Genomic DNA, 66,779 nt, shown 5'->3' with positions numbered 1-66,779 from the left:
TTTCATTATCAGGACAGTTAGCAATAAAATGACCAAGCTTACCGCATTTGAAGCATGAGCGCTTCCCCTTCGTCTTGGTCTTGCTTGGCTGCCCCTTGTGACCCTTTAGCACCGTCTTGAAGCGCTTAATGATGAGGGCCATCTCCTCATTATTTAGCCCGGCTGCCTCAACTTGCGCCACCTTGCTTGGTAGCGCTTCTTTGCTCCTTGTTGCCTTGAGAGCAATGGGTTGAGGCTCATGGATGGGACCGTTCAACGCGTCGTCCACGTATCTTGCCTCCTTGATCATCATTCGCCCGCTTACGAACTTCCCAAGAATTTCTTCGGGCGACATTTTGGTGTACCTGGGATTCTCACGAATATTATTCACCAAATGAGGATCAAGAACGGTAAAGGACCTTAGCATTAGGCGGACGACGTCGTGGTCCGTCCATCGCGTGCTTCCGTAGCTCCTTATTTTGTTGATAAGGGTCTTGAGCCGGTTGTATGTTTGAGTTGGCTCCTCGCCCCTTATCATCGCGAACCGTCCAAGCTCGCCCTCCACCAACTCCATTTTGGTGAGCAGGGTAGCGTCATTTCCCTCGTGAGAGATCTTGAGGGTATCCCAGATTTGCTTGGCGTTATCCAAGCCACTCACCTTGTTATATTCATCCCTGCACAATGAAGCTAGAAGAACAGTAGTAGCTTGTGCATTCTTATGGATTTGCTCATTAATGAATATAGGACTATCCGAACTATTAAAGTGCATTCCACTATCTACAATCTCCCATATACTAGGATGGAGAGAGAATAGGTGACTACGCATTTTGTGGCTCCAAAATCCGTAGTCCTCCCCATCAAAGTGTGGGGGCTTGCCGAGTGGAATGGAAAGCAAATGTGAATTTGAACTTTGCGGAATTCGAGAGTAGTCAAAGGAAAAGTTAGAATTAACCGGTTTCCTTTGTTCGTAGTCGTTGTGGTCGTCATCCTTTTGGGAAGAAGTAGACTCATCACTGTCGTCGTAGTAGACGATCTCCTTGATGCGCCTTGTCTTCTTCTTCTTTCCATCTTTTCGCTTGTGGCCTGAGCCCGAGTCATTGGACTTGTCATCCCTTGGCTCGTTGACGAAGGACTCCTTCTCCTTGTCGTTGATCACAATTCCCTTCCCCTCAGGATCCATCTCTTCGGGCGGTAAGTCCCTTTGTGAAGAGAACGGTTCTGATACCAATTGAGAGCACCTAGAGGGGGGGGTGAATAGGTGATCCTGTAAAACTTCAAAACTCAAGCCACAAAAACTTGTTAAGTGTTAGCACAATTATGGCCAAGTGGCTAGAGAGGAGTCAAAACACAATAACCACAAGAAATCAATCACAGAGATGACACGGTGGTTATCCCGTGGTTCGGCCAAGTACAAAACTTGCCTACTCCACGTTGTGGCGTCCCAACGGACGAGAGTTGCACTCAACTCCTCTCAAGTGATCCAATGATCAACTTGAATACCACAGTGTTCTTGCTTTTCTTTTCTCAATCCCGTTTGCGAGGAATCTCCACAACTTGGAGTCTCTCGCCCTTACAATTGAGTTCACAAAGAAATACGGAGTAAGGTGGGAATGAGCAACGCACACAAGACTCGAAAATCAGAGCAACAACACGCACACAAGTCGCAACAAGAGCTCGCACTGCAACACAAAGAGTTCACAACTCCACAAGAGCTCTATATGCTATCACAATGAAACGAATGCGTGAGATTGATGTCTTGGTGCTTAGAAGAGTTGTAGGAATGCTTGGTATTCTCCTCCATGCGCCAAGGGTCCCTTTTATAGCCCCAAGGCAGCTAGGAGCCGTTGGGAACAAATCTGGAAGGCCATCTTTGCCTTCTGTCTCGTGGCGCACCGGACAGTCCGGTGCACACCGGACACTGTCCGGTGCCCGATTTGTTTCCATACACAGCGCATCCGACCGTTGCTGTCTGAGTCAGATCTGCGCACCGTTGGCGCACCGGACATGTCCGGTGCACACCGGACAGTCCGGTGTATCTTTCCGACCGTTGGCTCGGCCACGTGTCGCGCGCCGATCGCGCGGCCGACCGTTGGCCCGGCCGACCGTTGGCTCACCGGACAGTCCGGTGCACACCGGACAGTCCGGTGAATTTTAGCCGAAGTCGCCGGAGAAAAACCCGAGAGCGGCCTCTTCGGCCGAGGTGGCCTGGCGCACCGGACACTGTCCGGTGCACCACCGGACACTGTCCGGTGCACCACCGGACAGTCCGGTGCCCCAGACCGAAGCAGCCCCTTGGCTGCACACAGCCAAGTCTTCTCTTCTCTTCTTCTTTCTGTTTCTAACACTTAGACAAATATATTAGTACACAAAACCAATGTACTAAGACTTAGAAACATACCTTTGCTCTAGATTTGCACTTTGTTCGTCCATTGCATCAATTCACATTTAGGCACTTGAGTTGGCACTCAATCACCAAAATACTTAGAAATGGCCCAAGGGCACATTTCCCTTTCAGTAAGTGCCGGTAAATCTCTTCTCTTCCTTGCTCCTCCTCCCTCCGTCACCATATTTTGTGGCCAAAGGTATTGCAAAGTGCAAACTTACCTTAATGAATGGGCTATAAACATGCGATGTTCTGTAATTCCAAGTTTCCAACCATGACATGTGTCTTGTGAAATTTTCTGTGTTGTGATTTGAACTTGGTTATAACCTTGATGGAGGTTCATGCCCTGTTGGAACTTCAACTGGTAAATCACAAAAACAGTTTACCACTCTTCTGAAACAATTGCATTTCCCATTTTTTGGAAGTTTGTTCATATGGAAGACTTCTGGTTACAGCTATGCTGGTTTTCTTTACTTTATTTCGTGATATATGAACAGATATCGAGCAGATACTGAAGGAAGCTCAACACCGATGGTTACGCCCTGCTGAAATATGTGAAATACTGAAAAACTACAGGAACTTCCGTATTGCTCTAGAACCACCAAACAGACCACCAAGTATGACATTTATTTTCTATGCTGAACATTGATGCAGCTTATGGGTATTTTAGTATAAAAGTAATTAGTCTGGTAATCACGAAGTTTTCTGAAAGCCCAGCTGATAATACCTCAAGCTCTATTACTGCCTCAATTCAGATTGCATGCAAATTTCTTTAGAATTTTAGATTTCCCTAAACAATTTAACACTTCTACCTTCTGAGCCTTACCTAACTTTGTAGTGTTTCTAGGGTTTAGGGTTTAGGGTTTGGTTTGGAACGCTCTCCGCGTTCGACGTGTCTTCAACCGATCGCGTGCTGACGCGTGCCCTACAGCTCGGACCCGAAATTTCCGTTCGCCGCGCGCGTTGAGCTTGAGCTTCGTCACGTCCGCCTCTCCCTTTTCCGTGCGGCAAAGTCGCCCGCCGCTCGCACTCCCCAGTCCCCAGTCGTCCTCCACCCCCACCGCGCCTCCCCTCCCTAGATCCCCCCACCCATGACGTCCTCTGGCTCGCCCTTCTCCTCCTCCTCCTCCGCGTCTCGCATGCCGGACAGGTGGGCGCCGCCGTCGTCGCAGATGCCAAAGGACGGGCCCAACTCCGACTCGACTCTACCATCGTAGATGTCGGGGTACGGCTCTTGCAGCGGGGACAGGTGCGATCTAGATCTGAGGGGCGGTAGCGGCAGGGGCGGGAGGTGAGCGTTGCTGGACCAGGTGTTGGGGATCGTGGCACAGAGGACGAGGACTCGGACTCGTCGTCGTTGCAGATGGGAGCCAGATCTCCAGTGACGCCGTGAGCTGCCTGCTCTGCTTCACAGCACACACCCAGCACAACACTAGCTCAGCTCGGCAAGGTAGCAGTCATTGCTCGCCATGCAATGTCATTGCCGCCGCTCCCCTCCTCCTGCTCACCTGAGTCTGAACATCATAGTTGTACATGCACTATGGAGGTGCGTTGTTTCAAATTTATCTTAAACTCCTAGGCATGTTTTTCTAGGGGACTTTCACAGTTCCCTTGAAGATGTGGCTTGCACTAAATATTTTCCTACGATACAGTGCAGCCACAGGTGTAGAGTCCTTTTTTGGTGGGAATGTGGGATCAGTGTTAGTCTAAAAATCCCCCAAGAAAATCCAGACATCATATACTCTACTTCAGCTTTGCAGGAATGTAAGTATATGCTACAAATTCTGAATGGAATATCATAGACATTTTTATCATGAGCATGAAGCATCACTGTTGCAGACTTCATGTGCACACCTCCCACTTATTGCTTTATTACCTCGCTACTGGAGCAAAGAAATACTAAATATTTCACGTGCATCGACAGTGCATATATATATTCATCTTTGATGACAGTGAAGTTGATTGTGCCTTTGTATTTAATTTATATGTGACAAAAGAACATGTCACTATAGATCCCTTATGTCCATCAATTGTGGATGGTATTTGTGGTTTTGATTCTAAATTAATTTGAATGTGTTGATGTTGCTCCTTCATATATGTAAGGAGTTGAGATTGAAGCCACACATGGTCTATTAAACTTTATCTTAAGTTCAGTTCAAACAATATGTTTACATGATAAGAAAACTAGACCTGGCCTCCGTCGCCGCGCCGTCCGGGTACCGCCGCCTCTTGCCGTCGCTCTGGCCGCCGCGCCTCCCTTCGCCCGACGCAGGCTGCAGTTAGATTCTGTGCCATCTGCCAGGGGATCGTGATATTGGATTTGGAGGTCGATGGATTTGGTAGTCCATGTTTTATGCGCAGCAGCGTTGTTGTGTTTGCATCGGGGATTCATAGAAACATGATGCATTTTCGCTATCTCGATGAGCTAATGTGATCGTCCTGGGTGTGCCAGGCCTATTGTTTGATTCAGATTTTTTGAGGCGTCATAATATTTGTTATGGTCCCTCTGAACCATGTGGGAGCGATGATCTTAAGCTCAATGCCTCTACTATGAATTCAAATTATATGTCTAATGTTGAATACTGCCTTCTGAGTTGCAAATATTTGTTTTTAAGAAAGGCAGTGTGCAATGCACATTTCTGCTGTGTGTGGTACACTTTTTCTATGGCTGATGTAAAATGCAATTTGATGTTTTAGTTCATCCTATTTATTTATAGATATGAGGAGTACAAGTCAGAATACATCACAACTCAGAAGAAAGCATACTTTGACCTCCATAAGGATGAAGATTGGTAATTGTTCTTTATATTACAGTGTGATATATCTTCTTATTTTCTTCAACAAATTTTTAATTTTGCATCTTTTTCTTGTAGGTTAAGAAATAAGTACCATCCTACAAACCTTGGAAATGTCATTGAAAGGTTTGCTACTTTCTTAGTCTATTTCTGTCATCTTCATGATATTCTGGCATTTTTGCAATGCTTTTTATTTAATGTTCCTGCCATCTTAGCTATCACTACAATTTAGTCAAACAGAAGAAGAGAAATGGCAAGAACTACTGCAAATTATTTCTTCCTACAACTGCAAAGATATTTGCATGCATGTTCACTGTTCTGTTTCGGCTGACTTGTTTTCTATACCCATTAAAGAATGATATGTGTTTTCTATAAATTTTAGATGGCCAATGCTGTTCCTGGTCTATGTGTTGCAAGGAATGTTGCTTGCAATGTTCGTACTTCTTCGGTACTGGGCCTAATTTTCTTTTTCTTGCAAAGAGTTTGATGAGAATCTACTGAGGAAAGTGTTTGAACTATACTATGAAAATGGGTTATTGGATTTATCATATGCTCCAGATGTTGGTGACTATTTAGTCTGCGAGGTATTAATATTCTGAATATAGTCTCCCTCAAGTTTATTTTTTCTGAAACTTAATGCTACCTTCCAATTCCTCTACAGGATACCAGTTTTGTACCAGGCAACAAAGATTAGGCTCCTATACCTGAGGGCATGATGGGAACTGAAGTAGAGAAGAGACTAAATGGACAGGTGAATTTTTATATCTTCGTGTTACTTGGATCTAACAAGAGTATGCAGGCAAATAATGCCCTATTCCTTTGAATATATTAGCCAACGCTGTTTAAATTACAACATATGGTTCATGCAGTCTGCTTTTAGCCATTTATAACTATATGCCTTTTTACTACATTGCTCTTCTTGAGAATGGATCTGCACTGTATGAAGTTTAGAGACTAATGCTTATGATTAATCTCTTAATGTTCGAAAAAAACTTCAAGAATATGAGTGATCAATTATTTTCCTTACCAGTCATATCGGTGGGAGCAAAGGGAAGGCCAACAAATGTCATCCTCAAACCGTTCACCAGATACCTCTCAATTTCATAAATTTGGTTAGCTCTTTTAGTTTCTCTTTCTGGTATTTCATGTTACCTTTAATGTTTAGGCATCTCCAGATATATTTGTTTTGTCTATTAGCTCAAAAAGTTTCATTGATTGGATTCTCATGTTTACTTGCTAAGAGGACTTGACCCTTTTTTCTGCCACTTTCCTTTATCGAAGAAATGTTATTGTGCTGTTCATCATGGCGAACTTTAATTTTGCATCATCTAGCACGAGAATAAATTTTCTTGTCTTTTGTTTGATAGGAAGAACATTGTCGGACATGGTTCTTTATCAGACGTGGTTCCACAATTCTCATTAGTCCCTCAAACTCGAGTGTTGAAAACTCATGCATGAAAATTGACCTAGACTACTGTGAATATGATCTGTAAGTTATTTTATCATGGAATAGATAAGGAAACACAGAACTTAAAAGTGGATAGTTCCGCTCTAAGTAGAGTGCCGTAGCAGGCTGTGTGCAGCCATCAGAATCCAATTGTCTGATGAGTGATGTCATCCTATGCTCTGTCATGTTGATTTCCTATTTATGCTGATTGCTCTTGCAAATCGGGTGGATTTAGTGCAGCGCATAGCTGAACAGATTGGGTTCTGTTTCAGAAAAAAGAACCGAGACTACATCTGGACAGTGAATTCAGAATCATTGTGTACTGATATTATATCGGACAAGAGGTTTGTTTTTTTATAAAGTTTGCATTCACAAATTGTGTAGAATCTTTTTATTAGATTTTCAAGGTCTTCAATGGGTGTTTATTGCAGTTGAATAGTTTGTGTTCGTCTTCCTTACATAATAATCGATCCACCTAACTGATGCTGAAATGCCCAAGCCCAAGTGAAAAAGATGCATTTAATCTAATAATTTGTAGGAACAAAATGAAGTGCAATGCTTGCTGGCCTGATTTGGAAGGGCAAGCTGTATCGACCACCTGTGGTCATCTTTTATGTATGGTTCCACTCTACTGCCCTCTCTGGTGAATTAAATCCTGATTCTAAATAAGTTACTATCTAATTATTACAGAATACACAATTTAATGTAGCTGGTAATTGCTTGTTTAGCAGGTGCAGATGATGCTAGGAAAATACTCAATAATGATGGTACATGTCCAATTTGTGATCAGGTGCTCTCAAAAAGGTCAGTTCCTATTTGATGGTGCATTCATTATTTGGTTGTACATGGTTAATGGTGCCATCTTTCCTGTATGAATGCCTGATATCTAATCGTGCAAGCATATTTCTCATGTATTCTATCTCTGTGTGATATTAACTGTGCCGAAGTATATCTCCCAAACATATATGATTGTAATGCATGTTATAGAGCATTATTTGGTTGTTTTAGTATTTTATATGTTCAGGCAAAAATTAACTTGAAAATTTTGATTCATTTCCTTTTTCCAGCCATATGAAACCTATGGATATAAATCCAGGTGATGATTGGACAAATGTAAGTATCCCTTTGATACATAGTAACAGCTAGAAACTAATTTTCCTTATATCCATCTTTTTTAATGAATGTGCTCATGGAAACAGATGGCAATGGTTGGAATATCCCCACAAATACGTATCCTTCGTTTCCATTGACCTTTCACTACATCCACAGTTTCCATTGATTGCAGGATTTTCATGGAAACTGATTATTTCTATCACCTATAAAATAATCAGTTTCCTACTACATTTCTATCACCTATAAAATAATCAGTTTCCATATACTGATTATCCCGTATTTCTATCAGTAATAATCAGTAAACTGGATTTGAACCTGAGGACATGCACTTCGAAGCCTATTTAGACCATATAGTTCGAAGCCTCTTATTTTTAGCCTACACTTAGTACCATTTTCTAATAAGTTTGAAACCAGTCCTGAGAGTACAATACATTTAAACTGGTTATACCTTGAAACTAAATGAAGAACACACAAACAATATGGTCGCTTGTCCCAAAATTCAGTGGCATGAAATAGGCATACAAACATATTTAGCTGGATCTAATCACAGTTACAGTTTTGCTGAACCACTTTTTTTCCTCTGATCAGTTTGGCTTCATTATTCTATCTTAACATTATCATAACCAATCCTTTCTGGTAAACTGACTCTACAAATTTTTCTTGAGTGATTTCCTATCGTTTACTTGTTGTTTTTTTGCTCACATGATTGATGTGATTTTCAATAAGAAAATAAATAATATATTGATCTGCTTGATACCCAATTTCAGGCAACGGAGGACACAGATATTGCAGTTGAACTTTACAGGCTCAGTGTTTCCACCCTAGATCTATTGAAACTAGCATCCAAAGAGGAACAGGGTGCTTATGTCGGTGCATGGTACAATATGCTTCTATCCTGTGCTCAAGAATTGAAGCATGGTGTGGCACTTTGGCAAGAGTTTTATCATGCAAATGTCTGCGACAGAGTAGTTTCTGAAGGTATAAATATTTTGCACAACCAGAAAAGCTTTATCACTCATTTGGGATCGTTTACCTTCACAGATAGAATTCAATTATAAATTGCCATCTATGTTGGTTTTACAGGTGGTCACTACTTGATTGCTCTTGGGGAGATATATAGAGTTGCACAGATTTTATACTTATCCTTGCAGCGTTTCAAGACCTGGGTTCTTGCAGATCTTGGAATGTTGAGTAAAATGTTGTCTTGTTTGGACAACTGCACTTATATACGTAAACCGAACAAGAATCGTGCTGATTCGAGGGCTGTTCTTGGAAGATAGAGATCCAAGGTGACTGTTCCTTTGCATGCCATTCTTCCTGGCACACGTGTTATCGTCGTCTACCTTCTAAAACCGGTAAGTAATCCAAGTTATTTCAGGTTGCAGTATTGTCCTGGCGATAGATGTTGAGTTTACATGTTCTATGACTGAAGATAGACGACGACTTTTGGGAAGTCTTCGAGTGATATGCAGTTTTCAGCGGAACAAATAACTATAACCGTGTTAGTGCTAGGCACAAAGCCTTCTCTGAACAAAGCTTGCACACATGTTATTAGTTCAGCTAGCAGCAATTTCAGTTAGCTATATAGCGCGCCTCATTGGTTGACTGAAGTGGTGAATGGCTATGCCCAGGACCCAAATTAAAGGCGATGCAACTTCTTCTTGCTGCGTTGTCATCTAGCCGGATCAGTTTCTGGAGGCCATTATCGGGGGCACTGGGTACATCAAGATCCAAATGATCAGTTACTACAATAAATGCAGAACAATTATACTTAAGACAACATCAACCTCTCAATTTAGAGCAAACTATATTATAATATGAAGAATACAGATTATTGTATATGTCATGGGTATATTTCAGCTTCAGATGCTTGTCCTATTATCTTTTATCATTTAAATGTATCTGTCATGGGTATATTGCTGGAAATGCAACATTCAAAGTCATTTAGACAGGAATAGCTGGTTTCAAGTTGCTTTGTTATTTTTGTATGTGGTGGGTTCAAGTTTTGCACCTGTACGACTGTATATGATGAAAATATTAGCTGTATATGATGAAAATATTAGCTGGAAATGCAACTGCTTTTCTTGATACCATGTCATTTACTTAATGTAGGGCGCCCGAAGGGGCGCCTAATGTTTTATCCTGCATGGCGAACAATTAGCCAAAAGAGAAAAGAAAGAAATCGGCAGGAATAGGAAATTAGGGATCATCTTCTCTTCTTTTTATGATCTATTAGCAAGGTCAAGCATCTGGATAAGCTATCTTGATAAGACGTTACAACAAACTTAAGGACCTGTTTGTTTCCCTTTACTACTTTATTTATGATCTATTAGCATCTATTAGCAAGGTCAAACATCTAGATAAACTATCTTGATTGGACGTTATAACGAACTTAGGAGCCTGTTTGTTTCTCTTTACTAAACTTTGTCAAAAGTTGGTAAGAGCAACTCTAGTGGTTCTCTAAAAGACTTCCTAAATCAATAATTTAGGTAGTTAACATGAAAACTATTCTCCAACAGTTCTCTAAATGAACTTTCTAAATTTAACAACTTGTCATCTAACCTCATTTTCTCTCTACATTTGGCAACCATTTAACAACTCCCTAAACAAAAATGTTGACTGCATTATATAGTTTTTGTGACTTATTTTTTATATGGATAAATACAAAACAAAATTACAACCTATATTTAGAGAACTATTGGAGAACTCATATTTTTTTACTCCAAAAGCTATTTAGCAACTTCTTAAATATGTGATTTAGAGAGCTAAAATTTACATAACTATTGGAGTTGCTCTAAGGGCTTGTTCGGTTACACCAATCCAGAGGGGGATTAGAGGGGTTTAAATCCCCGCCTAGTCATTTTTTACTAGGAGGGGATTTAATCCCCTCCAATCTCCCTCTGGATTAGTGTAACCGAACATGCCCTAAAAGGGAAACAAACGAGAACGATTATAATGAAAGTGGGAAATAAAGTTTAGACTTTAGACGTTCGAATCCCACAATTATATAAAAATTATCTAGGTCTTACCATAAATCTATCAAGAGAGCATTTAGATTTGTTATAGTATTTGTATTTTGGAAGAAGTTAAATCGTGACCGGAAGGAACACCTGTGGTCTGTGGAGACCCCTAAATCTAGGTTTTTTTGGAAAAACACAAAAACGTGTCTCTAATGGTTTTTCTAAAGCACTCTTAACTTTTTCATAGCTCTTAATACTATCTCATTTGTAGCTACAAATAAGGGTATTTTTGGGCTCCCAGAAACAATCTGCCGATTTAAAGAATATGTTGGAGAAAAAAATTAAAATCTACCCCACTAATTATTTAGATGTCCCTTAAAACTGATTTTGAGGAGTTATTTTCTGGAATGCACTTGAGATGTTCTTAGACCCTATTTGGCTATTTAAAACCCCTAGAGCTGTTAAAATTAGGTGTAGAGTTTTCAAATACCCAACTAACTATTAACTCATTTAGTTTATTAACTGGCTCAAATCAGCTAACAAGTAACAACTAACCTTAAACTAAAATAAAATTACATTTCCATCAATCCGCAGGTGTTAGCAACACGGACGGGAGTTCGAAAGGAAGCAGAAGACCACCGTGGATGAGAACAAAGGAGTAGCGAAGAAGACGTAAGCTATTGTTCTTCTCTGTTTTTTCGATGCCCGGTCGCCTCTTCAGCGTAGGCCTGGACATTCGGTTCTTCGGTTCGGTTCGGTTCCTCGGTTCTTGTAGAAATTCGGTTCTTTAAAAACTAGAACCGAAATAGCAAGATAAAGAAATCAGAACCGACTAGTTCGGTTCTCGGTTCTTCGGTTCGGTTCCTCGGTTCTAACCGAACTGTAACAGCCACTCTAAAATTATGAATAACGACAACTTTTGTGAGAAATTTCAGCAACATCTCCCCACAAACAACGACAAGTGCACAATGACTATAATTTCATAGATAATACATGGATGATTAGAGGTTCAACATAAGTCGATAACACAACATCCGAAGTTACAAACACATGTAACAAATTGAATCTAATACTTTTGGGTTTTTCGGTTCTTTCGGTTCTTTCGGTTCTTTGGAGTGCAGAACCGAAAATATCTCATTTATTTCGGTTCTCAAAAAACCAGAACCGAATTTCATAACGGTTCCTTCGGTTCGGTTAGTTCGGTTCCGGTTCTCGGTTATTTCGGTTCGGTTCCTCGGTTTCGGTTCTTTTTGTCCAGGTCTACTTCAGCGTATGCTTTTATGCGCTCTTCTTATAGCCTGGCCTGGCCTAGCATAGCCGCACGTTGCCGCACCTCTCGCGTTGCTTCCGCCCGTCCGATGTATAAACGGTAAGGATATTATACCAGCATTCGATCGTTAATTATTTGGTCGGATAATTTTTTCTGGATACCTAAGTCATATTCGGATTTTTGAATTCAGATAGTATAATTTGAATATCGAATACAAACATGGGATAACTGATATCCAGATAGTTTTTTGGATATATCTTCCTGGATATCTAGATACCTTTTCGGATACATCTTCTCAGATATCAAGATAGCTATGTGCATTTTAATGATTTTCTAAAAAAAATTAATACGCAAAAAACATTAGAAATTTATGAAATTTTACAGAGACATAAAATCCTAATTTTTTTTATTCAAGGAGTGACTAAATGATTACAACAATCATGATATGTGTGAAATGATGTCTTACACCGTATTCGATAAAAAAAATTCGTTACTAATGATATCCGTGTTTGATTAGTTCCGTATTTGATACTCGACTATCTATATTTGCGTCCGAAACAATCCGTACTTATATTTGTATTCGAAACTATTCGTATCCATATTAGATTTAATTACAACCCACCTCAGCCTTAATTAATCCCACTGGCCGGCCACTGCTTAAATCCCTCTGTCTCTCCTTCCTCTCACATTCCACTAGAACACTCCCACCAGGCCACCACCTCCACCTCGTCGTCTCCCACCACCGCCGCGCGCGAGCCCTAGCCCGATCTAGCCGGCGGCAGGCACTAGATCCCGCCGCTTGCGGCATCCCGGGACGCGCCTCGCCGAATTCGCCGCTCCTCGCACTGCAACACGCCCGGACCACTGTAAGTTTGCCGCGCTGGTTGAGCTCGACCAGGCCCTCCTGCTACCTTCCTCGCATTGGGCTGGGGGTGCTCCGGGGACGGTTTCGTCCTGCAATAGGCTTCATGCTTGCTCCTTCGTGTCCTGGTCGGGGGGGGGGGTGTTTTGGTTTGTGCGTTTGATTTGGTTCGTTTGGGGGTGGTCGTGCCTGGGTTTGGATTCGGAACGCGGAGCGTGTTCATGCTGGGGGTGTGGGATGTGTCTAGGAGTTGAGTTTTCGGTGCCAACTGTTTGGACTCGTCCGCCGCCTTTGGTAGCCATGGTTTGATTTGGGGGCGGTCAAGGGGGGATCGCCAACTGTTTTTGTTGTTCTGAACGATGGACACTTAAACAGTTTGTAACTATTTGTTTTGGCTGTCCGAATCGTGCTAAACCGTACTGTATGTAGTCACAAGGCCAAACAACTAGTAACATCATCCTGACTGACGTAAGACAAGTAGCAGATTTTGTAGGTCGTAGTAGAGGGGTGATGTGCAATGTGCTACAGGCTTGTAGTATTGCATCCTGCGCAATTTGCTTGCTGTTTCTAATGTGGTGTGACTTGGAGCTTTCTCAGTCCGTGGCTTAACGCTGTGGGTACCTTGCATTGCAGAAAAAAGAGGCAACTCTGGGGCATAACGTACTTCACCTTGATTACAGGTTACTGCATGCCATGTAGTATTTTATTATTGGTGGAGGTTGTCACCACAAGACATATGTTGTGATTTCTCGATGGCGAGGAGATGAAACAGGTGTGGGGGCGGAGCAGCAAGGACATGACAACCATGCCCCCTCCGCGCCACCGTGGCGCTGCTAAGAAGCCCATGTGGATCATAGTGCTATTGTCGTTGGTTTGTGTTGCCCTTATGGGGGCCTATGTCTACCCACCACGGCACTACTCTGCATGCTACTTCTTTGCTTCGAGTGTCTGTACCCCGTTCAAGGATTGGCTACCTGCTGTTGTTCGGGAGCGAACTGATGAAGAGATAGTGTCATCCGTGGTTATTAGGAATCTCCTTTCGATGCCTATGGCTGTGTCGAAGAACCCAAAGATTGCCTTTATGTTCTTGACACCAGGTTCATTGCCTTTTGAGAAGTTGTGGGAGGAATTTTTACAGGTGCAGTGCTTATATATACCCATCATCTATTTTTGGAGTTAACAGATATGAAGTTTGTATTATGTCTGTTGTATTATAACCATTTTGTAATAGTTCATTTAGTTTGCTCGAAATTCTTTGCACAGGGTCATGATGGTCGATATTCCATCTATATCCATGCATCTCGTGAAATACCTGTACATTCTAGCTCCCTCTTTGTTGGACGTGAAATTCGCAGTGAAAAGGTACTCTCACACCCTGCTGTACAAGTGCTTTTAGTTTGCTTTATCTGACCTGGTAACTCAGCCACATGAGCGGGGTCTAGAGAAGGGATAAACCGAGACAAGCCTTCCTCCACAAATGTGGAGAGGCTGCTTCAAACCATGACCTGGTGATTCAACAAGACAGCTCAAACCCGCAAAAGCAGGGTTTACCTCCGTTGAAAAAATGGTGCATCAATTTTTATTCATTGTCCTTTTAGTGAACATATGGATTCTAGAACACTAATAGATAACCATTTCCTCACCACAAACTTTGATAGAGCCTACTTGTCTATGGCTGCCAAAGTAGATAATTCCCTTTGACTCCACAATGTCTATTGAAAGTAGATAATTATGCTAAGTTGCTAACTATACGACAGATATCAACCAGACAGTTTGCTGATCGTGAATCAAGACATCTACCAAGGTTACAATTTGGCTTCTTTAGAGGTCCTAGGAAAAAGAGAGGTTTATGTTGCCCATCGTAGTGACCAAGTTTCTCTATACAATACTTTATTTTTAATGTTTGTAATGTTAGGAGTTTTTTCCAAGCTTTTTGGAGCTACAATGGGATTTAAATGGAACAATGGAATTAGGACCATTAATTGTTAAGTCACTGGGAGTTAACAATGGCGAGACGGGGGGGGGGGGGGGGGGGGGGAGATTAGATGATATAACACTGGAAATTAGGACACAAAGGTTACTTTTGCATTGAACGGAATATGGGTAAGCTTTTAATCTAGCTTCAACTTCTGTTTAAGGCTTTATGTAATGTATGTATTGAACTCTATCTTCTAAAGTTTCACTGATACAAATGATCCTTGCCATTTCTTTTGCATGTAGCTTCCTTTTCTGTGTCATCATTCTATTTTTTGCTACATGTTTGTTTTTGTGGGATATAACTCCTAACGTTTGAGCATATTTGATAGTTTAGATATGAGTAAAATACAATGACGGTTCCTAAACTTTAGTGGTGTATCATCTTGGTCTCTAGACTCCCAAAGTGCACATCTAGGTCACTAAACTTGTGAAGTTGTGTCGTTCTGGTACCTGAACTCTCAATATGCACATTCTAATCCCTATACTTCTATGGTCGTGTCATCTAGGTCCCTTAACTCCCAAAATGCATGTGAAGTGGGTCAAAACTATTTAGACCTGTGACGACACCAAAAACAAGTTTATGGACCCAGATGACACAACCATAGAAATATAGCGACCAGAATGTGCATATTGAGAGTTTAGAGACTGGGACGATACAACTTCACAAGTTAGGGGCATATGTGTGCACTTTGGGAGTTTAGGGACCGGGATGATACACCCCTAAAAGTTTAATGACCGTCAGTGCATTTTACTCTTTAGATATTATGTATCATAAACCACATACATGTTTATATTTGGTAGTTTAGATATTGTGTATGTTGTCTTGCCTCCCAAGTCTTGTACTCTATATAATTTGTCCAAGGGCTCAATGCAATACATCCATCCAATTGCACCAAGTCTACTGTCCTTTGTGGTATCATGGGTCTAGGTTTAGATTCTAAACCTAGCTGTCGCCAGTTTTCGCATTTGTGTGCTCTCAGGGAGAGATTGATCTTCGTTCGGGGCAACGCTAACCCTTTAGACGCTAGATCGTATTGATCCCTTTGTCATCCTTGTCGTCATCGAGCAACAGATTGATCCTTCTTGTGATGTCTTGCCACCTCGTCGGCCTCTATACGCTCGTCGTGGAGGATGTTCGGTGTCTTCCAATCCTGCACCGCTATGGTGGTGGCCTAGGCTAGGTCGACCCCAAGTCCCAACAGCAAGGCGCCATGGTGGTGGTCGACCAATCTGCGCTATCCTCGCGTGACTCTGTGCAGCCGCGACCTGTCGTGCGCCCGACCTATCTGACTCCAGCATCTCGCTTCGCCGCCTGGGGCGAGCCACGCCAGGCCACATTATCGCTAACTGCATCACCTCCGGTTGGGTATTGCCTTGTTGGGTACACCCGTTCCCTTGCTGTTATATCTTTTTGGTTTGTTCAGTCATTGGTCGGGCCGAGTTGCCCATCATTCGTCGATCTCTTGTGCTACTCTAAGGATGTTGTGCATATTCTTCGAGCAACACGACTTCTGTTGTGTTGCCCCGTCGGGCCACAACATTGTAGCCATGCATTCGTTACGCCATTGCTTCCACGTCGCCATCCCCTGTTCATTGACAATTGTGCCGCACAATCTTTGTTGCGCCATTCGTTAACACATCGTCTTCATCCCGCTGATCATGTCTTTGTCGTCGACTTGGAGCGCTACATGTGAGCGCGAGGCTGTCGTTGCCCTTGGGCTTTAGGCCATCATTGCTCATCCATGGCAGCATCACACCCTAGACTGCTTGCTCTCTAGCATCCACTCCTGTCTGGACAGCTTGCCTTCAGGTTCACCTTCCGCTCCCGCACTGCTTCTTAGTCCAACACAACCACGACATCAACGTTGTCGTCTTGTCCCCACCTACTTCGTCTACTTCGACAACCACATGCTGCATTGGCACCTTCTACCCCGTCATTCTATGTACCGCAACCGTCATCGAGACTTTCTCTGCTATTCTCTCAGACATTGATGCATGGTTGGGGCTCTCTATCTGGTAGTCTGATATTGGCATCGACTTTGTATGTTCGATATTGGCAAATACCAGTGTGTGCTTTCGTCCCTAACATGTTGATGAGTTTGGCAAACCTAGCCCACGCCTCGGCTTTAGGTAGCTTGACTTCATTGATTTCGACATTGACCCTCCTGTTCTTACCCGTCTGCCTTGGTTAAATGACCGCCTTTCTTCTATGTCCATGATGGCTTTGATCGCGTCGACTTTGGCATCGCCCCTCTTCGATTGCCTCGAACCATCTCTGTCATCACCATGGCGCCTCTTGTGCGCCTGCAGCTCCAACAACGCGTCAACCGACCACAACTACGTCAACCTTGGCTATCTTCTGCATGTCTTCAACCATGGCTATTGCACCCTTATGCTCGGCTACCTCGACATCGGCACAAAGGGCTATCAAATGACCTCCTTGTTGGTTTGTACTCCAGACGCAACATCTGTATTGCGACGTCGCTGCGACTGTTAGGGGATTTTAGCCTTTGGCTCCTCTTTTCTAGTCTGACTCCCGCTATGACTACGCGGAGATGTTAGAGTATATTTGGTAGTTTAGAGATTATGTATCATAGATTGCCATATCTGTTAGTATATTTGATAGTTTAGATATTGTGCATTGTTGAAGTGTATAAGTGGATTGCTTACCTTCTCCCATCAGCTTAAGCTTTTGGGTTGAGCTGGTTAGTGCGTCCACTCTAACATGGTATCAGAGCCAGAGGTCTCAAGTTCGAATCCTGGCAGAGACTTTATTTGTGCCTCCACCCATTTATTTTCACGTTTGCGCCTTTCTCTCCGGTTGCACGTGAGTGGAGGTATTGAAGTGTATGAGTGGATTGCTTACTTTCTCCCATCAGCTTTTGAGTTGAACTGGTTAGGGCGTCCACTCTAACATGCATCTTAGACTGCCATGTGGGTTGCGTTCCAATTCTTGTACTCTATATAAACTGTTTAGGGGCTCAATGCAATACATCTAACTAATTACTCAAATCTCATTCTCCTTCACTTAAACGTCACTGAACTACAGGTAGTATGGGGGAGGATTTCGATGGTTGATGCAGAGAAGAGGCTGTTAGCAAATGCATTGGAAGATGTCGATAATCAATTTTTTGTCTTGCTTTCTGACAGGTTCTAAATGATTTTTTCAGGCAAAAGAGCTCTTTTCTCAATTATTTTGCTATTAATTTAATACATTTTCCCTGTATGACAGCTGTGTTCCAGTACATACATTTGATTACATATATAATTATCTGATGGGAACAAATGTCAGCTTCATTGATTGGTAATATTCCCATAACTTATATTTCGATTCTTATATCAACAGGAGTACATGGATATTTGAAAACCAACGAAACTTTTGCTTAATTCTTCTACTGCTGATTAGACATCTATTTCAAATTCACTTGAAATCCTATTTTTTTTGGTAAAAGCTATGTATATCTTAGCTAAGAATACTTCTATGTTCTATCGTGCACATTGTATTTCAGAGACAATGGTATCCTTGACATATGTCACTAAAAAGGAATGCATGCATGGTGTAATAATGACAGTGTAGATAAGATTGCTTTTTGTTCTAAAGAGTAAATCAATAAGTCATCCCAGTTTTATCTAACTTCATTAGCTGAAATGAAAATAGGTCCACATGTTTATTCTGATCTTGTCCATGTTATCAGCTTCCTGGATCCTGGCCCACATGGAACTGGAAGGTATTCCATGGAAATGCTTCCTGAAATAGAACAGAGGGACTTCAGGAAGGGTGCCCAGGTATATGTTTGCTATACTATCTGTATTTAATAGAATGATTGATGCTTCAAATTAGATATCTGTATGTATTCATAATTCTGCCCGTCGTATAATCAGGACATGGCAGTTCGTATTGATGTGTGTCACATTTTTTTCATGATTTTGCTGAATATTTTTTTGTGCTTGCTGTAGTGGTTTGCTATAACACGAAGGCATGCTTTATTGATTCTGGCTGACAACCTTTACTACAATAAGTTCAAGCTGTACTGCAAGGTATGTTCCCTCACATAGGTGTCCCTTTAATTGAATGAAACTGGATGCAAGTTATGCATTCAATATTTGCTTATAGTGTTTGTTGATCACTGTGTTTTGTATGCTAACTGCAAAATGAAGTCGACAGCAGAGCTGGGACATCTCTTAGATCTGCAGTCTAGGCATATCATCATGATTTCATGGAACTTCAGTATAGTAGTTTATAGATGGCCTAAAATTAGGAAAATTGGGGAAAAGACTTCTGTCCTGTTATTCCAACTGCTTCCAGCCATAAGGCTAGTGAGTTAAAAGGGGAGTTTGCTTTGAGCATACCCTCACAAAACCCAAAGAGAGTTCCCTTTTCATTTCTTGTGTTAGTGTGCGACTACAGCAGACAGGCTTGATTAATAATTGGCAGAGCAGAGTCTGTTATATCTCATATCAATAGTTATAACAAGCTGCCAGCATCATGTCCGTGCTACATATATGTGTTACTAGAAGCAATAATCATGGGTTTAACCATATTAGAACAATTCATGGTATATTAAAACATGGTTATAGCTGAGCAATGCCTTTGCTTTTGTTATTTGCAGCCAGCAGAGGGACGCAACTGTATTGCTGATGAGCATTATTTGCCAACCTTCTTCAATGTTAGTAATCCTTTTCAACTGTTATTTGCCTTTAATTTCCTCGATCCCTTGCTTTCTTTTTTAAGTATAGTTATGTTTTGATCTTCAGATGGTCGATCCTGGTGGAATAGCTAACTGGTCAGTGACTCATGTTGATTGGTCCGAGGGAAAATGGCATCCAAGGTCATATAGAGCTGCAGATGTTACCTATGAACTCTTAAAGAACATAACGGTATGCCTTAATCTTTCTAAAGGGAAAACATACATTCCCACTTGTTCTCAACTCCTCGTTGTGTTTCATACTGATTTGTTTGCTTTACATTGTGCAGTCTGTCAATGAGAATTTCCGCATTACAAGTGATGATAAGGTAAGCATATCAGTTCCTCCTTATCTCTCAAGCATAAACATAGGAATTTGCTATTACCTCTTTACTAGGATTTGGTGCTGATTGCTCTTATGGCGGCAGTTAGGGTTGAGAAGCAGAGGCCCGGGGTCTTTGCCCATGGCCGAGCAAGAGAGAAGACTTCTAATTCCTGTTCGATTGGATTGATACATCTCTCCTTATGTAGAGAGGCCTATTTGACTCCTAAGGGCTGATTTGGTGACCAGGGATCACGGGAGGATGGGAGGGGATTGAGGGGGAAATGTCCAATCCTCCCGTGATCCCCTTGTCACCAAATCAACCCTAAGCAAGAAGCTCTCATGTCTAATTAACCCTAACGGGCTATATGGCCAAACCAGTCTCGATAGGCCCATGAAACTCACCTCGAACCATTGCCTTAAGGTGTCAACCTTTGTTTTTGGGTAGTTAATCTAGGCCATTGTGACATGTTTCAAAGTAAATGCATGTGATTACCTTTTTTATGGAACATTAAGATATTAATCCTGCTTTTAAAAGGGAAACCCTAAACCCTTTAATCCTTCTTAAAAAATGAACTTAATTCCATCCACTAGCTGGTTTGCGGAAATATGTTCACAACAACAACAAAACCTTTCAGTCCTAAGCAAGTTTACGTAGACTAGAGTTGAAACCCAACTAAAACTATAAAATCATGGTTTAGTCACGCAGATAGTTGTTTTTCACGCAGTCCTATTCAAGACTTAATCTTTTGGTATATTTCATCCTTTCAAGTCACTTTTTTGTTGTCTTTCCATGTCAACTCTGGTCTTCTGCCCTTTCCATTGCTATCATCCCATAGGATCCCACTACACATGTGTCTATCGAGGTCTCCGTTGGATCTGTCCAAACCATCTCAACCAGTGTTGGACAAGCTTTTTTTTTCAATCGGTGCTATCTCTAACCTATCATGTTTATCATTGTTTTAGGCTCAATCCCTTTTTGTACAACCATAAATCTAATGGAACACCGGTTGGACATGCCATCTTTTTGTAGGCCAATATTATGCATCATACAATATAGCATGTCTAATCGTTGTTGCCTTTTAGTTTCTGTGATACCCTTTTGTTATACAGAACGCCATATGTTTGACGTCACTTCATCTACCCTACTTTGATTCTACGACTAACATCTTCATTAATATCCCAACATTGATTTTAAATACCGAAAGGTATCTTTCCAGGACACTACTTGACCTTTTGAACTGATCTTTATCATGTGTAGTAGTGCCAAAGCCACGCTCACACCTCATATTTACAGTTTTTGTTTTACCGAGTCTAAAATCTTTGGACTATAGAGTCTCCCGCTATATGGAAATATCCCACTAAAATAATTCAGCAGATTTTCAACTTGAAAATACTGTATCGTGGCATCCATCTTAGCTTGCATGGTGAAGAATGTCCCGCTTAAATAATTCAGCAGATTTTAAACATGAAAAATACTGTGTTGTAGCATCTTTATGGAATGTTGATGTTTTGCCTTTTCTTCATTGCAGAAAGTTGTGACACGGATCCCATGTATGTGGAATGGAACAAAAAGACCATGCTACCTTTTTGCTAGAAAGTTCTACCCAGAATCTCTGAACAACTTGCTGAAGCTATTTTCCAGTTACACATCGGCTTGATTCAACATTTTTTTTGTTCATTTGGCCTAGGAGATTCCCCTAGTTTTTTTTTTCTGCTTCATGTAAATTGTGAAATTGATACTTAGAGGCTTAACACAGAGTTACGGGTACAGGGCCAGTGATGTAATTCTGTGAGTCCCTTGGTAGGGCTGAGGTGCTGTTTGTTTAGTATTGACCTGCCCTCCCTGTCGTTCTTGGTGCCGTCTGTTAGGTTCCTAGCGCCCATTCCCTGAGTAACAGGGTTTTTGTCAGTTATTACTGATTAATTCTTTGTAGACATGAAGAGATTACGAAATCAGTTACACTTCATAGTTTAACCTGGACTTGTTTCGAGTTCTAGTGGCAGTTGTACTCTTCTGATGAGTACGGCATCATGTTCTCATTATACACTGCAACTTCTAGTTCCTTGGAACTATTAAGCATAGAACTGGTACTAATCATGTTACGTTTCTAGTTCTGGATATTGCAAAAGGAAGTCAATATACAACACCTCCACTCACCCAAGAAACTCGTGCTGTACAGGTCTGCAGCGAGCCGAGCCGATCTGTCCACCAGAACTCGTTTCCATCCCTAGTGGAGTCGTTGAGGGCGCCGTAGCCTTGCGCCACGACCCCATCAGGTCGTGACCACCCAACCCACGAAGCGCCCCCTCTTCGTCCCCCTCTCACTTCACCTCCGATCCTCTTCCCTCCCTATCAATCGCTAATGCCACCTCGCCGCCACCCCCTGCAGCTTCCCCCCATACCCTACCTGCCTGACCACCGCACACCTCTCTCGCTAATTTTAGCCTGTGTCCGGTGGCGGTGCTCCAGCAGAGCGAGGGAGAAAGAGAGGCAGATGTGACTACGGAGGCAAGGCAAGCTTACATTGGTTTCCCTTGAAACAAATACTACTGAATCTATTAACACCCTAAAACAAATACTATTGAATCTATTAACACCCTAAAACAAATACTATTTTAGGGCGGAGAGAATATTCCCTAAAGTGTTGTGCTTGATTTTAGACCTCTCTACTCACATACACTTGGCAGAGATCACATCAATTGAATGTGAGCGTGATTCTTAATGGGTAACACAAGTTTAAAAATATTGACTCGTTATTGAACTATTTGTTCTCTATTTGTTCAGGATTGAACTTACAAAGTCCGTAACTCTTACAACAAAATGTGCAACAAAAATTCACGCATCTCAATTCTACAGCTCCCAGCCTCCCACACAGGTATCTTGAGTTCTTTTACATCCCTCCTCACCAGCCATATTTTGCTTGAGTTTCTGCTTTCGTAAGAATGCCCTTAGAACGCCTCTCCGCAAGCTCCATCTCCTTTGACTTCATGTCAAAGTACAGAGAACCAATCTGATGTTTCCTTTTATGCAACTTGGATGGCTTTCCTTTTGCTGAAGGTGCAGGCTGTTCACAAGGCAGAAATCTTTGGTAAGGACCATAACAACAATGATGTATTTACATAGTACATTTTCTTCATGCAAAATAATGCATTTAATGGACAATGATAGACAGTATTTTCAGCTGTCCTATAGTCGTTCAGCAAAACAAGCCTATTGCTCTACCAGGGACGGGAATGCTGGATCTGCATAAAATGGTTCCCATTGGAAATTATATGGGATCCTACAGGACCTGGGAGTACATGCATATATTTACTACTGAAACTGTGGGACCATGGTTGATACATGCGTACCTTCTAAACTAGAGTACATCAGTTCATGAAATTAATTTATATTGTTCAGGCAACCAAGCCAATTCTTTCTGACCATTGACCAATTAAAAGAAAAGCTTGTCCAATGCCAGATGAGATGGTTTGGACATGTCCAACAAAGACCTCCAGAGGCAACACTGCGTTGTGGTATTTTAAGGCGCAATAGCAGTGGAAAGAGAGGTAGGAGAAGACCGAAGTTAACATGGAAAGATATAGTAAAAGGTGACTTAAAAGAATGAAATATACTCAAAGATTTAGCCTTGAATAATATTGCATAAAAACAGCTATCCATGTGCATGAACTTTGACTTATGAGTTCTGTTGGGTTTAAACACCAGCCTACCCTAACTTGCTTGGGACACAAAGGCTTTGTTGTTGTCGTTGGCCAATTAAAAGGAAGCCAGACTAAAAGGCTTTGTTGTTGTTCTTGGCCAATTAAAAAGGAAGTCAAAATCAACTCTTAGCATGTTCTTGTTTCAACATTACTCCCTCCCTGTCCCAGCATATAAGGCGTAAATACCTCTGGTTCAATGACCAAGACATGTATTTAATTGTCTCTATACTAACTGCATCGACGTACGCATGTCTAGAGAGAGCATGTCTTATATTATTGGACTAGAAGAAAAAGTGATTGTGCCTTATATACTTGGACGGAGGGAGTATATTGTATGACCTAAACCTAGTTTGGCTTGATGCATCATCAATTATACATGTACCCAAATCCCATAGGAGGGGAAATCTAAACCTGGTAGATCTGGAGAAACATATACTTCATTACATGCAGACATCCTACAAGATATATCAACGCTACACCCCTTGATCTACACCCCTTGAGAGTTGTGGTATCGTAGTCTACAGCAAGGGTGGATACCAGCTACTTAATCCTTGCTCAGAAACCTGTGCAAACCCGTTCAAGTGGTGCAGCATCAAAGCATTGCTACTTTCTTTTTCATTATGAGTTATGACATAAAGCTGAGAAATCACTCCCCCACCCCACCCACCTCAAAAAAATGACAAATAGAAACACCATTTGCCTATAATTCTGTATGACCATAAGCAATGACAAGCATAAATATTCATGACAAACATTTCATTAAATAAGTGCAAATAGAATGAATTTTCACCATAGTTATTAAGGCGGTAAGGCAATATAAGGCGACCGACCCCCTTTTTACCTTTTAGGTGGTAAAGCGTAAGGCGAGGCGACGCCTTAATTATAAGTAATATTAGACCAAATATTACTTATATAACACTAATTCAAAATTAATAGGCAAGCTAGCACAAACCTAGTAGGGCCCATTTCAGCCTAGTAGAAGAGAAAAATAGAAAAAAGAAAGAAAAAAATACACAACCAGTTAGCCCAATGGCCCAACCAACCTAGCCCAATAGCAGTTTTAGGTTAAATATCAAGTCTCCTTGCAGCCGACAGCATGCCTTTCTTCTCCCCCTGCCGCCAGCATCTCTTCGTTTCCAACCCCGCGCCAGCAGCACCTCTTTCTTCCCCTCCCCCGCAGCTCTCCCTCCACTGCGTCCTTTCTCCTCTGACTGGTGCCGCCTGTGCTGAGACAGAGAGGGCAGAGGGAGCACGCCCGCGCGCTGCCTGAGCTAAGAGGGAACACGCCCTCGCGCCGACAGTGAAGGAGGCTGCACACTGCCGCCGTAGCCGCCCCACCCCCGAAGCGGATGCCTTACGCACCTTGGCAACGCTTAACAGACGCCTTAATAACCATGATTTTCACTTTATTAAAGTACAAAAGTAGCCATTTATTCTACTAAAGAACTTGTTTATGGCTATTCCACTTAAGAAGTGGCAACCAGACCATTGAAAACATGACTTTACAGCCTAATATAGTTTTTTGGTAGTAAATTATTTTACTTGATTCGTGATGAATGGAAGTTGCGATGAAAATGAAAACACCGTGGCATATTTCTCAAGAATCATTGCTTGGGAACTAACAGCATACCCATAACACATTATTGTTTCTGCACTACCATTCTGTGATTGTGCCAATAAGCACTGAGCGACAGTATCTGATGCTGGCTCGCGACTAACAGGAGCAACTTTAGTTTCAGTTGTTTGAGCAATATGAGCACAGAACAAATAATCTAGCTTTGTCATCCCAGTTCTACCTACTGGATTTGGTACTAAGCTACTGAAACACAAGCATATAATAAGCTAATAAAGCAATGCTTGACAAAAGTAGAAACAAAGTTAGCAAACAGTGATGAATCTGTACCTGATAACTAGGACCGAAGGCCAACCCCGTGAGCTTAGACTTATCCTGCTTTGGTCTGTTCTTCATCAGCTCTGCTTGATTTACTTCTAAAATCTGGACCGGCGTATCATTTCTACCTCTCTTCCCTCCACTCCTACCCATCTCTGGTGGCAATATCGGTTCATGCACCGGTGGCAATGTCGCTGCTACCTCATGACCATAACCTCCAGCAGTATAATCTACTCCATATGGCACTGCCGCAACATGGTCATATCCACTGGCATGCTCCCCTCCATGCGCATGAACATACCCTGCACTTTGCCCTCTTTCATATGCGGCATACTGTGTTCCATCCTCATAATTCGCACTGGCACTAGGATCCCAACCATAAGCACCGTGTTGCGCATAGTGGTTTGGATCCCACGCATATGTTTCATATCCACTAGTGCTCCCAGCTCCAGCATCATAGCTTTGCTGCTGCTCCCCGGTTGCAGCATTAAAAGCCTGCTGGTTTTCATGCTCCTCCTCCAGCTCCGGCGCAGGCATGTCACCATCACTGCCACTATCTTCCGAATCGTCGTCGTCGGTTGCGCCGGTGTCAGGCCTTTCCGGGGCTCCTGTGTTGGCAACCGAGCTTGAAGGCAGAGCGGTGCCGAGATTTAGCTTCTCTGGCGCAGCCGTATCGATTGCCGACCTCCTCGCTCCCGCGCCAGAGCCGGCGCCGAGCCCGAGCGAGTGCTTCGGAGGCGGGAGGAACGAGGACACGGGACCCGAGCCAGCAGACACGGGCGGCAAGCGCGCCTCGTTGTTGCTCGCGCGGCGCTTCTTGGGATCGTCCTCCTCGTCGTCGGAGCTGTCGCCTGTGGGCTGCCGGATCGGCTGCGGGCGATACTGGACGACGCGCTTAGGGTTTCCTCCGGAAGACTTGGGCGGCGGGATAGAGGAGAAGGTGGGGTTAGGGGCGGGGGAGGATTTGGGCGCCGAGAGAGAGGAGAAGAGCGGCGTGGGGGTGGATTTGGGCGCCGGGAGGGAGGAGAAGAGCGGTGCGGGGGCGGACTTGGGTTGCGGGAGCGAGGAGAAAAACCCGCCTGCGCCGCCACCGGAGGAAGTGGCGATGGCGGGGGAATGAGCAGGAGGAGGAGCAGGTGGGGCCTCATCAGCGTCGTCGTCGGAAGAGGCGTAGCTGGCGAGGAGAGAGTCCATGGCGTGGCTGGGCGGCGGCTTCGGTCGCCGGGGGAGGAAAAGTAACGGGGAACAGGAAGACGGCGTCACGGCGCCAGAGCAGCTCGGGTCGGGGTCGTGGGCCCGACCGTACGAGGCCGAGTCGTGGCGTGGGCCGCCGGCCGCGGCTGGGTGGGCCGATGCAGACGACTCGTGTATCTCGCGAGCTGCATAAATATTTTATTTTTCATAAATATTTATCAAATTTAAAAAATACAAAACTCCCTACCCGATTGAATTTGAACCGACGCCAAGTGCTTAGAGCAACTAACACCAAAACAGATATTATTAAAAAATAATGATTTTTGTTGCTCCAACACTCTCTCATTCTTATCCAAAAAAATTTGCCTTGTCTTCATGTGCTGGGAAAGATGAACTAGTAGGATGCTGACTTGTTTTCATGACCTGGTAGCTAGTAGACCAACATGGCTTTGTCCAAATATCTTGTCTTTCATTTATATATGTTAGCGAAACTAGCTACATGTTCGTTGCTTGAGACGTTAACATTGCTAGCATGTCACACAATGTTCATAATATGGATATCTCGATGTACAGACATTTATTAGAACCTATTGCTACATGTTCGTTTTAAATCGCAGGGCTGAAATTACAGAGCTTAAACACCTTGAGCAAAACTACCATTTCGCTTCACAACAGAGATATAAACGGGGTTTACGCCCTATTTGAATATTACTGATATTGTCTATAAAATTTTTTGACCACAGTTACGGTAGTAACACTTTTTTTTTGGCGGAGGAGGGAGTACTTTTTACCGCAATTCTAATTGGCGGCCGACCTAATTGATGACACGAGTATATATTTACAGTTTTAATTAAAATTTCTTCCTGCAAGAAACTTTAGGGAAAATATATATAGAGAGAGAGAGAGAAATTAGGCCGGATATGCTACGTGGGCTGATGATGCACGCAAAACGGGCCAAATAAACGAACTTAGATGATCTGGGGGCTGCAGCTCTGTAGGGGCGGCGTCCTTGGCAATTGGCATGTCTGGAGGTTGGAGGAGTGTCCGGCGGGGAGGGGATCTCCCCGCGCCGCGCGTCCGGACTAGACAGAGACAGCGATCTAGCCACCGAAACGAGTCCCGCCGCGCTACTACGCTGGCCGCTCACGCACGGCACTCGGTCGGTCTGGCCTGGTGCCGCGACGCACGCGCGATGGCGAGTCGTCGACGCGTTCGCCCTTCGCCGTATCGGATCGTGTGGATCCCGGGCCGGCAGCCGCGGGTGATCTGCGGGCTGGGGGTGTCCATCTACCACCGGTGCGCGACGCGTCCGAGCGTATGATGGCTCGCGCACGCACGCACGAACGTTTGGTTTCGCACGATTCCACGAGGCCGTGTACCATACCACCGGTTGAACCGTGTCCTATTAAAAATAGGTATCAAATTCGAAGGTTAACGAGCGGCCAGGAGGAGAAGAACTCCTGGATGAGGATGACAGACGGCTGCGGCCCTTTTATGCCGTCCTCATCATGTGGGTGGGTCTAGTCCCCGATCAACAACGCTGATGCGTACAGTACGCATTTGGCACACACAATCAGATCAGCAGAGAAGATATCCAGCCAATGGAACCGGCTTTTGTTAATCGGACGACGAGAGGAAGCCAAGCCAACGACACCACACGATCGATCTCGTTAATTACTAAAATAATTAGGGAGGAAAAGGACAAACTAACGTCGCCCACATGCTGTTGCTACATTGCAGACGGATGTGGGCCCTGCCGGACCACGAATTCAGGAGAGCACTCGGCCCATCCCTCCTCCAGGTCCGGAGCGCCCGCCGCCGGGGGTCTCGCTCTCGCCGCGCGCGTCATCCACCACGCCGCAACTGCGAGCACCGCAGCCTCCGCTCCACCGCCGGCGCGGACCTCCGACCAGCGCGCGGCGGCCATCGCGACGCGGAGCGGGACGCGACGACGGCACGCGGGCCCCGCCGCGACCCTCTTCCTCCTGGCCCACCCCCCCTCCAGCACGTCCTCCGCCCTCCTCCCTCTCCCTGGCGGCGGCGGCGCCGCCCTCGACTGCGCGGAGTCGGCCGTGGACAGGCAGGAGCCGCTGGACGAGGACGCCCCGGACTCGGCGCCCCCGCGCGGCAGGCGGCGCCTCACGTGCCTGGACGCCAGGAAGTTGGCGCCGTGCACCTTGGCGTCGCAGCGCGGGCAGAGGAACGCCGAGTCCGCGGCGCAGTGCACGGCCGCCGCGCTCCCGCAGAGCTCGCACCGCGTCCGCGTGCCCGCTGCCGCGGCGTCACCAGCGGCACCCATCCTGCCTGCTTGTCTCCTCTGCCTTCCCCTCGGACTCGGGAGCGTAGCAGCTGGGTCCGCCACTGTGCTCAGCGGATGACGGATTCGACCGCCTCCCTCCCTTGCACCCTCCAGGTGACCAGGTCTCACAGGAGCACCGGACGACACGCCGCCGCCTTTATATACGAGTCTCCGCGCGCGGGCGGAAGCTTCGGCCGGGAAGCAAGCAGCGGGGGCCGGGGGTTTGGAGGCTCTCGGGGGGCTGCGCGTGTGGTCGGCATTTAAAGGGGCCCCGCCCCGCCCAGCCCAGCCCACCGGCTGGTAGTGGCCGATGGCTACTGACCGTGGGCTGGTCGCGCTCGCGCTCGCGCTCACTCGCCGGCCAGCCACCACACGTGTACTGCTGCTAGCAAAAAGGGGTGGGGTCCCCGGTTGGACTTTTCCGTCCGACTCTCTCGCTTCGCAATTCGCATCGTTGATTCGTTGGCGTGGTGGAGGAGGACTGGAGGCTGGAGAGGGACTGGGAAAAAAACAACGTGCCGCGGCTGCGGGCACGCGCCAGGTGCGGCTGATTTTGGGCGTGCTGGTAACGTAGTGTAGTCCAGCCACCTGCTAAAGCGAGACGAGAGAGAGGTTGTTGAATCATAAAGGACAGACTGAATACCAGATGACTTCTCAGAACAAGGAACATGGAGCTTGACACGTATAGCTGTGAAAAATTGTACTCCCTCCGTTTCTTTTTATTAGTCGCTAGATAGTATAAAATTGCACTATCTAGCGACTAATAAAAAGAAACGGATGGAGTATAATACAGGAGGAGGAAACCACGTCCCACTTGTTCCTGAAACGCAGATATGTCCGGCGTGGCTGGCTGCTACATGGAATCACACAGTGCCACACACCGGAAACCCCTCAAACAATACGCCGGACGCGTTTGCAACTTGTCAAACCTTGGAGAATGGAAGCTATCATAACGTGTATTTGGAAATGTCGAAACAATTGGATCTTCGAAAACCGAAACAATTGGATCTTCGAAAACCGGCCGCCCACAGTGGATGCTTGCGAGGAAATGTTTATTTATACAGGAAACAATTCTTACCTGCTATAGACTCAAGATTGTGGTAGCAGAACAGATGAAGCAATGGGTGCAACAATTGTAAAGTGCAAAATCACACTCCCTGTAAAAACTAGTTTTCATAAAATCCTATACTGATCAGTAAAAAAACTGTAAGGCAAAGGCCCTACAGTCATTTCCCTCAAGAGAGAGAGAGAGAGAGAGAGAAAGGTTGTTGAACGCTTCCCCTTCCTTCCTCGGTTCCTTCGGTCCTCCTTGTGGTCTCGGACTCTCGGTTCGGAGACGTCCGGGTCGTCCTCGCCGGCCGTTCGCTGTACGATATTTCAGCGAATGAACGGACGGAAAAGGTTCGGCTTTTTTACTCGTTCTGTACTTCTGTGTACCAGGCTTGTCCTACCCAATCCCACGAAATTACGGTCGCCGCTAATGCCGAGATAGGATCAAAACTTCAATTCTATTCTCCTGGCCGAGATTCAGAGGGGTACATGACATGAGGTAGAGCTCTCTCGCAAGCCACACCAGATTTGGCCTGGTAAACTGAAGAGTTTGATCTATTTGGGATTTAAACTCACTCAATTCCACCCAATCCATATGGATTGAGAGCTAACCGAACAAGCCCTAAACAGGTGCGGTTCGCAACTCTATGTGCCCAACCGGCAACTAGCCATTTCTGTGGGCCAAACAGATGTCAACATGTCTTGCCGTTCGCTTCGAATTAAAACCAGTTTTTCAGACCGGTGTAGGTACAATTCATAGAGATAAAAATCTGTACGGATTAAAATCAAACGAACAATCATTTTCGAAGTCAAAACAAGTCATCTTCCTAGAAAAGCGGTCCGTCTCAAGCAACAATGCCTAAGGGTTTCGTTACTCACAGCTCCACCAAGTCCACAGTAAAAAAATGGCCGTCAAACATTTCGCCCCCAAGAGACAGGAAGCAGGGCAACGCTTTCACAGTTTTGAGTTATAACCTTTTGTTTTTTTTCTTTTCCTGAAAGGCAAGCATAACATCGCCAACCATTTCCCCCAACAAGATAGGAAGCAGGGCAAACTCTCCCAGTTTCGTGACATGCTCTTGCTCTGCTAAAAGACAAGATGGTATATTGTCAGTTCAATCAAGCTTGCAAAAAATTGTAGGCCAACATATACTCCTGCACTAGAATTGACTTAGCTGTTAGCAGTGTAAGCTGGGGAAAAAAAGAAGAACAAAACAGCCAAAAGTGTTGAACAGCCAGAAATCCAGAACCTAACAGTGCATGGCACAACCGTACAAGGCACCATGACAGATCAAACTTGCAATCAACCACAGGGTGCCATCTAACAATTAAGAACAGGTCACTACAAAAGTTTGTCTAATCCCAATCAGCATAGTTCAACATCGTCCTAGTTTATTCCAGGTCTTGAAGAAATCACACGAAGAAAAGACAGCATAACCAAGCACACGATGCATACCTAGCAGGGGTGCTTTCGCTTCAAGGAGGAGAACCTTCATGTGGTCGGCAGAAGACACCAGGTCACTATGATGATCATGTCCATGTCAAGTTGGAATGTCGCTTTGCCTCTGAAAATAATCTCAATAACAGTAGACTTCTATGATTAACAAACCATACGGAGTTAGCAACCGGAGAAACATGAGTCTCAAGACATGGTAAAGGCATCATATTTAACATAGCTAGCCATAATGTAATAAAGTAATAAAAATTAGAATTAGTTACAAGAAATACTGCCTACAGGTGAAACTATCATGTCTAGAGCACATGAATCTGCTCGGCAACAATGAGAAGCCATATCTCACTGGTTGTGCCATACTACCAGTCTACATCTTTCCAGAAGTAAATGAGGCTCCAAAATGGCATGTACACTAGCCGCAATCTCGTCCAATATAAATGCTGATAGATAGAGTGCCCCTGGCACTGCGCTATGGATCTAGGGATCTTCGCTGGCCACGCCACTGGCAAGCTAGATATTTTACTGTTCCTCCTTTATTTGTCACTCTGATACCTCACTACTAGCACCTACAATCCTAGCTAGGTCTTGGACGATTTGAGACATTGCTGGCCTGAATTCTGGTCCCGGCTGCACAATAGATTTGAGAGATCAGTAGAGTGAACCTTGAATGCATCATGGTATTTCTAGAAAAGATTGCCAAACAGAATGCAATAGTGAATAGAAAAACAAAAAACAAATACTAGACCTGAACATGACGGAATATTTAAAAAGAACTACAAAACATATAAATGCAATATAATAACTTAAACGTCTGAAATCTTGGATTTCCAGCAGGGGAGGAGAGAAGGAAACACTCAAATCGCTGGAAAGGCTGGAACTAAACACAAAAAACCCAGCCGATGAAGGTAAGACTGCCCATGGTATCACTAAAACGAAGATCTCAGTATACCGGCCAGGAAAACCCTGGACCATTGCCACAACCCCCATTATTGCAGGCCAGGTTGCTTCCATAGGGAGGAGGCATGGCAAGGGGATTTTTAACCCTAATCTAAAGTTCGCTCCTACGGGGAGCTGAACCTAGGATCTAAAAAGCGCTACAGAAGCCAGCTTAACCCATTGAGCTAGACACACATTCTTGAAAGGCTGGAACTCGGATGAGCACATACTCTATACTTGTGCTGATAAGCTGCTCTTCAACGCACACAAACATGCAAATATATATAGTACACGCATGTAAACCAATAACCAACATCTATTTCTACAGCAGAATTAAAATCTTGTTTTTTTTTCTTGAACACGCAGGAGAGTTGTGTCATTATATTAAGAAGAAAACTTAGAACACCGCACATACTTCCAACACAATAAAAATCAAACTTGTATACTACTTGCTGCCAGAGATAGATCTAGTCTTACTGTCTAGAAAAACAAAGCAAACCAACCTATATGTTGACAGCTAACTGAAATAAACAAAGTGGCTAATGCTATATGATTAAAGTAGGTAAATCATATGGTGCCCGGGCTTGGTGCCCTCGGTTCTAAAATACCATATTACAATGTTTCAAAAATCATAAAGAAACATAAATGTAGTACACCTAAAGTTAAATGTAGCCGCAACAATTCAGTTTGAAATTCTAATATGAATGAATTCCTGCAAGTTAACCGGAATGTTTATGATGGTTGTGCCCTAACTTGAGAGATAGGGCATAATCAGTTTTGCATGGAAACCTGATCATGTAAGCTTAAGAAGCTTAGAAATACCTGAATACACCGACTGATGATGTCTGCAAAACATGACAATAGTATCACGGAACACTCTCCTCGGATAGATGGATCAACCATCTCTGACAGGGACTTCATGTCATGAAGCTGAGAATCAGCCCATCTAACAAGATGTTGTTCAGCACGTGGACGAGAGCTGCATATTCCAACATAAAGAAGTTGTGAAATGAGTTTTTAGGAGAGAAGTGATTCAAATAATTGAAAAAAGCTCTTGTTTAACATGCATATTACAATGGATCTCTGACCTGTCATATGGCTTACGACCAGTAAGAAGTTCTAGCATCACCACACCGAAACTATATACGTCGCTGCGCTGAGTAAAAGGCTCAGAGTCATGGATTTCAGGTGCTTCATAATTGAGTAGAGCCCGCATACGACCTGATAGCTGAGATAAAGGGAATGCTATTATAAGAAGTTTTACATTCATACTCCCAAAGAAGTAAAGTATTAATGATAACCAAGCAATATAAGCCTGTGATAGGTCAATTTCCAATTGTTTTTCTAACAGATAGAGGGCAGATCTAGTACCGAAGGCTTTCACATGAGCGGGGTTTAGGAAAGGAATAAACGAAACAATTTTTCCTTGCAAATGTGGAGATGCTACTTCAAACCTACGACATTATGACCTAGTGAGACAGCTCTCACCACAACACTACACATGTCCTTGTTTTTTTACAACAATCAACAACAATAATAAAACCTTTTAGTATCAAGCAAGTTGTGATAGGCTAGAGTTGAAACCCACAAGTCAAGATTCAAGCACATAGATAGTTGTTTTCCAGGCACTCCTATTCAAGGCTAAATCTTTTGGATATAATACATCCTTTCAAGTCACCTTTTATTATGTCTTCTCATGTCAATTTCGACCTTCCCCTGCCTCTCTTCCTATTGCTATTGTGCCTTAGGATATCACTACGTACTTGTGTCTTTAGAGATCTCTGTTGGACATGTTTGTCATCACAAATTGTGTTGACAAAATTTTCTTTAATTGGTGTTAACCCTTGCCTATCACGTATATCATCATTTCGGAGTCGATCTCTTCTTGTATGGCCATAAACCTAACACAACATATGAATTTCTGTGACACTTATATGCTGAACATATCGTATTTTTGTAGACCAACATTCTGCACCATACAACAAAGCAGATCTAATGTTGTCCTATAAAACTTGCTTTTTAGCCTCTATGGTACCCCTCTTATCATATAGAACGTCACTTGATGTCACTTAATACATCCCGCTGATTTTATACTCATTCCTTGTGTGCCATTGCCATTGAGTGGCATATAGGTATATTTTTTGTATGTATGACATGTGGGGCCAGTGGCACACAAGGAACGAGTATATTTTTCGATGGCATACAGGGAATTAGCCCTTAATTCTAGGAAAAATTCCTGGTATGCCATCAGATTTTATACTCATTCCTAATTCTATGTCTAACATCTTTATCAATACCTCCATCTCTCCGTAGCATTGACCCTAAATACCAAAAGGTACCATATCTGGGCACTACTTGACCTTCCAAACTAACAATTTCTTCCTCATATGTAGTAGTGCTAAAGTCATGTCTTATATATTTGGTTTAGTTCTACTAAGTCTAAAATCTCTATACTCCAGAGTCTTCCACCATAACCCTAGTTTCTTATTTACTCTTGTCTGACTTTCATTAACTAGCACTACATTATTTGTAAAAAAGTATACGCCAAGGAATATCCCCTGTATGTCCTTTATGACCTTACCCATCACCAAGACAAAAAAAGTAAGGACTCAAGGTTGGTCCTTGATAGAATCCTATTCTAATCGAGAAGTCATATGTGCCTCTATTACTTGTTCGAACACTAGCCACAACATTGTTGCACATATCCTTAATGAGTCCAACATACTTTGTTATAACTCTGTTTTGTCTAAAGCTCACTGCATAACATTCCTTGGTATTTTGTAATAAGCCTTCTCCAAGTCAATGAAAACCATGTGCAGGTCTTTCTTCTGCTCCCTATATTGCCCTATCACTTATCTTATTAAGAAAATGGCTTCCGTGGTTGACCTTTCTGGCATGAAACCAAATTGGTTTATAGAGATCATCACTGACCTTCCGAAACATTAAACCAAATTTGTTTATAGAAATCCTCGTTATTTCTCTCAGATGATGCTCGACAACTCTCTCCCATAGCGTCATAGTATGGCTCATCAACTTAATCTCCCGACGATTCGTACAACTTTGAATATCCCCTCACCGAGCATTTTGTTCGACCGGAAGATATGGTTGAACAAATTGGTTAGCCATACTATAGCTATGTCCCGATGCATCTCCATCTCAATTGAGATACCATCTGGACCCATCACCTTACCCCTTTCATCTTTTTAATGCCTCTCTAATCTCATAATCTTAGATCCTACACATGAAGCACCTATTGATACCGTCAAAAGAGTCATTCAACTAAAAGGTTGTGTCCCTATTCTTCTCATTGAACAATTTATGGAAATACTCTCGTCATCTATGTATGATCTCATCCTCCTTCACCAATAGGTGTTCCATTTCATCCTTAATACACTTAACTTGGTTGAAGTATATTATCTTCCTCTCACAGATTCTAGTCATCCTATATATGCCATCTACTTCCTTCATACTCAAACATTGGTAAAGATCCTCGTATGCCTTACCCTTTACCATAGTTAGAACTCGCTTTATGGTCTTTTTTTTGCTACCTTGTACTTCTCTATGTTGTCCACACTCCTGCCATGATATAAACGTTTATAGCATTCTGCATTCTTTTCCATCAAATCATAGCATAAAATAGTTATGTGGCAAAGTCTATCCAAGCTTGGAAGGAAATAATTTGATAGGACCTGATCTCATAGGTTGGGAGCTGTCCATGCACCACGAAGGTGTTATGCTCTATGAGTTCAGTTCTTTCAGTCGCAATTTTGTATGATTGATTACAACAAAGCTGAATAGAAGAGGTTACCTGTGTAACAGAACCAGACGCCATCAATTCTGCTAGCCCACATTCAGCAACACGTACTGAACATCTATTATCGAGAAGCACGTTGGCTGGATCAAAATTCTGGTGTACTAGAGGAGGTTCACAGGTGTCATGGAGATACCTGAAAGAAAAGTGTGAATAGTAAATATAAAGATTGTGGTGGACATCTCTTGGCAAGCTAAGTTTAACACAAACAGGTCATGAATGTAATATGTAGCTTGAATACAACTTACTCTAAGGCTTTTGCTGCATGAAGAGCAATCTGGAGGCGAGCATTCCAGGATAATGGATTATCAATATCCTCCCCTTCATGTAGTACATCAAGTAATGTTTTTCTACTGAAGTGGTTATACACAAGTAACCTCTGTTCATACTCAGCACAGTATCCAACTAATTCAAGAATGTTAGGGTGTCTAATATCTGATATACAAGCAACCAACTCTAGAAAGTCATCTACTGGTATTCTTCCATTAGCATTATCAATCTTCATAACTTCCAGTAACTGCATATGACAAGAGAAGATGACCTTATATTTCAGCATAAATCACTCGCTGATTAAAAGAAGCAATGCTTGATACATACTTTCCCTTCAGGAAGTTCTGCCAGATAAACTTTTCCCAATCTACTCTCCCTTATCAAATTTTGCTCTTGAAAACTATTTGTATATTGCTGAAGTGATGCCACGGAAAAGGATGTTGCAGATGTCGAGGGACCAGTCCTTGGCGGAGTGTTAACTCTTTTTACTGGACGTACAATGGGATTTACAGTTACTTTTTCAGCAGGAGGTGGTGATGGCAATCGTGGAGGTGGAGATGGAGGTGGCGGTGTTGAGGGTGGTGGTGGCGGAGGTGGAGGTGGAGGAGGTGGAGGTGGAGGTGGAGGAGGCGCTGCAGCAAAGATCTCTGATTCTGTTCGCTCCAAATTAATTACATGCTCTTTTCTCTTTTCAGGAGGCTTCTCAATGGCAACTGCCAACAGTTCGTGATTAGTATACACAAGCATTATGGTAACAAAGAATCGATTAGTCAGATTTGCAACAGCATATATACCTGGTACAGCTAAATTTATTTCACGGGGTTTCTTTCTTTCAGGAACTTCAGATAAACCTGTTAGTGAAACTTGAAAATCATGTATCATGATATGAAAACAACAGAAGAAAACACATAAATACATTACACAATGGTCAATGAAAGTTAACCTTTTTTGGCATCATGTCTAGACTGCACCGAAGCTTGCTTGCTTTTTGGCTCCTCAGCCCTCTGATGCCTACCTAATTGAGCCATGGAATAATCACGTCTAGTCTGTCTTTCTTGATACTTGGACAAGCAAAATACTACCAGTAGCGCAAGAACTATGAATAGCACAATAGCAAGAAGAACATATCCAACAGTTCTGAGGGTTGAAGGCTTCTTCTTCTTGGATGACGTAGAATTGCTATTTCGAGCAGTAGATCCACTAGAAGAGTTTGATGCTGCATTAGATGGTGAAGGAGATCCTGAAGGGGATGAAGAGGACGATGGTGTTTGTGTTGGTGAGCCTGTAGGTGAAGAGGGTGAGGTGGAGGGAGCTATGCTGGTATTAAAAGGATTCCCATCATTTCTGTACGCAAAAGAAGTTAATGAGTTATATGTAACTGGTCCAATCATCAAAGTGTTGAAGGATAGGGCAGAATGTAGAGAAGGAAAAACAGGACTAATTGGGCTGCACCAAGAAGTTTGCTATAGGTAAAGGAAAAGTGTCTCACTTGAAGTTTGGTATGTTGAGCAGCTTCGGAGGAACTGGTCCAGAAAACATATTATTCTCGACATTTCTGTTTAGAGGTACATAAAGTATTAGAAAGAGCCAAAGAGTCACGAATATTGTATGCATGACAGAACATTTATGACAATAAATAATTTGAGGTGTGAATTTAACATCATTTGGATTTATACTAAATAAAATTATATGCCCCATGCATCATGTGAAAGGGATGTCTGTGGCTGTTGTTTGTTGTAGAAATCTGATAGGCAAGATACAAACATTAATGTATCCACTTTTCTGGGGATGGGGAATAACTGGACCCAAAAGCAGAACTGGTCAATTGTATTAAAAAGCCTAGAGAAATAGGCACCCAAAAGAACTGGCTGCATTTTAAATTTAATTAATTAATTAATAAGAAAATAGGCACCCAAATTCGCCTCGACGAGGACTTGAACCTGGGTGGTCTGGGCAGTTAACCAAATAAGTTACTTTGTCATTGTTTCATGAGCAAATGAACTAGCTCAGCTTCATGAGCAGTTATATTAGCAAAGGGCTCCATAAAAACAGTGAAATAAGTTACTTTGTCAATATCTTTTTTTCTCTTTCCAACTAGCAAACTATGCTGAAGGTGCATTTACAATTACTACACTGCGAACTATACTTCTGAACCTGAAAGCCTTAAGAGAGCACTAAAAGGATATAACTTTTGTCGAGTAAATTCAAGGTGGCTTCGCTAATACAGCATAGAGTTATCACATTGCATGTCTAGGGCTAATTTAAGTCGCCTATCATTATAATCTGTAGTTTAAGTTCAAAGGAATAGACCCAAAGAGTATTACTTGGAGGCGGTCTTTTTTTTGGGTTAAATCAGCAGTTAACTGCCCAAATAATTGCAGTTATTCTGCTTAATCTGTAGATTATGATGAACTATAATAAATGAAAAGTTAACTGACAACAGAGAAGAGGGTCTGGACATACAAATCTTTGAGGGAGAGATCCTGCAAGACATCAAGGGTCCCAGATAGTTGATTATCCTGCATGTGCCTGTGCAAAGTGCAATAGAAGATCATGAAAGAGTATGTACAAGGTAAGAGGGTAAAAATAAAAGGAAACGGTCAGTAGAATTACAATGTAGTCAGTGATGTCAAGCTTCCCAATGAAGGTGGTAATGGACCACTGAAGTTGTTGGAAGAAATATCACTGTGATCAAAGGTCAGATATCATCAAGCAGTTTGCATGAAGGGGTGGGAGGGAAGGAAGGAGGGAGAACATACAGATTTACAAGTTCTGTGAGGGAATCAAATGTATCTGGTAGTTTTCCATCTAGATGGTTATCATTCAGTGACCTGGTAAAAGAGAATCTTGACTCTTGAGTTAGTTAATTGATGAAAGTAGAAAACAGTAATCTATGACATTGTCGTCTAGGAGGGAAAAGAAAAGGAAAAAAGGAATTACATGGCTGTTAGACTATGGAGTTTTGATAATGACACTGGAATGCTTCCAGTTAGTTGGTTATCTGAGAGAAAGCTGCAGTAGCAAGGAACAAAATATCCCATCATCTAACCAGAACTAAAGAAAATTTCAAGCGTAAGCATAACCACATACATATTCTGCAGTGTGACAGGTAGATCTTCCGGTATGCTTCCACCGATATTGTTGTTGCTAAGATTTCTACAATGACAAGAAAGCAGACAATCACAAAGCTTGATGACATATTGAGATACAAGTAACACTTATACCAGTATATAAAGTATCCTCTGTTCACCTGTTTAAACAGTACAATAGAATTGGTACAGCCATTACCATTTTTTCTCAAAAAACTGCCATTACCATTGGCAAAGAAAATTGTGAAGATCGTGCCCTTACATTTCAGTTATTGAAGTGAAGTTCCCCAGGCTGCCTAGCTGTCCACCCAAATTTGCAGCATTGAAAATTCTGCAAACAATTAGTTGATAAAAGCACAAAATGAAAAAGTCTTATTGGCAAAAGGTAACATATTGAATAACTGGCGTACATTGAGGTTATACTTGAGCCGGTACATGTGACACCCTGCCAACTCTCACCACAGGGATCTCCACCACTAGCAGACCATCCAGGTAGCTTTGGTGATCCAAGTGCAACATAAAGTCCATTTATAGCAGAAACTGCATGTGAATGTAAAGCAATTAGCCAATGACAAACAATGTTTTCAAATCATGATATGAATCCTAGTCGCCTGAACATCGACTAGGCGATTAATTGTGACTAGGCATCGACTAGTCGTGATTAGTTTGGGGCTAGTCGACAAGTCGCCCAGACAGCTTAAATAAGGCACTTACCATAGCATATTACCATCTAGCAATTGGCATTCAGGCAGCCAAAGCCAACCATACATGCAATAAACAAGAGTGCTTACTGCTGCACATTAAGTGCTTAATAACTTAACAAGTTCTTAAATCTGAAAGGTCGTGATGGTAACTGCTACGAAAGACAGCTTGTCACTTGTCATCATCAAAAGCACGGTTTGCAGCACATCAGCATTCAGCCATCCAAAGCAATATACAATTTGAAAGACCCACTCCTTCAATCCAGGCTCCAGATTCATCCTCTCCTCTATTTCTTCATCATCTTCTTGAGTTAGAGAAGTGGGATCATGTCCGCCACCAAGAAGTGCATCCTCCTCGCTGTTTTCTGTCATCTTCAATAGTGTTTTCACTTCCAGCAGCGAAAGGGGCTCTAGCCTAGTGGTTAAGGACTTCCGAGTAGCACCTCCAAGTCCTGGGTTCGATTCCCCTCGGAGGCGAATTTTCAGGCTTGGTTAAAAAAATCCCCTCGTTGTGCCCCGTCCGCTCTCGGGTTACGATGTCTTGTGCGCCACCCTCCGGTTGGGCCGTTGCAGAGTGGACGGTTGACGCCGGCCCGTTAGTGATGGGGGGCCAGGGTTCGGGGATTTTCTCGGCCGGGACCATTGTTTCGGTCTCTTCTTAATATAATACCGGGAGAGCGGTCTTTCGCTCCCCGGCCGAGTTTTCACTTCCAGCAAGCATTGACCGTGGACACTTCATTGCATAACTGAATTGTGCACTTTTAGGCCGACTAGAATCACCAGATGCTGCTGTTTTCCTACTGGGATCACCACCTCGAGCAGCCCTAGGAAAATTACAACCTCTGAGATTCTGACATGCACCTAAAACTTCAATGGTTCACCCTTGCTCGATTCAGCTGGTGGGTAGATCAAAACCATAGGATCCAGTATATAGAGTATATATAGGTGGTGGTATGGGCCTTGAATCATACCCAGCTGGCCTGCTGAAGCCCAAGTTGCTTTCTACAGGCTGATCGTTCGACTAGAAAACATCGAGTGGTTGTAACTAGTTGATGATTAGTCATCTGATCTGAGTGACTAGGCAAACTAATTGAATTGCTTCACCAAATCGATGTTCAGGTGTCGATTTGTCGGTTAATCATAGATTAATCGAGTGAATTGAAAACAGTGATGACAAGGCATAATAAAAACAACAAATGTCTAAGTACGCAATCAGACTTAATCAAGCAATCTACCTGTATACCAAAGGGGTTGGTTTTTTAAGGGTGCCAATTACTTCAAACAAAATTCAGAACTGTATAAAACATGTATGGAGCACAATGTCATGGCCAGCCCTTATTAGTCATTTACATTTTGTATTAACTCAACTCTCTGCTGCTAAGACCTCTGTCTGAACACAGGTACTGAGCACATTGCCTGTGAAAGCAGTCATTTAGTCTTCTGACATTCACCAGAAACCCAGCTCTCTGCCACTCTGAACTCAGCCTGTGTTCCCCACTCACCAACTCCTGAGACTGTAAGCTCAAAGTTCCCAAAATACCACAGGTAACTTTCACAAAATCATACTACAACTATTTACCGTTGACTATTTCCAACAGACATTGAATCTCTAGGAACCAGTCGCGCTCTTCCCCCGTTGCTATCCACAGATGACGATAATAAATTGATAACACAGGAAGCCGATGCCACCAAATCCTTCCAAGACCATAAACGTCGCTCTCAATCCCCAGACCGAAAATCACATGCCAGTTGCCGCGTATCATATATCCATCACTTCGGCTGCTTCCACGGGCATGAGAGCACGAATTCAACGGCACCATCGACGATCAAGCCCTTGGGTACGAAACCAGTATGCCGCGAACTCGCGCTGCCGAAACGGCTTAATCGACCAAAGCAACCAAATCAATCCGCATTTCTCATCTCCCACCCACCCAATCCCCCCACAGCGCGACAGCACAGCACAGCACAGCGCCAAAACAAAACCTACCGATTGTCTCGTGTCTGTGTACGCGTCTAAATTCGCAATTCCATCACCCTCCGCAACAGTGAGCTCCAACCATCCCCGCGCAAGCAGCAAAACCCAAACCAGGCACAAGCGAGCACGAAGCAGTTTGCGGCTCCTCGTGCCAACTGCCGGGTTACAGTCAAGCGAAGGAAGGAAGGAAGCGAGCAGATTAGGAGGACGCATTACCGTCGCCGGCGTCGGTGGCCGCGCTTGCCCGCCGCGGCAATGCGGCAGCGGCGACCAGCAGCAGCAGGACGAGGACCGGCGCCGCCCCCATCGCTCGGTCGGGGGCCGGGCTCTCTCGGACGACCAGCTAGCAGCGCAGCACCGCCTCCGCGGAGCAGCACGGACGCACCAGCCGCCGCCGGCGTAGATCTGGAGAGTGAAGGGGAGGGGAGGGGAGAGGAGGTGGATTCTCTTGTTTTCCCGGAGCACGATTCTCCGCTCCCGTCTGTTTTTGTTGGCTTCTAGAATCTATAGCTGTGACTGTGAGCAGTGCAGTGCAGAGATAGAGAGATGGAGATAGAGAGGGACGACTGGGACTGGGAGTGGCGGCGAAGTGAGATAAAGGCAGCGGAGGAGAGAGAGGAGAGGGAGAGCAGAGGAGCAAAGCAGCCAGCAACGGGAGTGAAAAAGGTGGAGAGAGAGAGAGAGAGTTGTTACTGTGTGAGATCGCTGACTGGTGGGGGTGAGTGAGCAGCGGTGAGGGAAGAAAGGGAGGGAAAAGGGGGTTGGGATTTGTGAGGGGGAAAGCCCCGCGGAGAAAAGGGGGAGGCGGAGGCTTCTGGCTTTCTGGGTCATCGTCATTTTTATTCCTGCGGCACATTGAATGGAACTGGGGGCAGCCGCGGCAGTGGAGCGGGCGGGCGGGGGCCTGCTGACGTGGAGCTCGGATCGATCCGTTTGGAATTTGGCAGCGTTTGCGTGCGGATCATTGCGATGCACGTTTTGTTAGCGATGAAAACGGACGGAAAAACCCTTCTCCCGTTTCCGCTCCCGCAATTCTTCGTCGGAAATGGGAGCGGGAGCGGAACAACTACGGTCGGAAACGGGTCCGGGTTATACGGGTTTACGGAAACGAACCAAAACGACCGAAAATTAACCGGAAACGAACGGAAATTGCCTCAACGGAAAAATTAACCGGAAAAAGCACACATCACCACATGATTACATGACCAATTGACCACATAGCCATTGAACAACAGGAAAATAAGTCCACAATAGTATATGAGCACATAGCACAAATCCAAATCTAACAAGTAAACTTACACTCACTCAGCCCACATAAATTCAGTCCAGGCACTGTTGGGTCTATGCTTCGTCGCCGAAGGTCTTATAGAAAGAAGTAACCCTCGGATGAAGCTGTTCGTACAAGATAGCCGAAGGTGCCTCTTCGCAGAGCTTCGGCATTACAAACCGACTTAAAGATAGAATGACCTTTTAGTCCATAAAGGTCTGAGTCAATGTTGTAAGTTTTTATAAGGGGCATACTTGTAATTCCTCACAGGCTGCGTCCTGTGCCTATAAATAGTGAACAGTATTCCGTTACTGTTCACGCATTCTGGCATTTGCAATTGCATCTTTCGGAATTCAACCTTTGTCAAGGCATAGGTATTATTGTATTTAATAATTCAATATATTAGGTAAATATGATATGATGTATCTGTGAGACATTTATCCATCTTATACCTTTTATTTTGTATTATTTTACAATGCTTATTGAAAGTTTATTACGAAGGTTCAACTTCGTAATAAGACTCTTATCAACCTTCGTCCAGGATTCATTATCCTCAAGGGAATAATGCTTCGCGGACGAAGGACAATTTCATTTAACATTTTATGTTGCCTTGTTCTTAATTCATAGCATTTGAGAACAAGTCCCCAACATTGGCGCCCACCTCCGGTGAACTCACTTCCACTTTTTGAGCTGATGGCTTCGTTCAACGACCAAACTGGAGCTGCTTCGGACCCGAAGCTGGTGCTCCCGATCACAGGTGGCTCGTCCTCAGAGCCAGCTAACAAGAAGCAGAAGAAGGAAGCACAGAGAAGGGTACAGCATGTTGGGGTGCAAGGACCCTTCATCAAGTCAAGATGGTCTCACATTCCTATCACCTTCTCTCAAGAGGACCTTCAGCTTAAAGATTACCCACACAACGATGCCATGGTTATCTCTTGTGTTATCAAAGGATTTCTGGTCCACAATGTCTTGGTTGACACAGGCAGTGCAGCTGACATCATATTTGCTAAGGCCTTCAGACAAATGCAAGAGCCAGAAGATAAGATTCATGATGCTACACATCCTCTTTGTGGCTTCGGAGGAAGACAGATTGTAGCACTGGGCAAGATCACCATGTCAGTCACCTTCGGATTCATCAACAACACTAGAACTGAGCAAGTTGTGTTTGACATTGTTGACATGGAATATCCTTACAATGCAATTATTGGTCGTGGTACTCTTAATGCCTTCGAAGCAATCCTTCATCCTGCCTATCTTTGCATGAAGATACCTTCGGATCAGGGACCCATTGCTATCCATGGAAGTCAGGAAGCTGCAAGAAGGGCCGAAGGCAATTGGACTGACTCAAAAGCAATCCATAACATAGATGGAGCTGAAGCTTGTGAACAGTACAAGTTCAGGAGGGAGAAAGCAGCTTCAGCAGACCAGCCGAAGCCTATGCTCTTATGTGAGGACATAGCAGAGCAGAAGGTGCTGTTAGGATCTCAGTTATCCGAAGAGCAAGAGAAAGCCTTGATAAGGTTTTTGTTCAATAACAAGGATGTTTTTGCATGGTCAGCCAATGATCTTTGTGGAGTTAATAGAGATGTTATCGAGCACTCGCTCAATGTCGATCCATCCTTCAGACCCAGAAAGCAAAGGCTTTGGAAAATGTCAGATGATAAGGCCGAAGGTGCTCGCAACGAAGTCAAAAGACTCCTCAGTGCAGGAGTTATTAGAGAGGTGAAGTACCCAGAATGGCTGGCTAACACTGTTATGGTAAAAAAGGCCAATGGCAAGTGGCGAATGTGCATCGATTTTACATATCTTAACAAGGCTTGTCCGAAGGATGAATTCCCACTACCAAGGATAGACTCTTTAGTTGATGCAGCAGCTTCGTCAGAGCTCATGAGTCTGTTAGACTGCTATTCAGGCTATCACCAGATTTGGATGAAGAAGGAAGATGAGCCGAAGACTAGCTTCATCACTCCAAGTGGCACATATTGCTATCTTCGGATGCCTGAGGGGCTCAAAAACGCTGGAGGAAGTTTTAGCCGAATGACTGCGAAGGTTCTTCAATCTCAAATAGGCAGAAATGTGCTAACTTATGTTGATGACATCATTGTCAAAAGCACGAAGCAGGAGAATCATATTGCTGATCTGCAGGAGACCTTCGCCAGTTTCAGGCAGGCTGGTTTAAAGTTAAATCCAGAAAAATGTGTCTTCGGAGTGAAGAAGGGGAAATTTCTTGGATGCTTGGTTTCAACAAAGGGAATTGAAGCCAACCCAAGTAAAATTGAAGCTATACTTCGGATGGAGCCACCAACTACAAAGAAGGGGGCTCAAAGATTGACAGGAAGATTGGCATCTCTCAATAGATTCATATCCAGATCAGCAGAGAGAAATTTACCATTCTTCGAAGTGCTGAAGTCGGCCGAAGTCTTTCAATGGGGACCAATCCAGCAGAAGGCTTTCGAAGAACTGAAACAGTATTTGATAGATCTAACAACACTGACTCCACCAATGCCAGGGGCTCCTTTATTATTATATGTGGCAGCTTCGCACTCAGCGGTAAGTGCAGCGCTTGTCCAAGAGAAGCTTGATGGTCAAGTCAGAAGGCAGGCCCCAATATATTTTGTTTCCGAAGTCCTTAGTTTATCAAAGAAAAATTATACAGAGTTGGAGAAGATACTGTATGCTGTCTTGATGGCCTCCAAGAAGCTTCGACACTATTTCCAAGCTTACAACATAATTGTTCCTTCTTCACAACCTCTGAAGGATATTATGAGGAACCGAGAAGCTACTGGAAGGATTGGAAAATGGGCTGCAGAGCTCAATGAATTTTGTATTGAATATGTTCATAGATCTTCGATTCAGTCACAGGCACTGGCAGACTTTATTGCTGATTGGACGCCAGGGGCTCAGGAGGAGGAAACAAATAAAGACAACGAAGCCTGGACAGTGTTTTGTGATGGATCTTGGGGAACCTTCGGAGCAGGAGCGGCTGCTGTGTTGGTTTCACCTTCCAAAGTCAAAACTTGTTATGCAGCAAAGCTTGATTTTAATTGCACAAACAACATTGCTGAGTACGAAGCATTGATTCTAGGTCTTCGAAAGTTAAAAGCAATGGGAATCAGAAGAGCCATACTTAAAACTGATTCCCAGGTTGTTTCGGGTCATATTGACAAAAGTTGCAAGGCTAAGGATCCGAAGCTTGAAAAATATCTGGATATGGTTCGAAGAGTTGAAGCTTCCTTCGAAGGGTTTTCTGTCAAAAATATCCCTAGAGGACAAAATGAGCATGCTGATTTGCTAGCTAAGTCAGCAGCACAAGGGCTGCCTTTACCTTCGGATGTATTTTTCGAAACAATAAAAGCACCTTCGGTGGAACTTCTTGAAAGAGCAGTTCTTAATATATCTCCTGTTTTAGCGAAGATTGGAGAACCGAGATAATCTCTTACCTTCAGGGTAAATTTCTTTCAGATGACGAAGCTTATAACAAGAGGATAGAAGCAAGAGCTCGCCCATATGTCATGATAGAAGGGGAGTTGTATAAACATGGAGTTTGTGCTCCGCTGCTCAAATGCTTATCCAGAACCGAAGGTATAGAGTTAATGAAAGAAATACATGCAGGCCTGTGTGGATCTCACATTGGATCTAGGCCGTTACTCGGAAAAATTTTCCGTCAAGGGTTTTATTGGCCGAAGGCAGCTTCGGATGCAGCAGAATTGGTTCAAAAGTGCGAAGGTTGTCAGAAATGTGCAAGAGATCAAAAACAACCTTCATCCTTGACACAGCTCATACAACCCACTTGGCCATTGCAAAGGTGGGGCCTAGACTTGTTAGGTCCGTTACCACCGGCTCAAGGGAACCTGAGATATGTTGTGGTAGCTGTGGAATATTTTTCTAAATGGATTGAGGCGAAGCCTTTAGCCACAATAACTTCGGCTACCATCCAAAAATTTTTCTGGCAGAATATTGTTTGTCGTTTTGGGGTGCCAAAGGCTATCACTGTGGACAATGGAACACAGTTTGACTCCGAAGCTTTCAGGGATTTCTGTGACCAAATTGGTACGAAGATCCATTTCGCATCAGTCAGGCACCCGGAGTCAAATGGACTCGTTGAAAGAGCCAACGGCATTATAATGACAGGAATAATGAAGCTAATCTTCAATCAACCTAGAGGAAAATGGCCAGATCAGTTAACCAAAGTGGTGTGGAGCCACAACACGACAACATCAAGATCTACAGGTTTCACTCCATTCAAGTTGTTATTCGGTGACGAAGCAATAACTCCAGAAGAAGCTAAAGCCGGATCAATAAGGATAGTAGCTTCGGCAGAATCAGATTCCGAAGCTGCTTATTCTATAGAAAAAGATGCTTTAGAAGGGATCAGACTGCAAGCCGTGGAGAATATTAATAAATATCAAGCTGAAACAGTCAAATGGCGGGATAGAAAGGTTCGGCTAAAAAATATTGAGCCAGGGCACTTGGTGCTTCGGAGGGTAGCCAACCCGGAAACAGTGGGCAAATTGCAGTTGAAATGGGACGGGCCTTTCTTAGTAGCATCTTCCTCAAGGCCCGGTTCATACAGATTGAAAGATATGGACGGCAATGATATTCCTAGATCTTGGAATGCGGATGAGCTTCGGCGATATTATGTATAATTCGATGTAATTTTTCATATTTTTTATTTTTCCTTTCATGGCACCCTTTTCCTTTCCAAAGGGGGAGAAAGGTTTTTAATGGGGCCAACATATGTAATTTCCTTTTTTTTAGTCTTATAAGAGCAAAATCCCCCAAAGAATGTAAATGTAAAAGCTGAGAGTGCACCATCGAGTGCCCAAAAAGTAAAAATGAAGAAGCTCCAAAGACGTTCCTAAGGGAATGCAGAGCTTACAGCGAAAAGTCAACGCTGATTCCGCCAAAAGTAAAGGCGAAGAAGCTCCAAAGTCGTTCCCAAGGGAATGCAGAGCTAAGGTGTGATTGTTTTTAAGAAAATAACGGCTATGAATATGGCTTCGGATACGTGTTTGGCCATTCATTTGCACATCACATTACATCATAGCATTTGCATTCATAAACATTCATCTAGGCATATGTAGGAAAATCATCTTCATCGCATAAAATGGTTGCTTCGGCAAAAGGGAAAAAAAAGAGAGAAAAGGGAAAAAGAGCTTCGTGCACAAAGAAAAAGAGAAAATGTTGTTTTCCATGAAGGAGAGCTTCGGAAAAAAGGAAAATGTTGTTTTCTATGCTTCGTTGCGTACGAAAAGAAGGGAAGGTGTTTTTTCGCCTTCGGCTCAAAAAAGAAAATTTCGTCCACATCAAAGCATTTCTCATACATCAGTGAAAGGTTAAGGATATATTACAAGGTATGAACAACATACATTAAGAACAAGTTTTGTTTACATTCACAAAAGTTATCTTAGAAGTTTTTCAAGTGCTGTCTGCAGTCTACTATCTAAATCTCCGAGGAGCTTCGGCTTCGGCATTATCTTTGGTCATCAGCTTCGGCTTCATCATCCTACACGAATAAGGTCGTTGGAAGTCAAAATCAAGTTTACAGAAAAAGGTAAACACAAGGTATGATTTCTTACTGGATCAAGGTGGCTACGAGCTTCGTCTCCAGCTTTCTCTCGACCACCTTTTGTCCATATCATTTTCACAAATCGATTCGAGATGCTTCGGGCGAGATCAGGGATGTCATCCAGGATTGATGGCGACAAAGTGAAATTTGGCCTGTTGACAATTTTCCCATGATCACAGCCAGCCTTCAGGAAGGCTGCAGCAGTCCCTCGAGAAGCCACCCAGGCACAGAAGTCGCCATGCCCGGCTATGACTTCGTCGAGCTCTTCAATCTCCCCCTCAATGTGTTCGAAAGTTTTTGGTAGATCTTCAGCTGAGGGGGTAAATTTTTCGCTGCTAGCTCCAACTGAGTGAAAAATCTTTCTTAGTCGTTGTATGCATTTGTTGCTAAATTCCAGGCATTTTTCTTGAAGATTTGTCAGTAGTTTTCTTAAATCTGAATTTTGCTGAGATTCGGCTTCAAGTTTTGCATTGAGATCTTGTTTTACTTGTTCTAACTGCTCAGACTGGCGGAGAAGCTTCGTGTTCAGTTCTGATATTTTTGCTTCAGCTTCCACCAGTAAACCTTCGGCTGCCTGGAGTTCAAAGTTCTTTTTCTCAAAAGCATCTGATTGCTCCTTTATTTTGTTTTCCAAATTTCCAATTATAACTTCATGCTTTTTATCTTCAAGGTCTTGCTGCATTTGCAAGGCTTTGCTCAATATCATACTCTACACAAACACAACCTTCGTCAGACATGTTTTTATTAGAAGCAATAAAAGTTAAGGGACAAATCATTTACCTTGAAGTTGGAGTAAAACAAACTACCAACGACATGTTGTCGTCGGTAGCGGCTGATATCTGCTTCTAGCTTCGGGAATCCAATACTCTTGGACAGAGTGCTGATGACTTTGGCCCCTGTTTGGTCCCGAATACACTCTAATTTCTCATCATCAACGCCTCCGAAGAGGAGTGCCCCAGGTTTGTATCCACAGGATTGGGCATACTCTTTAAGCTCTTCTATTTCAGCTTTTGTTAGATGCTCTCCAACTAAGTTTTGGAACGCGAAGGTTTCGTTTTCTGAAGCTTCGTCAGCAATTTCTTTTCCCTTCTTTGACGCTGCGGTCACAGTATCTTCGGCAGCAGTGGCAGCTTCTTCTGCAGCCATGTCTAGCAGCATTTGGTCAATATGTTCAATTGTGCTCTCTAAATTCAAATCTTCAGCTGAGGTAACTTCGGCGGCTGCGGCCTCCGAAGGTGCAATTTCAATATCTGCCCCCTCTGCTGCTGCTTGCGTTTTTTGGGCCGAAGCTCTTGGCGGCGTTTTGTCAATTACCTCTGTCACGATAATGATTCTTTGTTTCTTTCCCTTGATTGTTTTCCTCAATTTCTCAGGCTCCTTGTCCTTCTGAAAAAACTTAGTCAGTTGAGGACCCAGTGGACTTAGCTTCGCAGGTAAGGATTCAGTCATTACCTTCAGAATTTCTTCAACAACAGCAGCAGAAGGTGATGCGGGGGTTTCTTCTGCTTCGGATATTTGTTGCTTCGGAGAAGAAGGTTTCTTTTTCTTTGGAATTTTCTTCTTTATTGGCTCTTTTTCACCTTCATCTAAGGCTTCAGTCGCCCTTTTCCTTTTTTGCCCTCCGGCACCTTTGTTCAGATCTTCATAGTCTGGGTATTCGAAACCCAAGGCGTCAAATACTCGATTTAGCCTTCGTTTCGGACGGGTGCCGAAGGCTGCGGTCATCAATTGATCTTCTTTTTTCGAATAATTACCAAGTATCTCGTTGCACATCACTTCAATTGTATCCAGCCACTCTTGGCAAGGAGTTTTAAAATATTTTTTAAATTTGAAGTAGTAAGGCAAACGTACAAGTTCACCTTTTTTCTTCTCCCCCTTCAGCTTCGGCATTTCCCACTCTTTTACACTAGGAAAAACCTTGAAGGCCAAGAATTCCTGGACCAGGTCCCTTGTACTGATATTCTCTGCAATTATTTTGAATTCAAGCATTGCTTTTTGAGTTGGACCCTCTGGTAACATGTGGCACTGGGGGCGAGTTTCTCCGAAGGTCAGTTCCAGTGGACTTTGCACAAGCTTTTCTTTATCATCATCAACCTTAACATAGAACCATTCTGATTTCCACCCTGCTGCCCATTTGCTTCGGTAGCTGATCACAGGATACTTCGTAGTTTTCCGATAAGCAAAATTATAACAACCAAAATTCTCATGTAATCCATCCTTCCTAGCCTTTGTCTGATAGTGCAGTTCGTGAACTCGGCAGAAGCTGTCCGCAAACGGTTCTACCGCTTGGCTTCGGAGTGCCCAGATGTAAACACTGAGCCTAACGATAGCGTTAGGGGTTAGCTGGTGAAAATAAATTCCGAAGTTCTTCAGTATCTCTGCAATAATCCCATGAAGGGGGAATCTTAATCCAGCCTTTAGGAAGCTCTTAAAAATAACAATCTCATCTTTCTCCGGCTTCGGGGTAGTCTCTTCTCCCCCGAAGCGTAATAGCTTCTTTTGATTTTCAGTAAAATAGCCTGATTTTACCATCTTGGACAATTCAGCCTTCGAAACAGTAGATTTCCCGAAGTCCAAATGACTAGGTTTGCTTGGCGTGGCAAGGTGATAATCATCTTCGGGGTCAGTTTCCCCAGCATCTTCTCCTTCTGCTTCAGCGACAGTTTGTTCCGCATCTTCACCAGGAATCTTCTCCGAAGTCACTAACCCGGATCGTTGCATAGCTTCGGAGATAGGGACAGTCTCCGAAGCTTCAGTCTCGTCCCCCTCACGCTCAACCCTAGCGGTAGAGCGGACTCTGGCCATTTAACTATGAACTTGTGAAACTTTAATACTTTTTTCTCCGAAGCAGGTTTCAGGTTGGAGCTTCGTTCAATTCTGACAAACAAGCTTCGGCGATGGTTAAAAATTTTGGCAGCAAAACAGTGCAAATAGCAGTAAATGCTGTGGTAACTTCACACCTACTCGTCTGTTTATATAGTGCCGCAGGTAAGAAGGCGAAGCGCCAGGAGTTTTACACCAGGCGGACACCCGCTCGCACTCGCTGTACGGTGGACCGCAGTGACCGAACAGTAACTCTGCAAGGTGGGGCCGCTGCGCGCAGGGAAATCCGATCGTTTCTCGACAACGAGCTCAGGGAAGGTGTTTTTTGAGACCTTCAGCGCTCCGAAGCTTAAGAAACTTTTTTCACGGATCAAGCTCGTTACGAAAAACGATCTAGCACCGCGAAAGGGGCTACTGTTGGGTCTATGCTTCGTCGCCGAAGGTCTTATAGAAAGAAGTAACCCTCGGATGAAGCTGTTCGTACAAGATAGCCGAAGGTGCCTCTTCGCAGAGCTTCGGCATTACAAACCGACTTAAAGATAGAATGACCTTTTAGTCCATAAAGGTCTGAGTCAATGTTGTAAGTTTTTATAAGGGGCATACTTGTAATTCCTCACAGGCTGCGTCCTGTGCCTATAAATAGTGAACAGTATTCCGTTACTGTTCACGCATTCTGGCATTTGCAATTGCATCTTTCGGAATTCAACCTTTGTCAAGGCATAGGTATTATTGTATTTAATAATTCAATATATTAGGTAAATATGATATGATGTATCTGTGAGACATTTATCCATCTTATACCTTTTATTTTGTATTATTTTACAATGCTTATTGAAAGTTTATTACGAAGGTTCAACTTCGTAATAAGACTCTTATCAACCTTCGTCCAGGATTCATTATCCTCAAGGGAATAATGCTTCGCAGACGAAGGACAATTTCATTTAACATTTTATGTTGCCTTGTTCTTAATTCATAGCATTTGAGAACAAGTCCCCAACAGGCACAATAATAGTTAACATAGTAAGTCACACTACAAATAATACTAGTTGGCCTCGGTGTCTTGACTCCTGATTGTCTTCGTCTTAATTGGATTGGAGCTCTGCCGTGTGCAGACAGTACAGTGTGCGTGACTTGTTGTGGCAGCCAGCCGGTGACTGTCTTCGCCTCTTCCGCTCTTCGGCAGACGGCAGCTGGAGGCTGGAGCCGTGTGCTGTGTGCAGACGGGCGTGTCTTCGCCTCTTCGGTAGACGACAGCTGGAGCCTGGAGCCTAGAGGACACTGAGAAGACGGGCTGGACGCCTGGACGGACCGACGGCTACGGCTTCGTCGCTACAGGCTGTACTCGTAGTCTCGGACGCCTATACTTGGTACCAGACAGCAAGCAGTTAGCAGACAGCAGGACGGCCTTCGGCGTGGACGGCGGTCGGCGGGCGGGCGGACGGCGGGTGAGTGTCGGTGGACGGCCGGACAGGTGACTAGATGAGTCCGTGACTCCGGACGGCGACCGGCTGGAAGATGGACTTAGGGTTTCACTTTAGCATGGAGGCCTGCTGTTGGGTTGGGCTCGGCAGATTTGGGCCTTGACTGGTGACTCCGCTTCGGGTTAAATCCGGAATAAATACGGAAATATCCCGACCGAATACGGGATCCCGACAATCCGAACGGAAAATAGTATTTCCCGTTTCCGTCCCGCTCCCGTCGACGGCTAACCCGTAACCCGTCCCGAATCCGTTTTTTCCGGAAATCCGAAAACGAACGGATTAAATGTGGAAAATGGGGCGGGTCGGGACGGGATTTTTTCCGTCCGTTTTCATCCCTACGTTTTGTTTATTCTTCATATCATTGGAGCTCGGATCGATTCATTCAGCATTTAAGTTCTGCTTTACAATAAATAAATAAATAAATAAATAAATATTTGGTACGAGTTTGGTGCATTTTATAAGGTAAAGGAAGCATTTCATTTTTGCATAAAGATTTTTCTTCCACGCACAGAACAGAACAGTCATGTAAAGAAAGGCAGCGGGTAGAAAAGAACGCAGGAGTCGTCGAGTGAGTCTGACCCTTACCGCAAGATCGTCACGACGACAGTGGCCGGCGGCCAACAAGCACCAGCAACCAAAGCGTACTTTTTCCTTGGACCCGCCCTTTCACCTCTACGATATGCCGTCAGGCAGCAGAATGTGCGGCTGGAGACGTTTGGTGTGAATTGTGACTCTCTCTCTCTCTCTCTCTCTCTCTCTCTCTCTCTCTCTCTCTCTCTCTCTCTCTCTCTCTGGTTGTCAAAGCAGCGGCGGCGGCGCCACCTTCGCGCATGCATGGCCCTCTCCGGCGACGCAAGCAGCCATCCATAGCCAAGCAGGCGCACCCGAGGCAGATTGGCACAGCAGCAGCCGTTCAGCCTCGTCTCTGACGTGATTCGCAAGAAGAAAACCACCAGACGAGATTAAGCGTGTTTACTAGCTAGCAGGCAAGCACTCGCCGCTGTCAAGCCTAGAAAAAGAAACCCTGGTAATAACGCATCGGATCGACAGAGACAGAGACGCAACCATATCCATGGCACGTCGCCATCTCCTACTTAAAAAAAACAGCTCCAAGCCTACAAGCCTCGCCTAATATCCTGTCCTAATTGCAATCTTAGAATGGGACAAGTAATCAGCTCATCCTTATCTCGACGCCCACGGACGCATCATCAAGCCGCCACACGTACACGTACGAAAGCCGCGCGCGTGCACAGGTCACTTGTTAGGTCAGGGAGGGCGATCCAGGTCCACGGGCGATTATTGATGATGACAAGGGCACAACCGGGAATTACTCGTCGGGTAATAGCTCGAAAAAAAATTCCCGCAAGAGTCCCCGCATGGAATGGAAATTGAGAATGCTTCTTTATCCTCGTTCTCATCCCTTGTAACTTGTCGGAGATATTTTTTCCGTTTATATCCCCGTGGAAGAAATAACTTCTCCAACCATATTCTCTAAGGGCTAGTTTGGGAGCCACAAAACCGAAGAGGGTTTTAGAGGCTAAAATCTCCTCCAGTTTTTGGACTTCCAAACTAGCCCCGATAGATGAATTCTCCACGGCAAATTTCTCCCATTGCAATGGTGCCACATCATGTTTGCTTCTCATGTGTTACTTCATATTTTAGAGTCGTCTTAACTGTCAAAAATCAAGAATATTAACTAAAGGGGTATTTGGTATGGTAGGAGTGTCGACGGGCTTTAAATTTTAGACTATAAAATTTAAGGATCGATTCGAATTAAGATCGAACTCTATTTCTAATAATGTTTCGACTAAAGTTATTTAAGGGCTCAAATAAATTGAGAAAAAACATTTGGATCATGAACCAATACCACCCCTAGGTATAGGAATTCTAGAAATCTACATGTTTCAGCCCAGAATTGTCTTCTGTTTTAGATTTTTAGATTTCTATCATCCAACTTTTTGAATATATTACTCAAATGTCATTATTTATAAGACCGATTCAATATGTTTTCATCAGTCCCAAAGGCAGAGTTGCTTTAGGTCTTAATGCCTATGCAATAAATCTTCTTGCTAGGATGGGTCCTAGAGGTGCACCTAGCTATGGAACTTTAGATTACAATCGATGATGCTAGGAAGGGATGTCTATCTGTACATACGTGATGTTCACTATAGAGCGAGTGACCAGGTACACCTTTATACAGGATATATTTCATAAAACTTACAAAGGAGCTAAGACTCACCACTCAATAATTGGAGAGATACTCTTCACCACCTCTAGAGTTGCAGTGACGGCCAAGCAATTAGCTTCAGGCTAGGCCCCACCTCTCACTCTTTCTAAGGTCGCAAGAAGAGCAAGCTCTCTCGCTTTCTTAAGGCGATATTTTTTACCTACACCGGTGCAACCACTACAACATATGAGACCTTCCTTAAGGTTTGAGTGCTTTAATAGCATTGCTAGAATTATACATGTACATTTGGGTTGTGCCTAACTGGCTGGACGAAAGAATGAAATTGGACGCACGACTCAAGCCTGTCATGACACAGTATGTGGGTCGTGTTTGGGCCTCAACTCAAGCACACGAGCCGGCCTAGCACGACCTATTTAACTAGATCCCGTCGAAGTCCACTAGATATTAAACATTTCTAAGTTGGTTGTACTCTTTTTTTTCTCCTTCTGATCAAACGTTTTTAATAAGACAACCATAAAAAACTCAATTTTCTATTGGTCATATATGTCCTGCACTTTTGTTTATGTTTCGTTTCATGTGATTTGTTTCGTTGATTAGATGAATTGCTTTGTATTATTGTTCTGTTTGTATATATCCACTTGACATATTATGGCATTTTAGGCTATTTGGGCTGCTCTGGCACACTTAAGTATTTGTGGGTCGTGTGACATGGGGCTGGCATATCATGACCCATAGCTAGGGTTGTGCTTTAGTGGACCATGCTTTAATGTGCCTGGGTCGTGCCATGTCGGGCTGCCCTAGATGTACATGCCTAGACTTCCACCGCTAGAGGCCCGTCCTCGACCTCCATTGTTTAATGACTTTTCAGACCTTTCAAATGACGAGGAGGTGGAGCAGGAAGAGCCACCAGCTAGATCGTCAACCCACTACTCGTCATGAGCAACACACTTCATAGCCTCAACACACCGCGACATCTAGGATCAATGACGACGTTTATGGTGGTGACAATGAGATCCTATGGGGGATCTTGAACAAGATGTTGAGTTATTTGTATTCTTATTTTTTCTTTATGGTATTCGATGCCAGAGAGTGATACATTAAAGGGAATATGTATGGAATCGTTTGGTAGAGCTTCGCTCCATGATTCTCTAGCTCCGAGAGCCGATTCTCTAATAGAGTGATTCCGAGTTATTCTCTAGCAGAATTGAATCTATTTGACGAAAACCGTTTGAAAATAGGTTGTAAAGTAACTCATGTGGTGTTAGAGAGCGGGGAGCAGGTTGGAAGCGGTGGGAAGTAGTTTTTTTGGCTCCCACTTTATAGTACAAAGTAGAGACTATATTCACTCCGCTCTCATCATGGAACAGTTTAGATTTTTCCTGTTTAGCTTTGCGGTTGCGGGAGTGATTCTCACTGGGAGCGGAGCTATGGAAGCTTTGCCAAACACCCCTAGGATCTAGTTATAAATATTTTTCAACGTCATGAAAGAGCCTCATGCTTTGGAATCTAGTTGTGAATTGAGTGTGGTGTCAAACTATTTTACGGTGGTTTATAATATATCCTTAGCTACCCTATATGGTTCTTTGTATGGTTATGGACATGTACTAGGTGAGTGCTCGTGCGTTGCAACGGGAACATATAATGTCATGGTAATTTATATACAAATATGTGTTATATTATTAAGATAAAAAATTCGTAATCTATTTGTGATTCTAGTGATAAGATGAAGAGCGAGAAAATTCAAGCTATGGAAATATAGAAGATGAAGAACTGGTCGAAGGTTACCATGCTTTCAGTTCTGTGGGCATCAGAGAACCAATTTCAAAATTTGCATATCCATGAAATGTTGTTCAATAATGATCGAAACTTAGAATAGATTGAAGAGAAACCTCATCGCATGGTACAACGATCTGTACCAAAGCATGGGAGTTGGCTTGGCTGCTCGTTGCCCTTGTCGGGGAACGTGATCTTAGTTCCCTTCTTCCAGCGAGGCTTTATATCGATTGTTAAGATCTCCGATTCGGTCCTAGTCTCTACTACCTATTAAGAGAGCGGAGATAAGACTCTGTTAATCTATTCAAATAGCAGATTTTACTTTATTTATGACCTAAAAACTCTCAGAAAAATGTTCTAATTAGTAGGTCATAAGAAACATAGTGCTCCTTTCTATGTTTAAAAATGTTGAAGAGCCCTTTATTGAATTCAGATTGGATGTACACATTTTCTCATTTGTCAGTGTATAATGTTGTGGTAGTAGTTGGAGATGAGATGCACCTAGTGACAATGCAATCCAAATGTGAGAAGGTGCCATGCTATTGGTGCTACTCAGTGCGCACTGGAGACAGACCCTTCAATCTCCTCCTCTATCATTGCTCCCAAACAAGCCTAGAAAATAGGAAAGGAATGTATTAGTGTAATGCAATCTCTGTAAACAGTCATGATTTTTAAAATAACTCTCACTATGCATGAGCTTTCAAAATGAGCCTTCTACCTTTATATATAATATATATATATATTTATATATAATTGGCTCCATCAAATGTGAAAAAATGTAATAATTCTTTTAGGTTCTTTGAAATTTCACAGTGAAAAAATGTTATAACCAAATCCATCAAATGTGTTGCTGTTAAATTACACCTAGTGGTATGGAAGCGTGGATGGACTACAGATCGAGGGGAGGTAGGGAGAAGACAATTACCTAGGTGGAGTCCTTCTCAATCACAGAATACACTCATCACTCTCCTAGTCTCCCCCACTCATCTCCTAAAAAATGTTGTATAAGTGTGTGATTACATTGTTGCAATTATAGTAAAATAGAAGTAAAAGGACCTGCAACGGTCGTAACAATAACTCACTAAAGCATTGGCTCCATGGCTAAATGTTGGTTGACTGTCTGTATAAATAGTAAAATAGAAGTAAAAGGACCTGAAAACTAAAGAAAGAGCTTAAATATGTTCAATGAGGAAACATAATAATGAAAATGAAATGTCATTTCTGATCTTTGGAAGACTAAAATCAAACCTGTTGTGGTCTTCCATGGCGCTTTTTCTCACCGACGGTCTGCCAGCCTCCATCGTTTATTCTTTCTTCCTAAAATAGTCCAAATTATAAACTTGATGAGACACTCTAACAGGCAGCCAATCATTTGGGCTTGTAATTCTTGTATGAAAAGCGTAAAACCTTCAAATTTAACAAAGAAAGTTGTAGTGTTATTGCAACTTTGTACTTCGAAAAATTCTATATGAGAAGAAAATTCTTGAATATTATATCATTGATTCTCCGGCTATCAGCTCATTAGTGCATCAGAGAACCATTCGTTCAACCGAATGTAAACATACCACATTATTCATGTATGATTAAAAATACAGATCCAGAATTTACCATTTCCATCGTCTATGCGTACCATTTGAAGTAGAGTCTATGAAAGATGAGCGGGTGAATTGCCCAATTCTTGTAAGAGAAGTAAAAAAATGAGAGGAACACAAACCTGGTGCTGATTCCCGTATCCTTGTGCCTGCTGCTGTTGCTGACGCCGCCGGCTGCCATCCCACCTTTCCTCCCCCTCGCACTGCAGAAATTGAAACCCGTGCAGCTGCATCAGCATGCTTCGAAAAAGCAACCCAGAAATGGACACTTAAATCATTGTAAATCCGGTCAACCTGGTTCTGCCGGCCTGCGTGGTGGTGCTGCTGGTTCCGACTCATTAAACAGAACCACGTTCACACATGAAAGTCTTATTCATATATACCATGAATATTTCCTGTTAATTCAGCATATAACAAACACATGTAACACCTGTTAATGTTTCCTGTTTTTACTCATGAATGAAATGTTGCAATCAGGTTAGACAATGTAGTCAGATTACTTCCATTTGTTCACATTGCAAATTTGCAACAATAGAAATAATTCTTACAAATTCAACAATGAACAAGCCTCTCACCTTCTGGAGAACATAGTCCATGATATATGTACATGCTGGCTTCCCGTTAATCTTTATTGTTGCCGGGGAAACAGAGGGGGGCTCTTTACAAACTGTTGTACGCTTCCTCTCCTCATGAAGTTCATCAAATATGGCGATTCCTCCAGCACTTGTCTGCTAGGGAACTTCCTCTTAGTCCCAAAGACGCATCCTTTCACTGCCTTTTCCTCCTTGACCTCCAACCCAGTAATCTCCTTGGCATCTGCCTTCTTGTCAACCACTGCAGCTTCTGTGGCAGGAACTGTTACCATGCCATTCTCGAGCTTAAATCCAGCAGGCAGTGATGGCCGCCTTGGTGGTGGGCATCCGGCCAAGACACATCGGCCGGGCTGGCAATGTTGGAGGTGTATCCTTGGGCTGCTCATCGCGCTTCTTTAGCTTCTCAAGCAAGACCTCAAGGGAGCTCTTCTGCGTGGCTGCTGCCGGCGCCATCATCTGTGGCATCTGGATCTCACTAATATAAGATATCAAAGAAGTTCCAGAACGATTAACTATCCTATTGTTGCCCATGTTGCAACATTTTTAGTCCAGTAAGGCATAATAATGAAAAGCTAACTACTATATGGATGGGATAAGAAGTATGTTGTAGACATCCTCACAACCAACTGTCAACTATATTATTAAACTTCCTCTTATATGGTAACAAAAGTTAGAGTCAGCTTAATTAGACCATTGGATCTGGATTCGGCCTCTTGTCAAACATCACAACGTGGTTTCAGCAGAAATATATTTAATTAAAGTACATATGAAATATGAAAAAGCTGCTCACTGCGACCGACGATGTAACATATGAGTAACAGGTACAGAGGTGCTCTAGATGCATAGGTACTCCATTCTTTTTGACTCCCTATCACCTGCAACACAGACACAAGCAACAATTTCTCCTTCAATTCTTTAGTTTATTCATGTAACACCTCTAAAATAGAAGAATAATACAAATCACTATTTAGTGCAAAAAGACGGTTACAACCTCACCATTATATCAATCAGAATCTAACGAAGGAAGTTGTATTCTGTTTCTGTATGTACTCCATTCACATATAGTAGTCTAGTGTTCTAATGCTGGTAGCACTACTCTCTCCAAAAAGAAAGAAAAAAATAAAACATGGTTATAACACAAGAGCAACTCTCAGAAAATAATGATGACATTACAGTGATGTAACAGGGTTGTGCATAGATGTTTTGACAACAAGCTTGTATTCATAACAGATTGGTATATATTTATTGAAACAAAAACTGAGGACTGCTTCGTAACACTAAAATCAAATGTGAGACAAATGACAGGTTCTTGTATGGGTTTGTATGAGCTTATTGACAACTTTTTATACTTTTGTCTGTAAAATCTTGGCACTGAAATTCTTATTGCTCGCAACAAAAATGTTCAGATTTCAGTTTGATTCCAAAACAAATAAACAAGAAATGTGGGCAAGGTCGACACATTCCTGTGAAACTGTCAATTGTTTCAGATTGGCCTAGAAACTGTCTTGTTGATCCTGTCATCAAGGCACTGAAATTCTTATTTCAAGGTCATAGAACCTAGAAGCTTGTTAGAAATGGAAAGTACATCAAATCCAACTTATCTGACTGTAACCAATGAGGCACTGAGCTGGATTTGGCAAGTAAATTGTGCAATTAGGTGGCAACAACAGCTACATCGTGCAAATACCTAGTACCCTGTATAAAGAAACAAGTTATATTGTATCTATATATATCTAACATCAGCTATCTGCATATGTATATCAAATTTACCAACTGAAAAGTTACAAAGAAAGTGAAAAAATAACAGGCAAAATACCATCAAACATTTTCATTTTGACCACGCCGCAAGGGGTTAGCATCACCAATTCATGCTATGATCCATGTGCATCTGCGTAACACTCACATGCGTCAACAAGTATAAAATGAGAGCAACTTTTGGAGCAACCCCTGAAACTCGTCGAGAGCCGAGATCCACACCGGGAGAAGCAGGTAAGGAGAAGAATCAGTCAGATTTACCTAGCTGGCTGAAAGGGAAATGTGTCCTTAGGCCATTTCTAAGTGTTTTGGTGATTTAGTGTCCAACACAAGTGCCTAAGTGTAAAAAGGTGGACAAAGTACAACTCAAGAGTAAAGGTATATTTCTCAGACTTAGTATATTATTTTATGGACTAATGTATTGTGTCTAAGTGCTGGAAACAGGAAAAATCCAAATCTGCTGAGTCTGGGAGCACCGGACTGTCCGGTGGTGCACCGGACAGTGTCCGGTGCGCCAGACTGGCTCGAGCGAAGTGGCCGCTCTCGGGAATTCGCCGACGACGTACGGCTAAAATTCACCGGACTGTCCGGTGTGCACCGGACTGTCCGATGAGCCAACGGTCGGCCGAGCCAACGGTAGGCCGCGGAATCCGCGCGCGACACGTGGCCGAGCCAACGGTCGGAAGGGGGCACCGGACTGTCCGGTGTGCACCGGACATGTCCGGTGCGCCAACGGCTCCAAGGCCGCCAACGGTCGGCTTCGCCATTTAAGGAAGGAAATCGGGCACCGGACACTGTCCGGTGTGCACCGGACTGTCCGGTGCACCCGACGACAGAAGGCAAGAATGGCCTTCCAGATTTGCGCTCAACGGCTCCTAGCTGCCTTGGGGCTATAAAAGGGACCCCTAGGCGCATGGAGGAAAATACCAAGCATCCTTTGAGCATTATTGATCACTCACACTTCATTCTTGCGCACTTGTTCGACATTCTAGTGATTTGAGCTCCGTTCTAGTGTGCTAGTCTCTTGAGCTCAAGTCTGGGTTTTGTGTGTGCGTATTCGCTGTGATCTTTGTGTCGTGTGTGAGTTGCTAACCCCTCCCTTGCTCCGTGATTCTTTGTGAACATCTTTTGTAAGGGCGAGAGGCTCCAAGCTGTGGAGATTCCTCGCAAGCGGGATTAAGAAAAGCAAAGCAACACCGTGGTATTCAAGTCGGTCTTTAGACCGCTTGAGAGGGGTTGATTGCAACCCTCGTCCGTTGGGACGCCACAACGTGGAGTAGGCAAGCGTTGGTCTTGGCCGAACCACGGGATAACCACTGTGCCATCTCTGTGATTGATATCTCTTGGTTATTGTGTTGTGTTGAGAACCTTCTCTAGTCACTTGGCAAATTACTGTGCTAACAATTAACCAAGTTTTGTGGCTTAAGTTTTTGAAGTTCTACAGGATCACCTATTCACCCCCCCTCTAGGTGCTCTCAATTGGTATCAGAGCTGTTCTCTTCAAGAAAGGGACTAACCGCCCGAAGAGATGGATCCTAAAGGCAAGGGGATGGTGATCAACGACAAGGAGAAGGAGTCCTTCGTCAATGAACCCAATGATGACAGGCCCATCGACTCAGGCTCGGGCCACAAAAGAAAAGACGGAAGGAAGAAGAAGACAAGGCGCATCAAGGAAATTGTCTACTACGACAGCGACGAATCTTCCTCCTCCCAAAAGGACGACGACGACTACGATAGACGAAAGACGGTTAACTCAAACTTTTCTTTCGATTATTCGCGCATCCCACATAGCTCAAATGCTCAATTGCTCCCCATTCCACTTGGCAAGCCCCCTCACTTTGATGGAGAGGACTACGGATTTTGGAGCCACGAAATGCGTACTCACCTGTTTTCTCTCCATCCAAGCATTTGGGAGATTGTGGAAAGTGGAATGAAATTTGATAGCTCAGATAGCCTTGTGTTTATTAATGAACAGATTCATAAAAATGCACAAGCTACTACTGTGTTGCTAGCCTCTTTGTGCAGGGACGAGTATCACAAGGTGAGCGGCTTGGATAATGCCAAGCAGATCTGGGACACCCTCAAGATCTCTCATGAGGGGAACGACGTCACCTTGCTCACCAAAATGGAGTTGGTGGAGGGCGAGCTTGGACGGTTCGCGATGATAAGGGGCGAGGAGCCAACCCAAACATACAACCGGCTCAAGACCCTTATCAACAAAATAAGGAGCTACGGGAGCACGCGATGGACGGACCACGACGTCGTCCGCCTAATGCTAAGGTCATTTACCGTTCTTGATCCTCATTTGGTGAACAATATACGTGAAAATCCCAGGTACACCAAGATGTCGCCCGAAGAAGTTCTTGGGAAGTTCGTAAGCGGGCGAATGATGATCAAGGAGGCAAGATACGTGGACGACGCGTTGAACGGTCCTATTCATGAGCCTCAACCCATTGCTCTCAAGGCAACAAGGAGCAAGGAGGCGCTACCAAGCAAGGTGGCGCAAGTTGAGGCGGCCGGGCTCAATGATGAGGAGATGGCCCTCATCATTAAGCGCTTCAAGGAGAAATGAAATGCTCTCTAGTGAATTATCTTCTTGTCATGAAACTATTGCTACGTTAAAAAGTTTTAATGATGATTTACATGCTAAACTAGAAGTAGCTAATAAATCTAATTCATGTGTAGAAGTTGTTGAAACTTGTAATAGGTGTAAAGATTTTGACATTGATGCTTGTAGTGATCATTTAGTTTCAATTCCCAAATTAAATGAGGAATTAGCTAGTCTTAATGCCCAACTTAAAACTAGCAAGAATGAATTTGACAAGCTAAAATTTGCAAGGGATGCCTACACGATTGGTAGACATCCCTCAATTAAGGATGGACTTGGCTACAAGAGGGAAGCCAAGAACTTGACAAGCCATAAGGCTCCCATCTCCGCCAAGGAGAAAGGGAAGGCCCCTATGGCTAGTAGTGTGCAAAAGAATCATGCCTTTATGTACTATGATAGGAGACAATCTAGAAATGGTTATAGGAGTTGTAATGCATATAATGCCTTTGATTCTCATGCCATGTTTGCTTCTAGTTCTTCTTATGTGCATGATAGAAATGTTGGTAGGAGAAATGTTTTTCATAATATGCCTAGGAGAAATGTTGTTAATGTTCCTAGGAAAGTTAATGAACCTTCTACAATATATCATGCTTTAAATGCTTCGTTTGCTATTTGTAGAAAGGATAGGAAGATAGTTGCTAGAAAATTAGGGGCAAGATGCAAGGGAGACAAAACTTGCATTTGGGTCCCTAAGGATATTTGTCCTAACCTTGCAGGACCCAACATGAGTTGGGTACCTAAGACCCAAGCCTAAATTTGCCTTGCAGGTTTATGCATCCGGGGGTTCAAGCTGGATTATCGACAGCGGATGCACAAACCATATGACGGGGAAGAAGAAGATGTTCACCTCCTACGTCAAGAATAAAGATTCCCAAGATTCAATAATATTCGGTGATGGGAATCAAGGCAAGGTAAAAGGGTTAGGTAAAATTGCAATCTCAAATGAGCACTCTATCTCTAATGTGTTTTTAGTAGAGTCTCTTGGATATAATTTGCTATCTGTTAGTCAATTATGCAATATGGGATATAACTGTCTATTTACAAATGTAGATGTGTCTGTCTTTAGAAGATGTGATGGTTCACTAGCTTTTAAGGGTGTACTAGACGGCAAACTTTACTTAGTTGATTTTGCAAAAGAAGAGGCCGGTCTAGATGCATGCTTAATGGCTAAGACTTGCATGGGCTGGTTGTGGCATAGCCGCCTAGCACATGTGGGAATGAAGAACCTCCACAAACTTCTAAAGGGAGAACACGTGATAGGTCTAACAAATGTTCATTTCGAAAAAGATAAACCTTGTGCAGCTTGTCAAGCAGGTAAACAAGTGGGAGGAGCACATCACAGCAAGAATGTGATGACCACGTCAAGACCTCTGGAGCTGCTGCATATGGACCTCTTCGGACCCGTCGCCTATCTGAGCATAGGAGGAAGTAAGTATGGTCTAGTTATTGTTGATGACTTTTCCCGCTTCACTTGGGTGTTCTTTTTGCAGGATAAGTCTGAAACCCAAGGGACCCTCAAGCGCTTCCTAAGGAGAGCTCAAAATGAGTTTGAGCTCAAGGTGAAGAAGATAAGGAGCGACAACGGGTCCGAATTCAAGAACCTTCAAGTGGAGGAGTTCCTTGAGGAGGAAGGGATCAAGCACGAGTTCTTCGCTCCCTACACACCTCAGCAAAATGGTGTGGTAGAGAGGAAGAACAGGACGCTCATAGATATGGCGAGGACTATGCTTGGAGAGTTCAAGACCCCCGAGTGCTTTTGGTCGGAAGCCGTGAACACGGCTTGCCACGCCATCAACAGGGTCTATCTTCACCGCCTCCTCAAGAAGACTTCATATGAGCTGCTGACTGGTAACAAACCCAATGTATCGTACTTTCGTGTTTTTGGGAGTAAATGCTACATTCTAGTGAAGAAGGGTAGGAATTCCAAATTTGCTCCCAAAGCCGTAGAAGGGTTTTTATTAGGTTATGATTCAAATACAAAGGCGTATAGAGTCTTCAACAAATCATCGGGTTTGGTTGAAGTCTCTAGCGACGTTGTATTTGATGAGACTAATGGCTCTCCACGAGAGCAAGTTGTTGATCTTGATGATGTAGATGAAGAAGACGTTCCAACGGCCGCGATACGCACCATGGCGATTGGAGATGTACGGCCTCAGGAACATTTGGAGCAAGATCAACCGTCTTCCTCAACTATGGTGCATCCCCCAACCCAGGATGACGAACAGGTACCTCAAGTGGAGGCGCATGATCAAGGGGTAGCACAGGATGTTCAAGAGGAAGAAGCACCTCAGGCACCTCCAACCCAAGTTCGAGCGACGATTCAAAGGGATCATCCCGTCGACCAGATATTGGGTGATATTAGCAAGGGAGTAACTACTCGTTCAAGATTAGTTAATTTTTGTGAGCATTACTCTTCTGTCTCTTCTATTGAGCCTTTCAGGGTAGAAGAGGCCTTGCTAGATCCGGACTGGGTGTTGGCCATGCAGGAGGAACTCAACAACTTCAAGCGCAATGAAGTTTGGACACTGGTGCCTCGTCCCAAGCAAAATGTTGTGGGAACCAAGTGGGTGTTCCGCAACAAACAGGACGAGCACGGGGTGGTGACGAGGAACAAGGCTCGACTTGTGGCAAAAGGTTATGCCCAAGTCACAGGTTTGGACTTTGAGGAGACTTTTGCTCCCGTGGCTAGGCTAGAATCAATTCGTATCTTGCTAGCATATGCCGCTCACCATTCTTTCAGATTGTACCAAATGGATGTGAAGAGCGCTTTCCTCAACGGGCCGATCAAGGAGGAGGTGTACGTGGAGCAACCCCCTGGCTTCGAGGATGAACGGTACCCCAACCACGTGTGTAAGCTCTCTAAGGCGCTCTATGGACTTAAGCAAGCCCCAAGAGCATGGTATGAATGCCTTAGAGACTTTTTAATTGCTAATGCTTTCAAGGTTGGGAAAGCCGATCCAACT

The 66,779-nt window shown here is 43.6% G+C and overlaps 4 protein-coding genes and 1 long non-coding RNA gene across 10 annotated transcripts; 2 read left to right on the top strand and 3 right to left on the bottom strand.

Moving 5' to 3' along the window:
* The first annotated feature begins 7,176 nt into the window (after positions 1-7,176).
* LOC103654877 (uncharacterized) lies at positions 7,177-7,862 on the top strand. 2 transcript variants are annotated; one of them, XR_566403.2, is made up of 4 exons: positions 7,177-7,219; positions 7,336-7,408; positions 7,672-7,717; positions 7,804-7,862. It is a non-coding gene; the product is annotated as an uncharacterized lncRNA (long non-coding RNA). The 2 variants fall into 2 exon arrangements; XR_566404.2 differs by having other exon boundaries at positions 7,179-7,219; positions 7,333-7,408.
* A 4,683-nt stretch (positions 7,863-12,545) lies between these two features.
* Positions 12,546-21,799, top strand: LOC100274672 (uncharacterized). 2 transcript variants are annotated; one of them, XM_008678673.4, is made up of 11 exons: positions 12,546-12,813; positions 13,443-13,947; positions 14,073-14,171; positions 17,836-17,936; positions 18,019-18,090; positions 18,482-18,572; positions 18,744-18,824; positions 19,397-19,453; positions 19,542-19,664; positions 19,762-19,800; positions 21,326-21,773. In XM_008678673.4, exons 2-11 carry the CDS (start codon positions 13,573-13,575, stop codon positions 21,452-21,454), a joined length of 1,167 nt encoding a protein of 388 aa, XP_008676895.1. In that variant the 5' UTR covers positions 12,546-12,813; positions 13,443-13,572; the 3' UTR covers positions 21,455-21,773. The 2 variants fall into 2 exon arrangements, with proteins under 2 accessions (XP_008676895.1, NP_001142464.2); NM_001148992.2 differs by having other exon boundaries at positions 12,646-12,813; positions 13,490-13,947; positions 21,326-21,799.
* Positions 21,800-22,552: 753 nt separating this feature from the next.
* Positions 22,553-26,630, bottom strand: LOC100192621 (uncharacterized). Its single transcript, NM_001137836.1, has 2 exons — positions 25,402-26,630; positions 22,553-22,861 (listed from the first exon to the last, which is right to left on the bottom strand). The coding sequence occupies exons 1-2, from the start codon at positions 26,581-26,583 to the stop codon at positions 22,700-22,702; spliced, it is 1,344 nt and encodes a 447-aa protein (NP_001131308.1). The 5' UTR covers positions 26,584-26,630; the 3' UTR covers positions 22,553-22,699.
* Positions 26,631-28,246: 1,616 nt separating this feature from the next.
* Positions 28,247-28,996, bottom strand: LOC109946110 (B-box zinc finger protein 32-like). The gene has a single exon (NM_001320520.2). The coding sequence runs from the start codon at positions 28,880-28,882 to the stop codon at positions 28,313-28,315; it is 570 nt and encodes a 189-aa protein (NP_001307449.2). The 5' UTR covers positions 28,883-28,996; the 3' UTR covers positions 28,247-28,312.
* A 2,574-nt stretch (positions 28,997-31,570) lies between these two features.
* Positions 31,571-42,991, bottom strand: LOC103656014 (protein STRUBBELIG-RECEPTOR FAMILY 3). 4 transcript variants are annotated; one of them, XM_020552921.2, is made up of 17 exons: positions 42,384-42,991; positions 39,902-40,031; positions 39,754-39,822; positions 39,493-39,558; positions 39,343-39,414; positions 39,162-39,233; positions 39,016-39,087; positions 38,866-38,931; positions 37,892-37,957; positions 37,346-37,746; positions 37,197-37,253; positions 36,730-37,115; positions 36,381-36,649; positions 36,130-36,268; positions 33,410-33,549; positions 33,144-33,300; positions 31,571-32,012 (listed from the first exon to the last, which is right to left on the bottom strand). In XM_020552921.2, exons 1-17 carry the CDS (start codon positions 42,472-42,474, stop codon positions 31,926-31,928), a joined length of 2,340 nt encoding a protein of 779 aa, XP_020408510.1. In that variant the 5' UTR covers positions 42,475-42,991; the 3' UTR covers positions 31,571-31,925. The 4 variants fall into 4 exon arrangements, with proteins under 4 accessions (XP_020408510.1, XP_020408509.1, XP_020408511.1 ...); XM_020552920.3 differs by having other exon boundaries at positions 39,162-39,248; positions 42,384-42,941; XM_020552922.3 differs by having other exon boundaries at positions 39,162-39,248; positions 39,754-39,791; positions 42,384-42,939.
* Between the last annotated feature and the right edge of the window lie 23,788 nt (positions 42,992-66,779).

This window comes from Zea mays, chromosome 4, assembly GCF_902167145.1.
Source record: "Zea mays cultivar B73 chromosome 4, Zm-B73-REFERENCE-NAM-5.0, whole genome shotgun sequence".
In the NCBI taxonomy this organism is placed as follows: Eukaryota; Viridiplantae; Streptophyta; class Magnoliopsida; order Poales; family Poaceae; genus Zea; species Zea mays.
This window is presented reverse-complemented; position numbering and strand designations above follow the sequence as displayed.

What these genes read in the sequence shown, in the direction of transcription:
- LOC100274672 (NM_001148992.2), top strand. Translation starts at nt 13,573, where the DNA reads ATGAAACAGGTGTGGGGGCGGAGCAGCAAGGACATGACAACCATGCCC. An exon ending in TTTGTCTTGCTTTCTGACAG is followed by an intron (nt 17,937 to 18,018) that starts GTTCTAAATGAT and finishes CCTGTATGACAG; the next exon opens with CTGTGTTCCAGTACATACAT. An exon ending in AACTCTTAAAGAACATAACG is followed by an intron (nt 19,665 to 19,761) that starts GTATGCCTTAAT and finishes TACATTGTGCAG; the next exon opens with TCTGTCAATGAGAATTTCCG.
- LOC103656014 (XM_020552920.3), bottom strand. Translation starts at nt 42,474, where the DNA reads ATGGGGGCGGCGCCGGTCCTCGTCCTGCTGCTGCTGGTCGCCGCTGCC. An exon ending in GGCCACCGACGCCGGCGACG is followed by an intron (nt 40,032 to 42,383) that starts GTAATGCGTCCT and finishes ATTCACATGCAG; the next exon opens with TTTCTGCTATAAATGGACTT. An exon ending in GGCTCAAGTATAACCTCAAT is followed by an intron (nt 39,823 to 39,901) that starts GTACGCCAGTTA and finishes AATTGTTTGCAG; the next exon opens with AATTTTCAATGCTGCAAATT.
- LOC100192621 (NM_001137836.1), bottom strand. Translation starts at nt 26,583, where the DNA reads ATGGACTCTCTCCTCGCCAGCTACGCCTCTTCCGACGACGACGCTGAT. An exon ending in CCTTCGGTCCTAGTTATCAG is followed by an intron (nt 22,862 to 25,401) that starts GTACAGATTCAT and finishes CCTTGTGAACAG; the next exon opens with CCTGCACCTTCAGCAAAAGG.
- LOC109946110 (NM_001320520.2), bottom strand. Translation starts at nt 28,882, where the DNA reads ATGGGTGCCGCTGGTGACGCCGCGGCAGCGGGCACGCGGACGCGGTGC.